At 48.2% G+C, this 63,336-nt stretch overlaps 1 protein-coding gene across 1 annotated transcript; it reads left to right on the forward strand.

Annotated features, from left to right (window-relative positions):
• Nucleotides 1-14,524: 14,524 nt before the first annotated feature.
• Atp1a1 (ATPase Na+/K+ transporting subunit alpha 1) lies at nucleotides 14,525-43,622 on the forward strand. Its single transcript, XM_075981780.1, has 23 exons — nucleotides 14,525-14,740; nucleotides 23,850-23,960; nucleotides 24,669-24,728; nucleotides 26,364-26,567; nucleotides 27,052-27,165; nucleotides 27,460-27,594; nucleotides 27,709-27,826; nucleotides 28,235-28,503; nucleotides 28,981-29,179; nucleotides 29,852-29,961; nucleotides 31,739-31,873; nucleotides 32,373-32,565; nucleotides 33,865-34,040; nucleotides 35,458-35,594; nucleotides 36,545-36,695; nucleotides 37,611-37,779; nucleotides 37,867-38,021; nucleotides 38,635-38,758; nucleotides 39,931-40,076; nucleotides 40,190-40,320; nucleotides 40,780-40,881; nucleotides 42,820-42,911; nucleotides 43,268-43,622. The coding sequence occupies exons 1-23, from the start codon at nucleotides 14,729-14,731 to the stop codon at nucleotides 43,294-43,296; spliced, it is 3,072 nt and encodes a 1,023-aa protein (XP_075837895.1). The 5' UTR covers nucleotides 14,525-14,728; the 3' UTR covers nucleotides 43,297-43,622.
• Nucleotides 43,623-63,336: the final 19,714 nt, after the last annotated feature.

Genomic DNA, 63,336 nt, shown 5'->3' on the forward strand with positions numbered 1-63,336 from the left:
TTGACCATGGGTAACTGAAATCTTAGAAAACGAAGAGGAGATTATTGCGGTTGAAATAAAAGGGAATCACTTTCCTTGCCAGCTTCCTCCTACTTTCCATAATGGAGGTGCCGGAATGAAGGACGATTATAGAGTGTGGATTTATTTATAAGTAGCAGGGTAGCATATGGCTTGCTGTGGGGGTCTCCCAGAAGCCTTCCTGGGGTCCCACAGCTGAAAGGGTGGAAGAAAGTCACTGGGATTAAGTCATGAGAGCCATGGTACCAAGAAGGGGTCCGAGGAGATTTGAAGCACAAACAGCATGAAAGACTCAAGGACGATGTTGAATCCTTCCTCCAAAATGCCGTCCCTGACCACCTGGGATACTCGGCATGCCATCCTGCTTTAGGGTCCTCTTTGGGTTAAGTGATGTCATCATGAGTTTTTCTGCTCATTCGTGTCTGTGCTGTTGCCTCTCACCTCCGTGGGGCTGGAAACTGACCGGGGACCGACTCTGTCTTATTTCTGTACCTAGACCATAGCAGAGGGGACATTCAGTTCCTGTCATGGGATAACAGCTTGTAATTAGCGGCCTTCCTCTCTGCTGTGCCAAAACACCCAGTGAAAGCGATTCGAGGAAAGAAGGGCTTATTTGGGCTGTCAAGGGTGCAGCTCACGACAGAGCGGAAGGCAGGTGATCACGTGGCTTCTCCAATCCGGAAGCAGAGAGAGCTTGCTCAGCTTGCTTCTCCCTTTGTTTCTGCACCAGCCCTCTGAACCCAGGCCTCACTTAAGCCTCTCTGTAAACTTCCTCACAGACGGGACCAGCTGCGTCTTATAGGTGATTCTAAAACTTAACCAGGCGAAGAATTAATATTAAGCACCACACAGAAGTTTTGTTTGTTTGGTTGGTTGGTTGGTTGGTTTTTGTTTGTTTGTTTTTTGCTTCCTCTCACTTTAGAGTGACCTTCGTGGTGCAATTAAGGTCACAAGTTGGAGCCTGCTGTCAAACCCTTTGGTGGAAGAAACAATCTCTAGGTTAAGGGCTATCTAATTCCATCTGCCTGGAACTTTAGCCATAAGAAGTCCCTGCCCTGATTTAACACCCTATGAATCCACACATTCCTGATTTATCTTTAGATAATTATCCCAGGCTAGGGTGAAGGCTGAGGAGAAAGGTAAACCCGCGGCCTTGGAGGAAGGAGTGAAAGCGGCAGGCCTCTTAGCTCTGAAGCCTGTTTATTGTACTGGTGGGAGGGGCCATGGGGACAGATTCATATGAAGAGATATGTGGTTGTTTTACTTTCATTACTGTCTCCTCTTTCAGTTATCATTTTTATTATAATTATTATATTGACAAGGTGTTGAAGGGACCACGTAGCCCAAACTGGCCTTGAACTCACGACCCTCCTGCTTCAGCCTCTGGGGTGCTAGGATTATAGATCTATGGCATTACAACAAGTTCTAGTTTTATCTCCTCAGGGAGAATAAAGAAAATGAGTGCAGAAAGACCACAGACAGCTAAGAAAAACTTTAGTAAAGAACTTTCAAGGAACCGATAACCCTAAACCCATCAGTCGAACCAGTAGGGGGCGTTAAAGATAAAATCGCCACTGAGAAGTCAATGGAAAATGCAGTTACAGCAATTATTCCATGCTTGTTGCTCCTTGTGAGGGAAGGAACAGACCTTTAAGATAAAATTGCCTTGGATTGCTTTCTTTCTTTCTTTCTTTCTTTCTTAATCTTATTCTCTGTGCTGAGTTTATTTCCAACTGTTGTCTGCATTCTTTTTTAACTGCCTTAGGTTTGGCAGTTCACTCCAATAATCCCAGGATTTGGGAGGCTGAGGCAGATAACCTACAAGTCTGAGGCTAGCCTGGTTTATAAAATGAGTTCCAGGCCTCTGTGGGCTACATGGCAAGATCTTTTCTTAAACACTACTCCCCCCGACCAGATAAAAGTAAGCAAAAAGTCTTCTATGATTTCCCCTCTTGCCTTTTTAAAAATCCACATTCTATTCCTTGGTTTATAAATATATAAACCATGATGGTGTCAAAAAGTTGAATACTCTGGGACCACAAGTCTGTGCATTTTAAACCATATTTTATGATAGTCGGAAACGTTCACTATAATGTCTTCTATTTTTAGAAGGGATTGGAAACTAAAGGCAGAGAGAGGTCTTTATTTGTATCCCATTGTATTTAAAATGATTATGATCGTTTGGGTCTATTACTGGTGGATTTTATTTGTTTTCGTTTGTAGCAGCAATTCCTCCACCATTTCTGAATTGTGCTCATTAAATCTCACCCTTAAAATTCAAAAAAAAAATGTTACTAAAACTGCTCAGATAGTTTTGTGGGGAGAAAAAATGTGTTTAACCCATCTTTTGACATAGGTGGGGAATTGAATCTACCCTTCTGTTTTAAAAAGGGGATACTGAGGCGTTATAAAAATGCCCTGCCTCTAATCACAGAAGAGAACAGCACAGGAATCTGAAAGAGAAACCGTGCTACTGCTCTGACAGTACAGATTTCTCAGGCCACTCCGCACACTTGCAGAGACACTCTGTCTGGGTGGCCACCTCTGGGATGACTTCCTCTTTGCCCTGACTGTATCTCCAACACAGAAGAGCTTGGGCCCCCTCCTGTGACAATCCCCTAAGCTTAGCCAGGGGAGAAGAAGAACCCTGAAATGGTTACCAGCTTTCAACGGTTTATCTGGCTGGGGCAATTTCAGATAGACATGCTATTGTTGCCGAAGCAGCTTTCCCACGCGTCTAGATTACTAGATGCCGAAGTCAGTGGCAGCGTGCTCTTTTCTCTTTGCAGACGTCTTGAGAACAGAGACTGTGCCTATTCTTTTTCCAAGACTCCCAGACATATGTACTGGGGACTGCTCATGAAAATCCAATAACTAATCATCCGCTTTGGAACTTTGTACCCTGAGTTCAGCCTTGGATTGTGGGTATAAAAATTGATGAATTGTCCAACAAATGGATGGGGGGAATCTGAATTTCTCCTTAGAAATCAAAATTATCAGCTCATTTACTTTCTTTTCTCATCCAAATTGTTCTTATTTGTCGAAATTTTTTAACATTAAAATATAATGCTGGGCAATGTGACTCACACCTTTAATGCCAGCACTAGGGGGCTAGAGGCAGGTGGATCTCTTTAAGTTCGAGGTCAGTCTGGTCTGCAGGAGTTAGTTCCAGGACAGGCTCCAAAGCTACACAGAGAAACTCTGTCTCAAAAAACAAAAACAAAAAATCATATACTTACTTAAACTCTTCCCCTCCCCCCCCGTCCCTTGTCTTGTTTGTTTGTTGGTTGGTTGGTTTGTTTTTGCATGTGGCTCTTTTAATATTCGAAATACCAACACCTCTATTTTCTTTGTTTGTCCCTGGCTCTTAATAAATAAAAATACATTTTAAAAAAAAGAAAAGAAAAGAAAGAAAAAGAAGTTACCTGGACCCACCCATGGAAATCTGGCCTCAAATGGTTCCAGATGGAGCCAAGGTATCAGCATGTCGTGTTCAATCTCCTCTGACAACTCTGATGCTCAATTGGGTTTGAGAACTACCGATTTAAAACCGTGAATCTTTGCCTCTGTGACATATTTAGTAGCTGTGATTTATCTGATGCCAAGTCTTTGGTCAAGAATGCAACATCCAATTATAACCCAGATCCCACGGGGAAGATCAGTTTTAGGATTTTCCATGTGGTTTCCAGAAATGTATTGTGGTGAGAAGTAAGTATTGTCGGGTATTTTACATTTTTCCAATGTTTTAATGACCCCCTAAAAGAAGTTCCTGGGAAACCTTGTTTTCTTGATGTTCATTGTGGGTGTGGGTAGCCCTTTTCCACAATCACGATATGGGTATCCTACAAAAACCAATCTTGTATTATTTGTGGGATATGGTGAGAAAACCATCCTTCAAACATCAAACAGGAATGGCCACACTGATGCTTGTGCTGAAACAGGGTGACTACATTGCTAAGAAACCAGCCCTTGTACTGGGAGTTCTGGAACTCGCGGTTCCTCCAGTCTCCTCACACCTTGTCCATCAATTGGACCTACACTCAGCACCTCCCCCCCCCAGCACTCCCATTTTCCAAAGTATATGATTTGATTTTTCTAGACACTGGGCATGGGTCCCAGTGTGGGAAGATTGAATCCTAGGCAATCCCAGACCAGAGAAGAAGCTGTTCTGCATCAAGGGAGAGGTTAGGCTAATGCAAGTAACAGCAGCCAGAAACAGAGACTTAATCTTGTCCCTTTGGCAAGAGATAGGAGAGTCAGGATACAGCTAAAATGTGAGGGACTGTAGTTCCGTGATTCTCAGCTTGCAGGGCAGGACCCCTTTGGGGTTACATATCAGATGTTCTGCATATCAGATATTTATATTATGAGTCATAACAGTAGCAACAATGCACCTCTGAAGTGGCACTGAAATCATTTCATGGATGGGGTCAGCACAACATGAGGAGCTGTATTAAAGGAGCATCAGGAAGGCAGAGAACCACTATTCTAGATGAATACTCAAGAGTCCAGTTGGAGAAAATTCATTTTAAGAAAGAAATTCATAGACTTGAAGGGTTGAGGACAGGGGACTGGAGAGATGGCTCAGAGGTTAAGAGCACTGTCTTTCCTTCCAGAGGCCCTGAGTTCAATTCCCAGCAACCACATCGTGGCTCACAACCATCTGTAATGAGATCTGGTGCCCCCTTCTGGAGTGTAGGCATACATGCAGACAGAACATTGTATACATAATAAATTAAATCTTTAAAAAAAAAAAGCTTGAGGAAAGAATACTACGGATGAAGTAATATGGAGACACCTTTTAAAATTTAAGCAAGTGACCCTTGGTTGGATTAAGAAGGAGGTCCGAGGCTTCAGGAACATCAGTAAGCCATCTGGGAGTTGGTACCGACCAGGCTAGGGTTAACTAACACCCACTCCTCACTCTCAAGCCCCAGTACACAGTGCCAAGCGCATCTTAGATCCACGTCACCTCTCCCCCCAGCTGCTGCCCTGAATATCCTCTTCAAGTGGCTCCCCTTGGCTCCTTCTGCGAGGGCAAAGTTCTGAAGTGCAGCTGAGCAAGGGCATTCAGCAGTGAGGGGAACCTCCCTGGAGCTGGGCCATGGGCCCAGGAGTCTTCCCAGGAAAGAAGCAGGGAGGACTCTTCCTGAACACGTAGACCAGGCTGACTTCAAGCTCACAGAGTTCTCCCTGCCTCTGCCTCCCGAGTGTTAGTATTAAAATCATGCCCCACCCTGGGCTTAATGATTTTATTCCCCAAATGTAGAAACCCTGCAAAGTATTTTTAACTTAATTTTACCTTGACATCAAGTTGAAAAGAAAAAGCTGCTTTATTGAATACACTCCAGTTGAAAACTATAGTGTGTATGTATGCATGCCTTAAGATAATAGCTCTATATGAATGAGAGAGAGAGAGAGAGAGAGAGAGAAGAGAAAGAGACAGTTCTATTTTTTTTTCTTTTTGAGACAGTCTCTCTATGCAGCCCTGGTCCCCCTGAAGCTCACTATGTAGACCAGGCTGGCCTCAAACTCAGAGATCTGCCTGTCTCCAGTGCTGGGATTAAAAGTGTGTGCCACCACACCTGACTACCCTTTTTGCTGTATTTCTACTTTGTTTCGTATGTCTGAGATAGGATCTGGCTACTTAGCCCATGCTGGCCTTGAACTCACCCCCCCCCCTCCTCCAGCCCCAGTAGCTACAGCTCTCTGGAGAAATTCGGTTTTTGAGGTGGACTATATGAATACTCAGGCCATCATGGAAAATTCCATTTTAAAGGAATTGGATTTAAAAAAAAAATAATACATGTTTGCCGGGCGATGGTGGCGCACGCCTTTAATCCCAGCACTTGGGAGGCAGAGGTAGGCGGATCTCTGTGAGTTCGAGACCAGCCTGGTCTACAAGAGCTAGTTCCAGGACAGGCTCCAAAGCCACAGAGAAACCCTGTCTCGAAAAACAAAAACAAACAAACAAAAAAAATTGCATGTTTTAGATAACTGTCTTTTTTTTCTTTTCATTTTGTTTAGAAGCAAAACATTTCTGTTCTTGAAGCTGATTCTTTTCTACAGGGAAGGAAGCCACATGGCAGCTGGAAATGGAAAGGGTGGGAGTGTCGCTTTGTTCAGTGACAGCAACAGGGAAACTATGTCAGCCTCATCCCATCCCCAGTAAGGAGGCCAGGCCAGGTTACTGCTGGTGGAAGAGTCTTATTCCACAAGCTCCATTACAAACATTCAAACTAGCTGTAAGAAGAGCTGCATCCAAAGCAGAGGCCCTCGCCCAACCCAAGGACCAGATGCTGCTTGCGCAAGCCACCTGGGGGTGCCCAGCTCTTCTCTAGACACTGCAGATGGAGAGGAAACAGACTGAAGTTCAAGGGCTTGCTCATGGTCACCTGAGTTCCCAGCAGTCTTGCTGCTTGCTTGTCTTGTCCTCACTAGCTCTTCCTCTTGACATCAGCAATGCCACTCCATGTAAATACAAGATATTCTTGAACCAGACGGCCCTGGCTGGGAAGCTGTACGGTTAGTTCTCTGATTCCTGTGTTCTTTAAGTGTGTGGTTCTGAGGTGGGGGGGGGGGGGGGCTGCATGTCTCAGAAGCATATGTCCCTTTGGGGAACAGGAGTGGCCAGAGCCATAGGAAGCAGCAGAGGAGGGGAGGCTTGACTCCTCCCACCCTCACCCCTCCATGCCCCCCACCCTCGGGCTGCCCACTCCTCCTCCACTATCCAAGAACTACAAACACTGCCCTGGCTCTTCCTTCAGGGAGAGCAGGGTGATTTAAGCCACTCGTGTTTCTTTGACGTGGCTGTCCAAACAGGAAGCCAAAGGGAACTGGCTTTTCAGTTTTTGTTTTATAAGGCAGCACGGGGCTAGGAACAGGCAAGGCCAGTCGTGCGTGCTGTAATTCTCTTGTCTGCGGCCAGGAAAATCTCCCGTGCACTGAGGTAACTTGATATAAGGCCCTGTCACTACTCAGAATTTAAGGTCTCTCTGCTGCTTACGGAATGCCAGCGAGCCTGTGTTTAGAACTCAGTCAAGGCAGGGTTTGTGCGGATCTTTCCATACCTGCCAAGAGCAGCTGATGGGAACCAGGTGGCCTGCTTCAAGCAGAATTCAATTACCCAGATGGCAACTGCTTCTTAATTCAAAACTTTCACAGTGCCTTTTTTTTTCCATTATGAAAAATGAGAGGGGAAGAGAACATATTGAGTTTGAGCACTTCTGTTTATGAGATTAGAGCCATAGGAGGGGAGTGTGTGTCCCTGGCCTGAAGCAGCTCCCTGCAGCTCCAGCCCCAAGCACGATGCTGGCCTGGCATGGCGTGGCTGCGGGCTCCCGAAACAGAAGCCCCGGGCCTATAACTCAGCTCCCTCATGGGTCTGCTCTTAGGAAGCTAGAGTAGCTCTCGTCAGCTAATTAGCGATTTTATTAGCAGATGGCTTCTTCTTCTTCTTCTTCTTGGAAAAAGGAAAAATGAGGAAAGGTTTTCAGTCACATTTGGAGACAACGTGACGATGTATTTTTTCCCCTAAGGCTGTTTGGCATCTGTCCCTTCAGTGAGGACCCCGGGTTTTCAGGCCCTCTCACTCTGAAGGCGAAAATCTCTTGTCTGGACTGCAGCTGTGACATTTTGGTGGCCGAATTCTCCTGGTCCTTAATAGGTTTGGCAGTCACCAGCTCTTCAGATAGGCAGGGTTTTGGGTGACCTCTACCACCTGACTCAGCGGAGGCCAGCTGGCTGTGTGTCAGCAGCTAGGTTGTTGGATGAGAGAAGGAGACAGGGAGGGAGGGATGGAAAGCAGAAGTAGATTCTGTTCTCACTCCCTCCTCTTTCACTTCCATGTCTGTGGATCTTCATCTTTCTCGGGCCTTATGTCTTCCAGGCTGAGCGGGTGTTTGGAATCAAGATAATTCTTTGCACTTTTAGAATCATCACTAATGGTGGCAATGGGCTAGTGCTTCACATATATTGTGTCAGTGTTAAATTTGAGCCCCTATAGTCATACAGTGATATAGTTAATAAGTCATGTGACTTTGCGAATGCTGAAAACACTGTTATTGTGTGGGAAAGGTATGTGGTTGGGATACTATTTTGATCAACAATTTGGGGTCTATTATCTCCACCACTACCACCGTCAGCATCTCCACCACCGTCAGCATCTCCACCACCGTCAGCATCTCCACCACCGTCAGCATCTCCACCACCGTCAGCATCTCCACCACCGTCAGCATCTCCATCACCATTAGTCGCATCTCTGTTACCATCAGCAGCATCTCTGCCCCTTCATCAGTAGCATCTCCGTCACCATCATCAGCATCTCTGCCCCTTCATCAGCAGCATCTCCATCACCATCAGCAGCATCTCTGCCCCTTCATCAGCAGCATCTCCATCACCATCAGCAGCATCTCTGCCCCTTCATCAGTAGCATCTCCATCACCATCAGCAGCATCTCTGCCCCTTCATCAGCAGCATCTCCATCACCATCAGCAGCATCTCTGCCCCTTCATCAGCAGCATCTCCATCACCATCAGCAGCATCTCTGCCCCTTCATCAGCAGCATCTCCATCACCATCAGCAGCATCTCTGCCCCTTCATCAGTAGCATCTCCATCACCATCATCAGCATCTCTGCCCCTTCATCAGCAGCATCTCCATCACCATCAGCAGCATCTCTGCCCCTTCATCAGTAGCATCTCCATCACCATCAGCAGCATCTCTGCCCCTTCATCAGTAGCATCTCCATCACCATCATCAGCATCTCTGCCCCTTCATCAGCAGCATCTCCATCACCATCAGCAGCATCTCTGCCCCTTCATCAGCAGCATCTCCATCACCATCAGCAGCATCTCCATCACCATCATCAGCATCTCTGCCCCTTCATCAGCAGCATCTCCATCACCATCAGCAGCATCTCTGCCCCTTCATCAGCAGCATCTCTGTCACCATCAGCAGCATCTCTGCTCCTTCATCAGCATTCCCATCACCACCATCCACCTCCACCACCACCTTCATCACTATCATCGACATCTATAAGATCACCCTAATTATTGTCACCATCATCACTGTCCCCACCACCACCTATACGGTCATGTCTGCCATCAAATATCAAATGTCAAGTTGGCAGGGACCTTTCAAGAAAGTAATGTGCTCTAAAATTCATTGCCACAGGGAACAAATATAACTTGCGCTCTTTGGGCAAATGAAGCTAAATTATTCATTAATTTGGACTCTTCTTTCTTTCTCCAGCCCCTATAATTCCAGTCTTTATTGTGAGATTGGTTGCCAGTTGGCTTACATTGTCTTTAGTCACTGCGGTTGCATTAAACCCTGGTTTCTGCCAATGCCAGCAACAACAACAGAAAGTCTTTAGTCTATTTGGGAGTTTCACTTAACAACACGTATCAGGAAACCAGAAGAAAAAATGCCTTGTCTTCCCAGCAAATTGTGCTCTCTTTGGGGCCTAGGGAGTAGTGTTAACTGATTGCAAAAGGGATGCCCCAATTCCACCTTGTTTTCTCTTCCATCCTTAGCGATTCAGAAGGCTCTGTTGGGAGGAAATAGTAGATAATGGGGGTGATGATGGAAATTAAGAGCTACTGTATGTGCTTTATTTTAATAAATAAGTAAATAAATAAGCCATCACAAAGGTATAAGGAGAAACAGATGTCTTGAGTCTGAATTCAACAGGACTAGGGAAACATTGGTGGACAGGGTGGCTGTGGAAATCAAGCATGCTCTCTCTTCTGTCAAAAAAATCTCTTCAAAGCCACAGCACTTCTCAAAACCCTGCCACATTTCCCTGTAGCCTACAGAATAAAGTTCAAGGCCCTGGATAGCTTCTAATTCCTCAACAGTTTGTACACTACCACCTCCACAAAGCTACCCTCTGCTTCTCTCCCTCTTGATCAAGGCTCTAACCATGACTGCTAACCCATCCTTCAGCAGGCCAGGTTTATGTTCAGAAGAGTTGACCCACATGCTATGTTTGATATGCGTTTCCCTGCTCCTTCCAAATACACTCAGTGCTTCCTCGTCTGTGCCCTGGTGATGCTTTGCTGAGGTCCCGTTCCTCTCACCATGTTACTAATGTCTCCTTGCATGTCTTTCCTTCACGTTCAATGGCCAGTTCTTTAGTCTTTGCACATTAACATCAGGTACTGTGTCCGGGTCTGTAATACGCCTAGAGATCCAATACTAGTTATTCTGGGGACGTTTGGTGTTTTGTTTTTGATTTTGTGGAAAATGGTTTGTATCTCTGTTGACTAATACAAGAGTACCAGCGTTATGGGTTAGACAAGGCTCTTTGTGAGAGAGAAAGTAAAAGAAGAAACACATCCTAGAAACTTCCTCATAAGAGGTCACACGTGGGGGGGGGGTCATCCATCACTAAAATGGTAGCCTCCTGGCTAAACATAAGCTGTTAGGGATGCTTTCTTTGAGCTGGTTACTATTTTTATGCCTGACCTACTTTTCCATTACTTGTATGGCTGTAACAAGAGCTTCTAGACTTTTACAAACGAATCAAACTACTTCGAGATGGCTCTGTAGTCTTTCCTCTTAAGGTAGCTCTTTCTGAAGAAAATCTGTGCTCCAGTGTCTTGGCATGTCTAGAAGCATTTTGCTCTCAATAGGCCCAACCTCCACAGAACACTCTTGATTGTATAGAAGGTTTTCAGGCCAATAGCAAACCCATCTAGCCCAGAGATGGCTTTGCCCACCTGAAGGCATGCAGAAGTATGTGACAGTCATCCATGTTGCTCTTCTTGACTCAGGACTTGCCCACGTGGAATAAGCCTGCCTGAAGTTGCACCCAGATGCAGGCGGCTGAAAATGGAACTCTAGGAACGGAGTGTTTCCAAGTCCCAAGCTCCTTCTTTTTTGCCATTTGATTTTTCCTTACTGTTTCCTCATGGCTGTTGAATTTCTAGCTGCAAGGGCCCTACACTGTTTCATAGTGTTTGGGGTTGAGATGAGGGGAACAGAAGCCTTAGAGGGTAGGATCCTGATTTGTAAACTCAGGAACCAAAGTAGAACACACAAGAAACAGCGAAAAGACCTTTATCCTGTTTTATTTTTCAAATGCTGCTCTTAATAAGAACAAATTACTTAAGTGACAGTTTCATTAGACGGATGCTCTTTGGTCGGCAATCATCTATGACAATCGCCCATTATCTGCTGAAATTTCGACATTCCCAAAGGTAAAACTTGAAGTCTTTCCTAGCCATTAGTATGTGAAGATACACCAAAGAACTTTCAAAAGATACATGGGATTTGGGAGGGAAGCTTAAAGGAACCAGAAGTCAGTTCTGCTTTTAAAGTAGGCGGTAATGAGTGGTAAAAAGGCTCAGTGGGTGCTTGCTGCCAAACCTGACAACTTCCTTTCGATCCTTGGTACCCACAAGGTGGAAAGAGAAAGACAGCTTCTGCAGGTTGTCCTCATGGATGCGGTGGCATGCACCCTAAATAAAAATGTAGGTGTGACTTTTAAAACTAAAAGGCAAGCGGGCAACACTCCATCTGCTGTCAAAGAGGAGAGAGGAAGTGGATTTTCCATGGAGGGGTAGAAATAAGCTACGAGGAACCTTCTCGTTGATAAACACAGTTGACTTTAAGGCAAGCGAGGGGTTCTCTGGGGAGCCTGGGAACCGGTACAGCACAAAGAGGGACACTCATAATTGTTTACATGCTAACTCTAGGGCGAATGAGGCCAAGGAAAACCTCATCATCCCAAATTCCTAGCTCATTGATGTCCCAAATATTTGCTTCCTATAGAAAATGCTAATGAGCTGTGGGCTCCGAGCCATCTTCTGAAGTCCTTAATTGCAACGTTGTGTTTATTCAATTCTGCAAGTGCTCACTCTGAGTGCTAATGTTCTTGGCTCAGAACACCGACTTGCATCATATTTTTCATGCATCTGCTGACTCTGTTCTCAGCGACTGGGTCAGCCCTCCTTAGCTGTGACCAGAGCCTGGAGGCATCCACACCATACTGGCAACCCTGCGCTCCCTAAAGGCTGAGTCTGATCCCATCCATTCAACTATGCTCAAGTTAGCAGCTCCAAAGAGTTGATACATTTAGAAGCAGGAGGGGAGGTACTAGGTGGCTGGCTCTTTCTCCCAGCATCCACAGCTGTTCTCTGTAGCAGACTGTGACTAGGAACTGGGAAGGGTACCCAAATGTCCTGCCAGTGTCTGGAGGTCCAGTGTTCATCACTCCCTGAATCTCAGTTTCTTCCTCATAAAATGAGGAGTGTTTATGTCTTTGATGTCTAAGATTTCATTCAGAAATCTCTCCTAAGAGTGGGAGAGGAGTGGGGGTCCCTTTCAACCCTTTCAAAAAAAGACCTTCAGTCCTCTTCCCTGGAAAATGTGTCTTCTTACACCTGAGGCCTCCACACTTGCATCGTATCCATACCGTGTCTTTCACTTGGTTCTGTACCCACAGCCGCAGCTCTGCTTCTCAGCCAGGCAAGGAGTCTTTCCATAGCCTTTTCCCTGCCTGGGAAGTTGGTTCTATGTTCAGACACCAGAGTATGAATGAAGTTCAAAGATGGTTTCAGTTTCCAATTTCAAAGCCAAGTCTCCCCAGTTTCCCACTGTTCCATGTGGAGCCGTGTAAGAACCCCAGGTCAGGTTAAAACAAAACAAAACAAAAGACCTATTGCATAGAGCCAAAGGCAAAATATAGGCTTTAATTAAAAGCTTGTACTTATTTCGCCCTTTCTCCGCCCTTGAACACAACTAGAGATGCCAGGCCTCCTGAAAGGACATCAGTGACCCATAACTGCCAGCTAACAGCTCCAGAGACAAGATGACGCCTCAACCAATCAGGGCTTATTTTGTTGAATAAATAGATGCTATGAGTAAGAAAACTACAACACAGGCTTGCACTTTCTCCATTTTTGTTGTTGTGTTTTTCCCATCAGGGTCTATGGGTAATTAATCTTAAATTAAGATCTACATCAAGCAAAGCCTCCCACACAGTAGCAATGATCAGGCCACGACAGGAAGTAGAGAACACTCTATGTAACTAACAAGGCTGGGACTGCTGCTCCGAACTGGGGGATTCTTCCCCCCCAGAATCATGGTTTTGATTTCTACTTACAGTCCCTCTGCTCTCTGAGGCCTGAATTGATCAAGTCTATCATACCTGAGGAGATAAAAAGCTGCATTTTCCTAAAAGCAACAGTTGCTTCTAAGAAGTACTAAGCATTGTTCTGTGGAATACATGATAACACAGTGGCTGTTTGGGTGTTTCTCCTTCCCCTCCCCCCTTTTGCAAGCCCTGCATCTTACAAAGAACTGGCAGGTGAAATTGATTGGTCTCTGTCTCACTAATGAGTTAATGTTTCCCTTGCTTCTCATAGGAGTTTCCAGAGAAGGAAAGCGAGTTTCTCCTCTGAATCCTGTGCTTTCCCAGAGCGCTTGCTTTCCTGACATTGTTAGTAATAATAATAATACTTGGCTTTTCAAATGTTGAACTTCAGTCATTGCAGGGCCTGCTAAGCAGCCTGAAACTATAGAAAGAAGCCCCACCCTGCAACTGCCAGAAGCTTGCGTGGACTGGAATTGGAGAGAGACTGATGGGCCCCTCTGGGTAGCCAAGGATGCCCTGAAGGAGGTAGGACTATGGGAGCCCCACTGGCAGGTCTTCAAAACATAACCCTTTGAGTCACCCCTTTTTACTAAAAATGGGCGTTCTTTTGGGTTTCAGGTTTCACTCCCTAAAAAGGAGAATCCCTCGGACAAGCAGATTACTATTCCGCTCCTCTTTTCACAAGGTTTCATTCACACACGGCGCTGTGAATGAATTTCCTTATTGGCTGTATTTTCGGATAGTCGTTTTGGGGTCTTGAAGGGAAGGAAGTGTATGCGGCACGCGCGCGCGCGCGCGTGTGTGATCAGAAGCATCTCCACTAGAGTGGAGGACTGAGGGGTAGTAAGGGGACCCCAAGATAAAAGATGAAAGAAGCAAAGGGAGACATCAAGAGCCTGGGGTGAACGTCTGCAGATGGACGCCGGCTTGCATCACGCAGAAAGGAGTCCCTCGGAGTCACGCAGCTGCAGTCCAACCCGGGCCCCTTGAGATCCCTGCCGCTCTAGAAAAGCTAAGCTGACTGAGTGGGCTAGCTCAGTTCCCCTGCACCGCACCCACTGAGGACTTTCCACGCTTTACTCGGCGGGCGGCTCACTCCAGTCTCCGCTGTCCCGCAGGCGGGCACGCAGCAGCCCTCGCGAGACCCGGACACGCGTGCCCTGTGCTCCGGCGCCCTCCTGCCGGGAGCCTGGGGCTGGCAGCCTCTAGCGCGGTCCCGGCCCGACGGGGTGGGGTTAGAGACGGGGGTGGAGCCAGCTGGAGCCGGTGTCAGGTTGCTCCGGTAACGGTGACGTGCACGCGTGGGCGGAGCCATCACGCAGGTTGCATATTTTAGGAAGTGAGGAGGAGGCGCGGGCTCGAGCTGCGGCTGGGTCTGGGGCGCGGAGCCTCGGCGGGAGGAGGCGGACACGTGGCAGCGGCGGCAGTAGCGGCGGCAGCAGCGGCGGCCTCGGTCCGGGGCGCCAGCCGTCCTCCCTCTTTCCTCCCGCAGCAGCCCTAGTTCCCGCCTCTCGGCTCCCCCGGCCCCGCTCTCCCGGCCGGGAGCTGCTCTCTCTTCTTTCTAGTCTCCAGCCACAGGACCCGGCGCGGGGCCCGCAGCGCAGCCACCATGGGGAAGGGGGTGAGTGTCGGGCGAGCCCGGGCCGCGGGAGGGGACCAGGGAGGAAGCAACTTGGAGACCGGACTCTTGGCATTGGAGGAGCAGGCGAGGGGCGGGCGCTGAGCGCCCGCGGCGGGCCCGGAGGGAAAGCGCCCGGGGCGGCATCCCCGAGCCGGGCGCCTGCGCCCTCCGGTCGCCCTCACCGCGCGCCTTGTGCTTCCTTTCTCCCTCCTCTCTCCGTGCCCAGGGGAAGGAGTGCTCCTCCCCTTCCCCCCGGGGAGCTCCGCCAGGGCCCCCTCGCGGTGGCGGTTCTCGCCGCGGCCCGGCGCCGGCGAGGGCAGCCTCCGGGTCGATACTCCCTGCTCCTGGAGGCGCTGGGGCTCGGCCAGCTCCCCGCAGAGGCGACCGCCCTCCCCCAAAGGAAAAAAAAAAAACTGGCTTCCCCTTACTGTAGAGCCAGCCCAAAGAAGCTGGTGCCAGGGTGTGACTTCACAACCCTAAGATAGCCTTTAAGGTATACTTTTGAGAGCTTTAAAATGGGCCACTTTCCACAACAGGCTGAGCCTTTGGTAGCTGGTGTTGCCTTCTTAACGTTGGGGAGGGGTGTGTGAATTTATGTCAGGAGGATGATTCTTGAAGGAGGCCAGGCTGACCCTCCAGGGTCGCTGGGTATAGTCAGTCCGACAAAGGACTGGAGACAGGGCAGTTGGTGGTTAGAAAAGTCATGCCTGCCTCTTGCACTGCTGTCTCTCCCGAGAACTGTTCCCGATGGGAATGAGGGGTCCGGGACACGACTATGTTCCCACCTCAGAAAAATTAGCTCCTGACCTCGAAACAGCTCAAATCCAGCGGATAAAAATTATAACCCCGAAAATTCAGTTCCTAGGGTGAAAAAGCACCAGTCCTGAGAATGCAGGTGGGAGAATCCACTCCATCCTCTTCTGGGTTGACCAAGTGGACAGGCTGTAGACACTCTGCAGGTCCTAAGGCACCTGTATACTGAGATGGGGCAGAGGGAAGCCCGTTCTCTAGAGACTAAATGGATTTTCAAGGTGATAATTACAAGACTTGAGCCAGGTAGCTGTGAATAGGGACGGTGGGAGAGCCCAGTGTGGGCCTAGGCTTCTGTAGCCTCAGAGCCAAGAGCTGCCTGCCTGCCTGGCCCCACTTCCCGGGAAGGAAAGGGCACCCGTGTATCGCACCATCCTACATACACCATCGAGGCTATTCCTATAAACCATGTATTCACTGTAACCCCCTTTCGTCTCCTCTCCCCATAAAAAGTATCTTTGTCAAGTGGAGACCTTGAGCGGCTTTTACGGAGTACAAAGACAGACAGAAGCCTGGGAAGGTGAAGTGGCTTGTTCAAGGTCAAATGGTTGTTTGGTGACCACAGGTGCTGAACAACCTGTTGCTCCACAACGTACACATCTCTTCATCGTGACTTTATGTGCAGAACTCTTCAGTTATCCTTCAGGAGGAATTGGCGTGTTTGTAATAAATAAGCCAGGCAGATGTTTAAGTCAGCCATGCCGTAGGCCTTAGGTGAATCTCGTATGCCCTGGAGTGGTACAGTAACAGTCCGACTGAGTATTTAGTGGAAGTTTAACCTAAGTTGTTTTTTTTTAATGGATGTAAATAAATGTCTAGAGAAACAAAAGGTGTTTGGAGACCTCATAAATCAGATGTTAGGCTGCATGCATGCATTCAGGTATGCGTGCATGTCTTTCGCAATGCCTTATGATGGCTGAACTGGTCAGAGGAATAGCTCATACTGAAACGTTGGGATTTTTCCACATGGGGATTAAAAGGTGGGTGGCGCTATGACTGAAGCCCTTTTGATAATTGGTTAACCAGGAAGCTTAATGGCACTAATTTTTAAGGTCACTGTGATCCCACTCCCCTTTTCTCAAGTGCCATCGGGCTTAGGTGCGGGCAGTCGTCTCGGGTGTTTCTTCCTAGCTTTCAACGCCCGGGACCTGAACATTTGGGAAGAAAGCGAAGAACCAGCTTGCTGAATCATTCTTGAATAAAATGGGATTTTTTCCTTTTTTCTTTGAGTGTTTTGCCGGTGACTCGGCTTAAATCCTCAATGAGGCCTACCACCCACAACTGTTTAGCTCACCAAAGGTGGACATAATAATTGCTTAGAAATGCAGATTTTTCTGGGCTTTTGTTGTTGGTTGGTTGGTTTTTGTTTGTTTTGTTTTAAGTTTATAAAAGATGGGAAAGGAGAAGGTCTCCCTAACCCTTCACTGCAGTTCTGGGCTGGGTTTAATATTAACTTAGTTACCTAGAAAAGAAATTCTAGTTTATGGGTAGTGATTTAAAGACCAGGCAGGGAAGAGGTTCAGGTTCAGGTCACACAAAGGGTACGTACACATGTCAGCAGAAATGCCGGTTGTATGGTGACTTTATCAGCTGCCCTTTTGGAGCTAAACTGGAAAGTGTGACTAACTACCCCACTAGCTGCTATAAAGCTGGTACTTTCGACTCAAAATACTGGAAGGCAGAGTCCTCCCAATGAAAAGTGCCCCGGCCCTGCCAGGAGCACTGGGGCTGGTCCTGGGAAGCCCAGGGAACAGAGCAGAGAGTGTGAGGTTGCTTCCACCTTTCACCTGCCAGTCATACAGTGTAAGAGTATAACAGTTCCCTGCCTGGAAGGTTCTCTCCGTCCTGCTGTAAGGCTGTATTGTCTTGGCTGCTTGCTGTTTGTTAATTTGTAGCGTTCTCTGCTGGCAAGTTTGTAACAATGATGACTCACCTTGGGGTGGAAGAATAGGACTTGGGGAGGCTGCTCTATAAACCTAAGAAGATAGAGAACACCCCCACCCCACCCGGAAAAGCTTCATAAAAATCTGGTAGGGTGTTTACCCAGAAGAGGACTAAAGCTTAAAATCACATTTCAGAATAAGAAGCAGGTCCAACGTTAAAGCAGAGACTTGGCACTCACGCTCCATCCCTGAACAATCCACGGCTTGAGGATTACTTAGCAACAAGTGCACAGATAAGTGACTCTCTGCACATCAGACTGTTCTTTTAAGAATAGCTCAATAATGAGAGGGAGGCATTATTAAACAGCCCTGAAGAACTGAGTCAGATTTTTGCTTCATTTGAAGACAAGCAGGGTTTTTGTTGTTGTTTGTTTTAAAGCAATCGCCCTGAAACAGTTTCCAGTCAGGCTGGAGGTAGAGTCCTCGCCCTGAGGATCAAGTGGAAGGCATCTATGCCCCATTTATAGAATGAACACCATGCCAGTGTATGGTGCAGCTACTGCTGCTGGCTTTACTAAGTCGTTAGGACTGTGAGGAAAACAGACCTCCAGAAACTGCTCTCCTTGAGTCCCTGGCCCCTTCAAAGCCGTGGAACAATTTTCCTTTCCCCTGAGAAACATAAAAGATGGAAAAGAATGAGAAACACTGTTAACTGTCCTCCAAGGGAAGCATCCACTGCTATGACTGGGAACCCTGACGTTTGCCTAACAAGCAGATCCAATCTTGGATTTTCCGTCATAAGCTTTTGCTTCCCAAGTGAGCACTTTAACCACGATCAGTGGTCGTTTTTCAGTTCTTGAAAGTTTCATTGGGTGAGATGGCCATTTCTCAGCCGGAACATCAGTGCCCAGGGCCCCCTGCCAGCCAGCAGGCCTGAAGAAGAAATCCGAGTGTCGGATCAGATGGGCTCACAGTAATCAGAGTGACTGGGTTTGGATAACAAAGCACTGGACAGACTGTTTCTCCAGCCCTGCCAGCCCAGTCTAATTCTCGATTGCTCTGAGAACATGTCCAGTGGCTGCCGATGTGAATTAGCAAAGGGAACGTCACAATGCGGCGCCTTCAAAAACACCTTCGTTTTTATAGATTGTAGGGAGGGCGCTAACCGAGTCAGGTCTGAACTGAACTTTCTCGCATTGCCTTGAATTGAGAGCGTGAGAGGAAGTGTGTTCTTTGGAGTCGGAGAGGCTGTTCTCTCCATGTGAGTCATCTCGTTAACTGTGCTGAGATCTGGTGTCAGGAATCCGTAAGACACCCTTAGCGGTTATTTGTTGGCTGTTTGGGATAACAGGTTCTGTCAGTGAGAAAAGAGGAACGCCCCCCCCCCTCATACACACACGTTTTCACCCTCATTTGGTTTCATTTGGGTCCTGAGCCAAAGGGATTCTTTTTTTTAATCCAACAGACCTCATTCTCCAGTGGCTTTGTGACTTGACAATGAAATATAGCTGGGTATTGTCTCTTATCAGGTTTTATTCAAACCCCATTTAGTAACAACAATCTCATATTCTCTGTTGGTGATCTGAAAAGTTGATTGATGGTTAGCTCAGACTTTCTCTTTAGCGCCTTTATTATTTGGGGACTAGTAATCGTTGTAACGTTTTTGTCATCTGTGGGCCGTGGTGTTTGTCTTTCCAGTCTGTTATGCAGATGTTATTTAAGGCCTTGGGGCATTTGGGGTGCCCAGGCTCCGTTTGCATCCTCCCTGTCATGCTTTCATGGCACCGACTGTTTCTCTAGGCCTTCAGCACCTTGCCCTCTCCAACCCAGCAGTCAGTTTACTTCCTAGGTTTCAAACCACCTATGAAGAGTCCCCAGGACTTACCGGAAACTGATAGCCCCCTCTGCAGTTCTTTTTGATTCATTCAGGCCTCTTGGAGAAGTTGAATGTCCCACGGGTTTGGTGCTTTTAGTAAGTGGGAGAACGAAATACATTTTAAGAGGAAGAAAATCTGAAATATAGTGATTCTTCACATACCTTCCGATGTTTATTTTGTCAAATGATCCTGGATACACTCCGGCTGGAGGGGTGGACAGGCAGGTTGTTAAGAATTCACTAGGGAGAAAGGTTAGGTAATGTTCCCATGGGTGGGGGAACCCAGTGTCCTGGAGCTGTGGTGGCTCCCGGCCTTGTGGCCAATGGGCTACAGCCCAAGTTTCGATACTGAGCTGAGTTCAGAAAGGGCCTAGTGCTCTGGCCTTGCTGGAGTACAATCCCCAGCACGTGCATCTTCAGGAGTGAGGAGAGGCATGGAATGGGGGGTACCCCCTTGGTTACCTCCTCTGCAGAGAATTGCTAAGTCCAGAAGTGTCACTGTGGACTGGAGGACCATGCCTGTCTGTCCGCTGTCCTCCATTTGTCAGCCACCACCCAGGCCAGGCTGTGGTTCTGCTCTCCCGTCTCCAGCTAGAGAAGATGAACCTAAACTAAACCATTTGTAGGCCCACTAGCAGTTGGAAACGTAGCACACAAGGTCAGATTGATGCTTCCTTTAAAATGCATCCGAAAGCTGTTTCTATAGGAAGCAGGGAATGGCAGTAATGTGTGTAGTTATCACAGTGACCTTTGTACAGCGCTGTGCAGAGGACCTTTATAGACAGAGCTGAGTTTGAAGGTTTGACATGACAACCAGGAAAATTAAGGGATGCTACCCCCACTTCCCCAATACTAACAGTTGGCCAAAATTGGGCAGAGCCTGCTGTAAGAACGAGTCAGATCAGCCTGTCTCTGAGTTCCCTGCCAAGGTGGAGTTTGCCAAATTGAGTTTGAAGGTGCTGTCTTCGCAACCCTCTTGGCCAGCCATGAATTGGGTAGCATTCAGGGCAGTTACTTTGCCGTGCCTCTAACCCCTCTTGCTAGTCAAAAGCTTTTGTTTCCAGTTCTGGAAACAATTCAGAGGTTGTTTGTTTGTTTGGTGGTGTTTTCCAATGTGACTAATCAAACTCTCAGAATGCCTCCAGTAAGTTAACAGAAGTGACCGATCAGAAGACTAAGGCTGACTGTTCAAGGACAGGTTGCTGCTGGGTGGACCTGTGGCTGCAGGGCTAGGGGCTGGAGTCCTGACATGGGCCACAGTTAAAAGCCCATTCACTGACCTGGCTCCGTGAGGTGGGATCTTGCCCTTCCAAGGAAGAACCCTTTGGGCAGTTTAGTGGGAATTTCAGAAATCTTGAAAAGGTCTCCTGAGCTCTCTGGCTGTAAGGACCGGAGGTGCTGGTAGTGAGGAGAAGCCTTAGGAGGCCACCCTTGGTGCTCCGTAGGTGCTGGGAAGGTCAAAGGTCATCTGCTGCCTGTGTAGGCCTCAAGTGGAAGGCTGCTGGGGAGAAAGGTTCTAATGAAAATTTCACTGCACTGTGTGAGTGGGTGGTGTGGATGTGTGTAGCGAGAAATCATCATATTTATTGTAATAGTTGGTAACTTTGAAGCTGTCATCTCCCTTCCCCAGACACAGTTCCTTCTTGTTAATGACGAATTAGCTGAAGAAGAGGAAGGAACATTTTTCACTCTAAAAGGTCATGGGGATTTCTTGTTCCTGTGTTGTAAGGACTGGTCAGCATGTGTTTTCTCAATGAAATCTTGTTACATATCACGATTTGCTGTTCCTGTCCAGGATTTTTTTTTTCCGTCTCCAACATCCCTTTTATCCAGAGCGAACTGTAGTGAATTTCCTTGAGAGTCTTTGGGAAGGTGGAGTCCGTAGGACACGCAGGTTGACATATGAAATGACACGGCCAGCCTTGAACTGTCACATGGAATACTTCTTGCTCTAACTTCCCAGTTCTTAAATTAGAATGGAAAAAATTAATAACGTTGCCTACTCTCTTTTAACCAGCTGCCCTTTAGAAGACAGCACAGCCTGTTGAATGCCCCATCCATGGTTTTCCTCAGAGATACTCAAAGAGAGCCACTTGGGGGAGTGTCCGTGGCGGGCGCTAGTCACTCTGCTCTTCCGTGGTCCTGAGTGGGAAAGCGGTCAGCCTTTTCTGATTGAGAAAGGAGAAATGACATGCCCGTCACCCAAACGAGTGGGAAGGTCAATGAAGTCCACAGAGGAAACACCTTACCACTCCCCTGCCGTGACCTTTGTTTTTAGTAGAAATAAGGACAGTGTTGTCTTACCCCACACCACAAACGCACACTTTTCCTCCTTTGGAATTGCAGTTCTTGGTGTCCATAGGAACCTAAGTATCTCTTGATTTGCACCAGGAAGAACTAGCATTAAATTCTTGTTTTACTTGTGGGCAAGAACCGAATTGGATAAGCTGCCTAGTTCTTTAGGATAAACATTGCCTACTGGAAAAATTAATACTTTGAAGAAGTAATTTTGCATGTTAATACAAAACGAGTAATTTTGCATGTCCCTTTTACAGATATCCCCATTTAAAACTGCCTTAAATAGCGTGACTTTATAAAGGGGGTTGTCTATTGGGAAATGTAGACTCCCCAACTTTGCTCTTAACCGTGAAGGAGGAGGCGAAAGCCCTGCTTTTGTGATAGGTGATAGAACTTTGGAAAGCGTCCAGGGCTGACTTTCGCCCGTATCTCTCTCCTCCCTTTTGGAGTGGAAAATGTGAGTCTGAGAATAGCTGTAGCCTGCAGACAGGGAGGCGGGGGTTCTGACACTGTGTCTCCTGTAAGTGTATTTCCTTGAAACTCACTGAACTTGCTTAAAACTGTAGGCTGGATTTTAAAAACCAGTACAGACTGGCCACATCCACGAAGGAAGGGGACCCTTAGTCAGCATCTCTGAAACAGCTTCAGAGGCTGTGCTTTCCCATTAGACATGTGAAAGGATGGGCTCATCTGTGAAAGCCCTCTCCTTTCCTTTTTATTTAACACGCGCGGTGATTTTTCATCTCAGCTCTGGCAACAGAGCCACACTCAGGGAGGCCCTTAGAGCTGTGGTTGCTCTATAGCCGAGAGAATGTCAGGAATGTCTCAACCCTGCTCTACTCTGAGGAGATAAGATGAAGACTCAAGTGCGCTGCTCTCAGGGAAGAAGTCATCTGTCAAGTAACAGGGTGTTGGATACATCTCCAGCACCCACTAATCTGAGCACGCTTTCTGTGGAGCCTTCCAAATTCAAGTGAATGCTGGATTTTGTGTGCCTCTTACTGTATGGTGACTGAAGCACGTGCTTTCTGGCTTTATTTTCATTTGGGACAAGATTATCATGCAGACAGGATAGTTCTCGGGTATTTGCTTGAACAGCTGTTAAATGTGCCACTCAAAACTAGAAGAGGGACCCATGAAACAATAGCCACAGGGCCCCCAAGCACTGGTGTCACCTCTGGAAGGCGGCCTGCAGGGGAGAGGCCTCGTGCTCTGCGGACTGATTTTTTTGGAGTACCAAGTTCGGGTTTCATGCAGATAGCTCAAGCACTTTAAACAGGGTGGGGGAGTGGAATGATCTAAATTTAAACTATAGAATCAACATTTTCTCTAAAAATTCTTCCAGTTTTGAGAGGCGTAGGTGGATCCTGTGAATTACGCGATAACGCGCCCGCTTTTCCTGCATCCTGCTTGTGTCAAAACATTTCCAGGGCCTTTCATTTGGGGGAAAATTATTTTAAGGTTACAGAATGTGGTGGAGGCTCCCCTTCCTTCTCTTTTCTTTTTTTCCTCTCTTTCGTGTGTGTGTGTGTGTGTGTGTGTGTCTGACTTAAGAAGACTTTAGGGACTTTTAGACATTGACTTCTGTCTGAGAAGATGAAATGCGGTCAGTGTCTATGTGAGCACTACAGATGTTTAAACATCGCTCAGTGTCTTTGCAGTGAGAATTTAGTCACTGGAGTGATTGGCATTAGTGTATCATTAAATCCTCAAAAATGCTGCCTTAAGTTGTTGGTCCTTACGTGGTAGGAAGGGAAATTGACCCTCAGGAGTTAGTGACTTCCCTCAAGCTTCCTTAACTGGTGGATAGTGGGACTCAGGGCTTCTGCTTCCGTCTGTGTGATTCACAGCACAAACACCAGGTAGTGGACTGGCCTCGAAATTACTAATGGAAACGTGGTTTCATTCCTTCAGTGGGCAGAGCGGAAGACTGCAGAATGGGGGTTTTAACATAGTGACCACTGTTCACCCCAAATGCAGGTTGACCTGGCAAGCTCTTTGAAGCCTGTTACAACTTCCCCATTGCTCCTCACACCCTAGGGTGGGCACAGATGCCTTGTTTATGCACCGCACAGTATAAGTTCAGAGGTTGTCCCAACCAACGTGTCCCTGCAGCCTCCACCCTCCCCACCCCGCAACACACACACACACACACACACACACACACACACACACACGAAATGCACAACAGTGAGTTTCCAGTTGCTGTACAGAGTTCACTCTTCCCTTCCCCCTTCCGTAGGTTGGACGAGACAAATATGAGCCCGCGGCTGTGTCCGAGCATGTCGACAAGAAGGGCAAAAAGGCTAAAAAGGAAAGGGACATGGATGAGCTGAAGAAGGAAGTCTCCATGGTAAGTGCTGGGAGGAAGATTGGGTTTATGATTTTTCTTAATAATTTGCACCAAACCGGGTAGTGGTGACTCACAGCTTTAATCCCTTTAAGCAGCTGGGAGGCAGAGTTTAGTGAGTTTGAGGCCAGCCTGGTCTACAAAGCAAGTTCCAGGGTAGCCAGGACTGTTAAACAGAGAAACCCTGTCTCAAAAAAAAATAACAATAATAGTGTAATAATAGCATCTCGCACCTGTGAATGTTTGCTCCCGCACCTGCCCATCCGTCGCAGGGCTGGTGTAAAAGTGATCACAGCGTTCGCTTTGCAGATTTCCTTCCATGGTTGTAGAGGTCGAAGCCTCTAATTCTAAAAGTGATTAAAGGGTTAAACAGTTTCTCCATCCACTCTCCAGAAGCAATGGAAGTGTGCTTGGTACCCCAGTCTTTGCTTTTCTATAAAGAGCCCTGGAGAGCTGCAGCCTCTGTAGGCCAAGGAGGCTTTTATGACTGAGGTATCTAGTGTCAGCCTCGCCTTGATGTGGCAGGTGATGGCGGACACCTGTCATCCAGCATTGACTATCTCTGAGGAAGCTGTCAGATCAATGCTTAGCCTGTGTAGCTGTGGAAAGAAAGTTTCTCTGATGACTTAATAGGGATGGATGGTATGGTGATATTTTTCCCTTTTGGTGTTGGGGTGTGTACTTATTTTTTTCTGTTTTTTTTTTCCTTAGGACGACCATAAACTCAGCCTTGATGAGCTCCATCGTAAATACGGAACAGACCTGAGCCGAGTATGTCCTCATCCAAAGCCTGACGTACTGAATTGTAGTTCCCCTGCTGTGTTTCGTTCCGTAGCATCTGACCCTGGAAGCACTGACAGCCACTATTGGCTGAGTGATCACGCAGAACTTGGACTTCTATGCTAGCACTTCACTTCCATGAACCCTCATGGGAGTGGACATTAGTGTCCCTGTTTTCTAGTGCTACAAACCAGTGCACTGTGAGCACCTGGTTTTGAAAGTGGTCCCAAAGCCAGGCTCCTTTCCCTTTTGTCTGTGTTTGCCTGGTTCATGGAGGTGTGTCAGAACTTTGGTCACCCTGTTGTATGTGTACAAGTTTCAAAAATACCTTCCCCCAAAATGGGTTTTGTATCTTTGCTATCTAAGGGCTTTTGACTGAGTTTTCTACCACCACTGTGAAACACAGTCTGAGAGGAGATGGTGTTCACTCTTAGAGTCACAGAAAGTGGAGTGACTTGCATGGGTGGGTGGCCTTCGGAACGCCTGCCCCTGGGCTCAGAGAGGGGCCTCAGCCCTACTCAGACCCTCTTGCCTCTTGCCAAGAGGGCCAGGCCACCTCTTCTCTAAGCATTTTACCCATTATTTCTTGTTTTCATTATATTCTTATGTCAGCAGGCTATCTGGGACTCAAAGTCAGTTACCTTGGGTGCTGTGTGCCCCTTATAAAGTCGGTTAGTAGCCTATGAGAGATTATCGCCAAATTAGGCAGGCTAGTTAAAGGTCCCAACCCATGCTAGGGGTGTAGATGGGGCTCAAATGTTGGGTCATTGTTTTATTAACCTAACAGTGAATAACCCAGCAGGGACTTGAGTCAGATGAGGATATTGAGTAATTCCTTGCTTTTCCTCTTACTGTTTTCTTTTTTCTTTCCTCACTCTTAATAGTTGACACCAATGTTAAAAATAACACAAACACCAAGCACATATAAATAGATACTTTAGACAGGATATCTTCTTTTTTTAACCTGATATTTTGATAATACAAAAGTAACGCTATTTTCTCCTCTTCGTGTGAGTCTCAATGCCTGCCACTGAGACAGGTTTTCGGGGCCGTTAGACCGTGCAGGCTGCTGTGCAGTGACCTTTCCTGTGAACACTGTTACTGACAGGTTGCCCGGGAGTTAGCTGAAGTATGTGTGTGGGTGAGCCCTTCGCTGCCAGGCCAGTGTTTCTGTTACCATTGTGAGCATGGAGTTCTGTAGTTACAGCTTGGCTGTTAACTCAGTAAGCGCTTGGATTCCTGCTCTCCTGTTTGTGGGCTTGCCCCTCCCCTAGATAGGATGAACGCACAGAAAACACTCAAGCCAAACCAGTTTGTTAAAATAGGTACTTTTTCAGTCTAAAACTTAGGGGGAAAAATCAACCTGATTCAGATTTTCCATGGTTCCTGTTAAAAAGATTTTAAATGAGGTCTTAGGGTATTACAGGTTCCTAAGGGAATGGGTTTTGTCTTGGAATCCCTTGCTTACTTTGGGGGAGGGGCGGGGGTTAGGCAGGCTTTACCTGGCTCCATAGCTGGGAGCCTGTTTCGCACCTAATCCTACTGTGGACTTCTTGTTATTAGGGGAGCGTATTGGCTTATAAATACTGGTCTGGTCTGTCTGATGTACGCCTCTCTACTCCTCAGGGCTTAACTCCTGCGAGGGCTGCTGAGATCCTGGCCCGGGATGGCCCCAACGCCCTCACACCCCCTCCCACCACTCCTGAATGGGTCAAGTTCTGTCGGCAGCTGTTTGGGGGCTTCTCCATGTTGCTGTGGATTGGAGCCATTCTTTGTTTCTTGGCTTATGGCATCCGAAGTGCTACAGAAGAGGAACCGCCAAATGACGATGTGAGTCGTGTGGCCACGGGGGCACTGTCGCCTCCTAGACCCTCTCTCTTCCTCTTCACACTTAGCCCTTCTTCCAGTCTGGGTCCTTCAGAGCTCTGGGTGGTAGCAGCTCTGCTGAGGTCTTGGCGTAGGTTGGGGCTACCACTCATAGGTGGCAGAGCGTAGCTCTTCGCTAAGGTGTATTATACTTGCCTAGGAAATTTTCTTTAGAAGCACTTGGAAAGATATCATTGTTTTAATAAATATAACAGGAGAAATGGATTCACTTAGAATATTTGTAAAAGCTTCATCAAGTTAGTGACCAGAAACTGAAATTGATTTTATTTTAGACACCACACACACACACACACACACACACACACACACACACACTGGTCCTCAGTCTCCAGAGAGATGAATGTGCAGATGTGAGTTTCCTATTTCTGCAGCCATGCCCGCTCCAGATAGAGTTGTGGGGCTAACAGCCTTGTCTGCTTCCTTCCAGCTGTACCTCGGTGTGGTGCTGTCTGCTGTGGTCATCATAACTGGCTGCTTCTCCTATTACCAAGAAGCTAAAAGTTCCAAGATTATGGAATCTTTCAAAAACATGGTCCCTCAGGTACCTGCTGCTTCGTCCTTCCTTTTTGAGAGATTTGAATGGCTCTCACTACATAGATTAATGTGAAGTTAAGGTATTCCGAGTATGAAGTGATGCTGTCTAAGCAGTTCCTAGTGGGAACGGCTCTAGGGTAACTCTTGGAGCTGCAGTGTTTTTTATATAATGAATGGTATCTTTGCTGTAGGCTCGGGTAACTTGTGATAAGTTCACTTATAACTTGGGTGTCTTGTGTTGAACTTAACCCTTTCCTTGTTGGGATCCATCTAATGGTGTCACCCGTCTTCCCTTCCAAAGCAAGCACTTGTGATTCGGAATGGTGAGAAGATGAGCATCAACGCAGAAGATGTCGTAGTCGGCGATCTGGTGGAGGTGAAAGGTGGAGACCGGATCCCTGCTGATCTCAGGATCATATCTGCAAACGGCTGCAAGGTAGGTTGTCGGGAGACTTCTGGCTAGCTCTGCTCAGTAGGCAGAGAGAACTGAGGGTCGCAGGAGCCCATGGTGAGCCCGAGTACCCACCCTGCACCTACTCTTTACACACAGGTGGATAACTCCTCACTCACGGGGGAGTCGGAACCCCAGACTCGGTCCCCAGATTTCACCAACGAGAACCCCTTGGAGACAAGGAACATCGCCTTCTTCTCAACCAACTGCGTGGAAGGTAGGCTATGTCAGGCGCTCTTAGGCATGACTTAGTATTTACTGTGGGTGTTGAGAGAGAGACAGAGAGAGAAGATAAGCACAATTCCTCCTTTTGCTGGTTCTGTTCTGACAACTTCCCTCGACACAGAGCAGAGAGGCTTTACCTGCTGCCAGGAAGGCCCAAAGAGTCTTCCCTTCCCTCACACAGTGCTCTGTACTGATGGCAGCCGGCAGCCGGCATGGCCCCGGCTCTCCTGGCCGTGTGTGGCAATCCTTTCACCAGAGATTCTGCTTGGAAACAGACAGCAAGTTATCCAGAGAGCTCGGCCTTATTAGGACAGAAGTCTATGCGTTTATATTCGGTCTCTTTTCAAAACCAAGCACATTCTCTGGCCTGGCTGACCGTTTCCCTTCCCCGACTCTTAAGGAACTGCCCGCGGTATTGTCGTGTACACTGGAGACCGAACTGTGATGGGCAGAATCGCCACACTTGCTTCCGGCTTGGAAGGGGGCCAGACACCCATTGCTGAAGAAATCGAACATTTCATCCACCTCATCACGGGTGTGGCTGTGTTCCTGGGGGTCTCTTTCTTCATCTTGTCCCTGATCCTTGAGTACACCTGGCTGGAGGCTGTCATCTTCCTCATCGGTATCATCGTAGCCAACGTGCCCGAAGGTTTGCTGGCCACTGTCACGGTAAGATGCCCGGGACAGCAGCAGTCGCCATCACTCAGATCAGCTTGTGTGGGTGCAGGACTCGGCCATGAGCCTCTTGTGCAGTTTCTAACTTCTATATTTATGCTCTGTATTTGTCTGTGTAGCCTTTTGTTCCAAACTGCATGGTAAACTTTGACAGAGAAAACATCAGCCTAGGTTTATCAGAACCCCAAAAACATAGTATTGTTCTTAAGTTATCATGTTAGAACAGGACACTGGAGGAAAATAAAAACTTAGAGGTCATTATGGGGGATCCACTTGATAAATTTTGTTGTTTTGTGGGGGGGAATGGGAGGATGTTCCCACCATACTCATGAGGTTTTACCATCCTGACTTCAGGAGAAGGTTGGGGAAATTGAATTTTAAATAAATTTCTTCCGTATTAGGATGTAGTAGGATCTGTGTGGCACTGCCGCCTGGCTGATTGACGTCCTCTCTTGCCTGCCCTGTCTGTAGGTATGCCTGACGCTCACTGCCAAGCGCATGGCGAGGAAGAACTGCCTGGTCAAGAACTTGGAAGCTGTGGAGACCCTGGGGTCCACATCTACCATCTGCTCAGACAAAACTGGAACTCTGACTCAGAACCGGATGACAGTGGCCCACATGTGGTTTGACAATCAAATCCATGAAGCTGACACCACGGAGAATCAGAGCGGTAAGACTGGGCCACCTCACCCTGCAGCACCTGCTCGCCTTGCGCGTGCGGGCACAGGTGTGCTGTCACGCCCATGTGGAGGTCGGAGGGCAGCTTTCAGGATGCAGGTTCCAGGGATCCAGGCCAGATTATCATGCGAGGCAGCAAGAGTCTTCGCTCTCTGAGCCATCTTGCCAGCCCCACTTGCATTTTATTTGATTGATTGTTGATTGATTGATTGTTGATTGATTAAGCTCATGGCAGTGTTTTTTAGTTTGATATTTATTGTTAAATTGTGTGCGTGTGTGTGTATATAAATTAATTTGCCCTAAGAAATTCTTTCATGCGACTAAGAATCACTACAAGCTAATGTGTTTAAGGAGGAAGTGAGATGTATTAGTTTGGATTTTTGTGGGACTTCAACAGCATTCAGAGTTAACCAGCCTTGGGGCTAGAGAGATGGTTCAGTTAAAGTATTTGCTGAACTTGTAGAGGACCTGGGTTTGGTTCCCAGAAGCTATAACAGAAGCCTGTAACTCCAGTTCCTGGAGAGTGATGCCTCTCACCTCTCTGAGCGCCTGCTTGCTCCTGGACACATCAGTTTATGCAGGCACACGCATAGAAACACACACATAATTAATTTTTAAAAAGTCAACACATCATTTTCCGGTCATGTCTTCTTGTTTCCATCAGGGGTCTCCTTTGACAAGACGTCAGCCACCTGGTTCGCTCTGTCCAGAATTGCTGGTCTCTGTAACAGGGCAGTGTTTCAGGCAAACCAAGAAAACCTGCCTATTCTTAAGGTATACCCCAGAACTGCTCTTGCTTGTTTGGGGTGGAGGTGGAGGTAAGGGTATTGTCACCATGCAAGAATAGCCACCGTTTTTTCTAAACAGCACCTTACCTTTGTGTGTAGAAAGCCAACCTCGCTGAAGCACGCTTGAGAGCTTTTATGGGAATCTTTGCTCCGAACAGCAAAGATTGTCTTGCCTGGAGCTCTGAAGTGCTTTCAGGAGCCACAATCTGTCAGTTGGGGAAAGGGGGGGGGGGGGGGGGATAAAGAGGAAAATCTGACCTGAGTGAGCTGGTGAGGAGGAAAGAGATTTTTGGTGAAAACCTGAGTGGACAAGTTTTACCCTTGTTCCGACGGTAGCACCTAACCAAGGGGGTAGGGAGGCCGGGTCAGTGACTCTAACTGGGTTTGCATGTTCAGATACACTAGATTGCAGCAAATCCCTTAGGCCACTTGTGTGCTTAAAATAGCTCAGGTATTTCCCTTATCTCACTTGTACTTAGTTTGCTTACTAATGATGCAAAAATAAGATCGAGCTCAGTCTCGGCCTTCTGGAATGCTCACGGAGTCTGTGACAGTGCCATTCCTGAAGGACCGTGGGTTACAGATGTCAAGGAGCTGTGTGGGACTCCCTGGGCTCCATCTGTCCTCCGCGAAGCTATTTGCCTGTGGGGTTCTCTGTATAAACGCAGTTGCCAAAGCAAGTGCAGCTCATACAGCTCGGATGAGTCTGAGGTGGCTTCTCCTGTGAGGCTAGGTTTTGCTTGTTCTTGGAAGGCAGTTTGCTTGGCGTTGGGTTGAAGCTGGTTTAAAAGTGATGCTCTTTGTCTTGGGAGTCACACTGAAGATGGCTGCTTTGTGCTTTGCCTTACCTCAAAGGAGGCATTTTTTTATCTTTCCTGACAAAAAAAAAAAACTAAGGCGATTTTCAAGAGGTGTTTGAACTATTTGGGTAACCAACTGAGCTGTGTCAATAGCATTACTAACCCCTCCGTAGCAAGGTTTCTGGGAGTAACATCGGTCTGTTCAATAGGCCTTTTCCTTTTTCTTAAAAGTGATCGTCACCACCACCACCCTTCTTTCCCAGGCTTGCTGTCCTTGTGTGTCCCTTTGCTCACCGGAGGGTCCAGGCTTTCGTGTCAGAGGTCTAAACTGTTCACCTGCATAGAAGTTGTTTACAGGTAGAACTGCTTAGGAGGACAAGATAGCTGCGTGACAGAGCAAGCAGATCGTGGAAAGCATAGGTGTGTGTCCCCAAAGTGAAGACAGCCAGCTGACCGTGCTACCGTGAGAGTCAGCCCCGGTGGTGGTTTGTTTTCTCTACAACTGAATTAGGTTAAGAGCACAGAACCCTTTGCTTTGCCCTTGACACAGTTTGCCTGGCTCTGAACCCTGAACCATTTGACTTTAAAGTCTGGACCAATGAATGGTAGTAGAGTGTTTGCATTAGGGTGTTGTTAATTTTTTTTTTCCAGACTTAGAGCCAGCAAGGTTCAGTTGTGAATAGTGTTGACTGTGAGGCTTTTTAGCAGGCCTGTCGAAGTGAAAATAGACTGAGCAGGTTTGGAGGGTGTGCTGGCAGCCAGGCCTTCAGGTGCCCGTTCACCTGAAGCTGAGGTGGGTGGGGCTGGAGCTTAGATTTGCCTGAGGCGCCTGGGTCACTCCTCCACCTGTTTTCTCTGCCACTGAGGAGATTGGAGTCCATCCAGAGTTCTTTCTGTTTCCCAACAATGTTTTGTGAATCAGCCTGGCCCGGGCATTAACAGGCGCTGTCTCTCTGTTCCCAGCGGGCAGTCGCCGGAGACGCCTCCGAGTCGGCGCTCTTAAAGTGCATTGAGGTCTGCTGTGGCTCCGTGATGGAGATGCGGGAGAAATATGCCAAGATAGTGGAGATTCCCTTCAACTCCACCAACAAGTACCAGGTGTGTAGATCTGGGGCGGCCACACAGGGCGGGGGGGGGGGGGGTGAGCTAGAGGAAGAGACGCTCTCCACTCAGGCTCTACAAGGTCTCCCTTTAAATTTGAAAGTCTCCTTTTACTTGAATATCATAGGAGAAATGAAAACTCTCTGGGTGCTGTTGGGGACCTTGGAGTTGGGGGCTGAAAGGGGAGGGAGAATCTGCGTACACAAGCAGTAGCCAGCATCTTGGTTCTCCAAGAGTTCGGGAGGGTTGCCTCTGTGAGCATGCTTACAGAAGATGCCTGTTCACATGTGAACTTAGACACAGTACAGTGCTCGCTTTTTTTTCTTGTCTGTTGCATGCATCATGCATGTATCATGAGATATTTACAGGTTCAGAAAGGAGACCTTAGCTTGTTATACTAGCCTGTAAGTATTATACTAGCTTGTCTTGGCTGGTTAGGAGAGCCTGGACTGCCACATGCAGCCACCTAATGTTTCTTCCTAAATAACCTTCACAGTTGTCCATTCACAAGAACCCAAACACGTCCGAGCCTAAACACCTGCTGGTGATGAAGGGTGCCCCAGAAAGGATCCTGGACCGCTGCAGCTCCATCCTCCTCCACGGCAAGGAGCAGCCGCTGGACGATGAGCTGAAAGACGCCTTCCAGAATGCCTACCTGGAACTGGGAGGACTTGGAGAGCGTGTGCTAGGTACACAAGTGACTGCCTGTGGCTACAGAGCATAGCTTTGTCATAGACAGCCACAGCAGTTACTACTCTGTGTTCTCTGGACATTCTTCTCATTCTTCCTGGGGCCATCTTGCTGCTGCTGCTGCTGCTTTTTTTTTTCTTCTGCCTTATATTGTTTAAAGCAATGAGTGGTGGAGGCATAATGGTTATATTGGAGAACGGAGTCTTGATGATTTGCTACTGACCTGTACTTAGACCCATGGCCTCGTGATGGTCAGTTCTGGATGTGGGGTGGGAGTAGGGGCTTTATTATCTGACCTGTTTGTTATGGCCGTGGTCTATAAGCTTAGTAAAAATCTGTTAATTTTTGGTGTGCCTAAGTAGTACCTGGGATGACTGTGCATGGCCCATGGGATGTGACCACTCCACTCATAAGACCAGCAGCAAACTAAAAGCCAGGATCCTTCCTGGCTATTGTAGCTGACAGGCTGTTGAGGCTTAGAAATCCATTTTGCCCACTGTCCAATGTATTTGGGCAAGTGGCACTTACAGTATTTTATGTGTTGATAGCTACAAATCCATTATTGATTCTTTCTCGTGGGATAATTGAGAACCAATCGCTTGGTCGATTTCTCTGGGTCACACACCCTTTCTGAAAAGCTAACCCATAGGCGGTGTTTCTCTCCCTTGTCTGCCCAAATGAAAGATTAATTACCAACCTCTCTGAAGTCATTTTGCTTTTTGGCTTTCGCCAACCCCAAGAAAGAAGGATGCAGTCTTCTTGAGAGCCTACACAGCACTCCTTACCCACTGAGCATCACACGGTCCTTAAGGCAAAGGCAGGAGTGCTACAACCAGACGGTGCAGTTACAGCAGGATGCTCTGCGTTCATCTTCAGAGCAGCTCCTCTGAATGCCCATGTTGGCACTCAGCAACACGTAACTAGATAGGAAGAGATGCCTTCAGTTTACCAGATAATCATAGGCACTGGGCGGCCTGATGGGCTGCTGCTAAAACTAGTCTTGTCAGTCCAGTGTTTCTCCACATGGAATATTCCCGTCCCTTGACAGTTCTTCCTTGTGGATTCTGGCCTTTAGCCGTTTTTGCTTTGTTTCACTGACCCTGTATTATTCGTAAACTAGATTCTCCCACATGAAACATCTTGCTCAAAGTAGTCAGGGTGGATAATGGGCTCAGTGGTCCCTCACTGCCTACAGCACTGGAACCCTCATGGGTGCCCTTTGCAGGGATGATGGCTGCAGTGGTCCCTCGCTGCCTACAGCACTGGAACCCTCATGGGTGCCCTGCCGTCTTTTGCAGGTTTCTGCCACCTCCTTCTGCCTGATGAACAGTTCCCGGAAGGCTTCCAGTTTGACACTGATGAAGTCAATTTCCCTGTGGATAACCTCTGCTTTGTGGGTCTTATCTCCATGATCGACCCTCCTCGAGCTGCTGTCCCCGATGCTGTGGGCAAATGCCGCAGCGCTGGAATTAAGGTAGGGCCTAGGTGTTTCATGGTTCCATCACAGAGCCGCTGTTCCCTACCTGTGACTGTTTCCCCAGATCTAGGCAGCTACTTTCTCTCTTGGCGTGCCTGTCAGTTTCTCATTTCCAGAGCTTTGGGTGCAGCCCTGAAGAATCAGATACTATTAAAGTTCTGGATAAAGAACAGATGTGAAGTTGGGGGTGGGGGTGGAAAGCACCTTACTTTTGGTAAAAGGAAACAAATGATGTAAAAGAAAAGTAAAAAAAAAAAAAAAAAAAAAAGAGGTTTAAATTTGGAAATGCAGTGGATGGTGCATCCCTGGTGTTCTCAGCCGACTTTTCGGAGACTTGTTCTCTGTCTTTTCTGGGCTCAATGTTGTATTGTGTTTACTGTGTTGTTTCCACTGTTTCACGCTTAAAAAAATACTTCATTGAGAAGCTTGATAGAAATGATTCTCCCTAGGGCTGGAGAGATGGCTCAGAGGTTAAGAGCATTGCCTGCTCTACCAAAGGTCCTGAGTTCAATTCCCAGCAACCACATGGTGGCTCACAACCATCTGTAATGGGGTCTGGTGCCATCTTCTGGCCTGCAGGCATACACACAGACAGAATATTGTATACATAATAAATAAATAAATAAATAAATAAATAAATAAATAAATATTTTTTAAAAAAAGAAAGAAAGAAATGATTCTCCCAGTACTTTGTTTCTTTTAAAGGCTATTTTTCTAAATGTTAAAACAAGTAGGAACATGGCCAGGGGACATGACTTAGTGGTAAAGAGGTCTTACTGCTCTTGCATGGGAGCTGAACTTGGTTCCCAGCACCCCACATCATGCAGCTCAGAGCCAGCTGTGCCTCAGGCTCCAGGGGAATCTGATGCCTCTGGCTTCCCAGGACTCCTGCACTGTGCTCTCTCTTACCTCCTGACACAGACTCATGTAAATACAATTAAATTCTCTGTTTTCCTTCAGAATTGTGTGAGTATGGAGTACTAACCAGCAGTATACACACCTTTATCTATACACACCTTTGCCTATACACACTTTTACCTAGTCACACCTTTACCTAGTCACACCTTTGCCTTAATAAATTGGATTTTTATGTTTCTGTAAAAAGATGTGATTTAGCTGGGCGATGGTGGCGCACGCCTTTAATCCCAGCACTTGGGAAGCAGAGGCAGGCAGATCTCTGTGAGTTCAAGACCAGCCTGGTCTACAGAGCTAGTTCCAGGACAGGCTCCAAAGCCACAGAGAAACCCTGTCTCGAAAAACCAAAAAAAAAAAAAAACAAACAAAAAGATGTGATTTATGCAATATGATGTGATCCAGTGTCATAGAATCTTGGTTTGGGGCTGCGGTTTCTTTTCGTAAATACATGTTTATAATTTTGGTAAGTTGACGCATATTGTCTGATTTCCTGTTTCAGGTCATCATGGTCACAGGCGACCATCCAATCACAGCCAAAGCCATTGCCAAGGGTGTGGGTATCATCTCAGAAGGCAATGAAACTGTGGAAGACATTGCTGCCCGCCTCAACATTCCAGTGAACCAGGTGAACCCCAGGTACAGCAGGATCTTAAATACTGTCTCTTCTTCGCTCTGGACTGCTTGGTTTCTTGGCTTGCACCAAAGGAGTCTCAGGAATGCACCTGTACTACCAGAATGTGACCTTGTTGTTCAGAGGGAGACCGCCCCACTAACCCACGTGGAACTTGCTGTTCGGGGTGCTTGTTACAGTGATGTCATGAAGAACTTGGAAGTGGAGGCTCAGAAGTGTTTGGAGTGCCTAGAACTGGAGAAGTCAGATAATAAATAGTCTGAACTAGCTTCTGGTCCAAAGCTGTTAGCCACTGGACTACTAGTGTCCAGTCGGTTTCTGGGTCCACATGGAGAAAAATAAATGAGAAAGGACAATTGATCAGATAACTTAAGACAGGAAGGACGAGAAATCGCATTAAAGTGAAACATGGGTACTAGAAGGCCAGTGAGGTGGCTCAGGGTGAAGGTATTTGCCATGCTAGCCTCATACTGAGTTTGATACCCGTAGCACGTATGCAGGTAGAAGGACAGAAACAACTGCAAGATGTTGCTCTCTGACCTCCACACGTGTGGCTTGGCATGCATTCCTGTGTAGACACATCATGCACATGTATGCATGTGTACACAATTAAAAAGCAGATAGCTGAGACACATTAGTTTTGTCTTCATTCTGTTATCGGTCTATGGCTTTCTCACCCTCATTTGGGTTAGGAGAGGTTTTTCTCAGCTCTGCTGTTTCTAAAAGTGTGCCGGTGTTATTTCAGTCTGTCTGATAGAGTTGGGAAGGGGGGAGTGGGAAGCAGGCCTGCCACAGGTGGCTGTGAGTCTTGAGTGGGCGAGCTGTGTGACAGTCTGCAAATCCTGAATGAAACCAGCTCTTGAGGGACAGGGAAGTCCTTTGGGGCTTGGTTCTGTTTCTGAGGTGCTGTGTGAATGGATGGTGATCTTGGTTGCTTTCCCGGTCTCAATTCTAGAGATGCCAAGGCCTGTGTGGTACACGGAAGTGACTTGAAGGACATGACCTCTGAGGAGCTGGATGACATTTTGCGGTACCACACAGAGATCGTGTTTGCCAGGACCTCTCCTCAGCAGAAGCTCATCATCGTGGAGGGCTGCCAGAGACAGGTCAGTGAGCTGCAAGAGTCGGGCCCGGGTCCCCAGGTCCAGAGGCAGGTCAATGAGCTGCAAGGGTCAGAGCCCAGGTCCATAGGCAGGTCAGTGAGCTGCAAGGGTCAGAGCCCAGGTCCCCAGGTCCATAGGCAGGTCAGTGAGCTGCAAGGGTCGGGGCCCAGGTCCCCAGGTCCAGAGGGAGGTCAGTGAGCTGCAAGGGTCAGAGCCCAGGTCCCCAGGTCCATAGGCAGGTCAGTGAGCTGCAAGGGTCAGGGCCCAGGTCCCCAGGTCCATAGGCAGGTCAGTGAGCTGCAAGGGTCGGGGCCCAGGTCCCCAGGTCCATAGGCAGGTCAGTGAGCTGCAAGGGTCGGGTCCTGGGTCCCCAGGTCCATAGGCAGGTCAGTGAGCTGCAAGGGTCGGGTCCTGGGTCCCCAGGTCCAGTGACAGCAGAGCAAAGTGGAGAGAGAGAACAGGCTCTTTGTGTCTGTGTGGCAGAGAGTTCCAGGCATAGGAAGAGTGACTCAGCCGTGATGTGGTAATAGAAGCCTGGGGCCTGTCCATACTGTAGCCCGGAGCTAAGCCTCAGTGGAGTCTCCAGGAGCAGCAGGATGGGGTTCTAGTGTCTTCAGTGGAAGTGGAGGTTGCCAGGAAACCCTTCCCTAATTTATAACCATTATTGTACCTGCAAGAATGGGACTTATCCAGGGCCACCTACCAGGGTCATTCCTCCAAGTAGTCCAGGTTAAATAGGGAGAATATGCTTGTCATTGTGGGTGGGACCTGTGTGAGCCCCGGGACAGGATAGTTCCCAAACTCCGTGCAGCCTCCGTGAGCTAGGAAGGGAGCTATAATCTACTGACTGCCTCTCCCTTCCTTTCATCCCTGCAAAGAAATGGGGCTTTATTCACCCTCTCCTCCTTCTCTGGGCAGGGTGCCATCGTGGCCGTCACTGGCGATGGTGTCAATGACTCTCCGGCTTTGAAAAAAGCAGATATTGGGGTTGCCATGGGGATCGTGGGCTCAGATGTGTCCAAGCAAGCTGCTGACATGATTCTCCTGGATGACAACTTTGCCTCCATTGTGACCGGAGTGGAGGAAGGTCAGAGCACTTCTGGGGGCTCCCCAACAGGCAGGCAGGGCGCCTCGACTCTTGCGTTCAGTACAATAAAAATGTCTTCCTTTCTAGGTCGTCTGATCTTTGATAACTTGAAGAAATCCATCGCTTACACCCTCACCAGTAACATTCCGGAAATCACCCCCTTCCTGATATTTATTATTGCGAACATTCCACTGCCCCTGGGGACTGTGACCATCCTCTGCATTGACTTGGGCACTGACATGGTACGTGAGTGGCATGGCCACACATGTCCACATATGCTGCTGCCGGCTTCCATTGTTCCCGGGACCTGTAGGGCTGTGGCATCATTGGCTCAGTGCCGGTTGTCATCAGGACAGTTGTCCACATTGACTACATGTCCACATGTGCTGCTGCCGGCTTCCATTGTTCCCGGGACCTGTAGGGCTGTGGCATCATTGGCTCAGTGCCGGTTGTCATCAGGACAGTTGTCCACATTGACTACATGTCCACATGTGCTGCTGCCGGCTTCCATTGTTCCCGGGACCTGTAGGGCTGTGGCATCATTGGCTCAGTGCCGGTTGTCATCAGGACAGTTGTCCACATTGACTTAGCAGAAAAGAAGTCTCACTTTTGTATCCATTTACTCAAGAAAACACTGGATTCCCTAATAATGTGTTCCGTGTACTTAAACAGCAGCAAAAAACCATTCTGGGCGGGGGGTGGGGGGGAGGCCAAGGGACTAACTAGATAGATGGCTCAGTGGTCAAGAGCGCCTGCCAGGCCTCCCACTCAACATGCACTCACAAATCTCATTTTTTAAGAGGGAGCAAGACAAGAATTTTAATACCTGCTTCTGCCCCTTCTCACCTCCCCCAGGTTCCCGCCATCTCCCTGGCCTATGAACAGGCCGAGAGCGACATCATGAAGAGACAGCCCAGAAATCCCAAAACCGACAAACTTGTGAATGAGCGTCTGATCAGCATGGCCTATGGGCAGATTGGTGAGCCTTGCCCCTCTGTGGAACAGTCACTGGGAAGGGCCTGAGTGGATATTTTCTGTCTGGGATGAGCTGTGACAGGGTTCAGACTGGAGAGCCACAGATGAGGAGGTAGTGCAGCCATGGAGTCAGGCCCTGAGTTCAGTTCTGAGTGTGCAGTGAAGGGAGATGGGGACCAGACTGGAGTCTCTCCGCCGTGGGAGAACTGGTGGTTTTGGGGAAAACTCTACTCTTTACACACTGGGAGCAGCAGCCTTCCTCGCGGAGCCCTGTGGTATCAGGTGCCTGGCTCTGCACTCCTCAACTCAGGCAAGCTTTCCATGGTGGTAGGGGAAGGGATCAAGTTCCTCTATCTCATTGGCATGGGGGATTTGACACCAAAAGTTTGCTCAGTGGGTCCTCTCCAAATGATGGTTCTCCCTACCCTCATCTCTCACTGGTTTCTGCTCCAGCAGCGTGGCCAGCCATCCGATCTGGGGGATAGAAAATACAAATGCCTTCACTTTTAATGCCTTTCTCCTTCAAGAGAGCATAGAGAAAGCCATCATAGGTGACTTGATCTTGTTAGCCGTTAGGCCTGTGAACACCTGGGAGGGGTAACATGGATTACCATCTTACAGAAATTATGACCAACTTCCGTGAGATAACTACTGGTCACAGCGCAGCGGAGAGTGTCTCACGTCTTTGAGGAAGGTGTAGTTTTGAGAGAAAGATGGCTCTGCTCTGGAGAACTTGGGGTGTCTTGTCTTGATTGGATGACAGGAGGAAAGGAGTGGTCATAAGATGTCTCAGGGGCTAGCAAAGTGGCAATGTGTGGAAGTCTTGAAGTAGGAGAGAAACCATGAATTTTTTTGATTAGAAAGCAAGAAAGCTGATTTCTTGTAAGGTTTGTGCCCTGACGAAAGCAACAGATGGCGAGAGAAGGAAGACCTCTGTTTGCCAACTCTCAGAGAGTAGAGGGGCCTTGAGCCCAGTGTGTCCGACATGCTCCCTCCCAGCCCTCAGCCCACAAGAGACAGTGGCTGGCATGTCTTCTTGTGCTGTGCCCTGATCAATCAGTGATCCAGAAAACCCACCCCCACTTCTGCCCTCAATGCCCTGGGGCTGCTGGGGTGATGGGCTGAAGAGGGGGGCCGTGGGTGAGGGCTAGCACTCAGGTGGTTTTTCTAACACAGGTATGATCCAGGCCCTGGGAGGCTTCTTCACTTACTTTGTGATTCTGGCCGAGAACGGTTTCCTCCCCTTTCACCTGCTGGGCATCCGAGAGACCTGGGATGACCGCTGGATCAACGATGTGGAAGACAGCTATGGGCAGCAGTGGGTAAGTAACTGTTTACTGGGATGGAAGCCAGTGCTCCTCCAACCCTGAGGACTGGCAGCGCTGCCACTGTGTCGGGGAAGAGCCAGGTCTAAGGCACCTGCTTCCCCTTTCAGACCTATGAGCAGAGGAAGATAGTGGAGTTCACCTGCCATACGGCCTTCTTCGTCAGCATTGTGGTGGTGCAGTGGGCTGACTTGGTCATCTGCAAGACCAGAAGGAACTCTGTCTTCCAGCAGGGGATGAAGTAAGTTGTAAAGGGCACAGAAAAGACCTGGTAATTTATTTATAAATGCATCTTCACAATAAGCCAAGCATCTGACACCCATGCCCGGGTTCCTGGACTCTCCACCAGGTGTGTCCAGCCTGCATCAAACTCAAGATACCTGTGACTAGAGCCCAACCAAAAGTTCAAGTTTACTTAAAGAGTTTTTAGGGTTTTTTTTTTCTCAATCCTCCCCCCACCTCCAGTTCTCAAGCCTTTGCAGTTCTCAGTCTCTTTGTAGATGACAAGATGTTGCAATGTCAGAATGCTGGACACACCCAGAGTAGAATGCTCAGCCCTCCCCATCCAACCCATCAGATCTTGCTGAGAGCTGACATTTTAGGTGCTGATCTTCCCCCCCCCACACACACACACACAGCATTAGAAGAGAAATCTGCATTTATTTGCAACATATAAACTTTGGTCTCCCTTGAATTTTAGGAACAAGATCTTAATATTTGGCCTTTTTGAAGAGACGGCCCTTGCTGCTTTCCTGTCCTACTGCCCTGGGATGGGCGCTGCCCTTAGGATGTATCCCCTCAAGTAAGTTGGGCCTCTTGCATTCCAAAAGGTGCAGACATAGTTTATGTGGCTTTTCCCCTCGTGCCGTGTATGAGCGCCTGTTCTCGTTGGGCTTCTGACTGGTGTGTGTAAGAGTTCCTCTGCACTGGAAGGTAGGAAAGCCAGATCCACCAGTAAACCAGACAGCAGATAGAGACCTGCCAGGGCTGAGGATTTGGCCCAAGGTGAGACTGCACAAGCTCTGGTTTCTTGACATTGCTCCACAGTTTGCTGTTGAGCCCTCAGGTCCTCTGCTGTCACAGTCCAGCTGTCCTTAGAGCTGTTCTGGACTTTGAAGGCTCAGGCTCGGGTCCTGTTTGCTTGCCCTAGTCACGTGTCACCTCTTCACCTTCCTGGAGGCTCCAAAGGAGTTTGGAGAGAATCCAGGGTTCCTTTGCCCTCCCAGTCAGTCATTCGTGGGTGGAACTGAGCAGTTTAGAAAGTCGATCCAAGTCATTCTGTGTTCAGAAGCAGACCGGCCTTCAACGTAGAGAATGACTTTGTGCTTTTCTTAGGCCTCAGTTCTTAACGAGCAGGGTTCACCAAGAAGTCTGACAGCCGGTGGAAACTTCCACATGTGTTTGCCGCTGTCCAGTGATGGTTGAGGTTGAGCAGCTACAACTTGATTAATCATGTTGAGCTGCAGAACATGGCGCTCTTCCAACACAAGAGCCTTTGAGAGCATCAGTCTCTTGCGTTCCACCCACTCCTGCCATTGCTCACACTCATCTGGACCATCTCTCACACTGGCCTCGTGCCAACACTTCCCTCCACTGATCTCATCTTTGAATCAATACCCTTTGGTCACATCAGATGTGTGCAGGCATAGTCTATGGTGCAAGGTGAGACAGGCGTCCAGGGTGTGTCTTACGGCCTGTCCAAGTCCCTGGTAGCCGGTTCACTATTAACCCTCTCTGCTTATGTCTTTGGTAAGGATGTTCCCACCCAACCCATCACACCCAATAGTCCTTTGGGGCTGAAGTCCTTGGAGTTATCTCCATGTGCTCTTGCCCTCCTGATCCTGGCCTCTCATGTCTCTTTGTTGGCTTGCTGTTTTTATATCAGGTTCCATAGTAGCCTGCAGAAAATCAGATGTAAGAAATGCCCAGGTTGGATTACATTGGCCTGAGCCTTGCTGAATGGGGGGAGAGAAGAAGAGGTCACAGGTTTCTGAACAGCTAGCTGGGAAGTGCCAGTGAGGAGGAGTAGAGCCTCAGGACTTTGCCACTTTCCAGGCACTTGGGACCTTTTGTGACCTGACTTGCTCCTGACAGCTTCTACTCGATTTGTTCGGTGCTCCTCCTCTGAGTGAGGCAGTGAGGTTACTTTTTCACTCCTGCTTAAGGCATATAGGAAGGCGGAGACGGCAAAGCTGGCAGGGCAGGGCTTCCTCTTTTGTTTACCCAGGAGCCTGTAGTCAAGGAAGCCTGGTGCCTGCAGGAGGCTGCTGGGAGCCCGTCTCTCTGCTGGGGACCTGGTGGCAACCTTTCCAGGCCTCTTGAAGACCTTTCTTGTCTGTCGGGGCTCTACTTCTCTTAGTCCCCAGGTCTGGGAACTCAAAACGCAGCTGGTCCTCCCAGATTCCAGGGCCAGAGAGCAAGGTTAGGGTCTGGATAAACTGGCTTTGACCCACACAGGCGGTTCTTTGTCTGCGAATGCCAGGGCAGGAGACAAATGCACTTGGGAGCTTAAGGACTTTGGGAAAGGAAGAAAGAAAATGTTTGGTCACTCCCAGATTGTCAGCAAAAAGTACAGTCGGCTCCACCCGGTTCTGGGGGAAGCTGTTGGGCTTCGTTCATGAAGTGCAGCCTGTGAATGACCCCATAGCTCAGGGTGGCGAGTCAGCTGATGGTTCCCTCATCATTTGTCTTCCTGTGAACTGGTTCGTGTGTCTAACTTGGTGTCTGATTCTATTTGCAGACCTACGTGGTGGTTCTGTGCCTTCCCCTACTCCCTCCTCATCTTCGTGTATGACGAAGTGCGGAAGCTCATCATCAGACGGCGCCCTGGCGGTAAGTGAGGCCACCTCTGCGGCTGGTCACAGCCGTGCCTTCCACATGGAGAACCAAATTAAGGCCCATGCAGATTACGGCTTTTAAGACTTGAAAAAGTATGAACCAAACATAATGTAAAGAAATCTTGGCATAAACCTAATAATAACACAGTATTCCTAGAGAGAGCTAATTTGCTACAACTGAGATCTCAGACGCTCATGTGTGTGCGCACACACACACACACACACACACACATGCGTGCATGCACTTTGCACACTCACACACACACACTCCCTAAGGATTTAAGGGGTCCCTGTCCTGGTTTTTCCTGAAAGCGGACTCACTGTACGTGTCTCTCTCTCCCTCTCTCTCAGGCTGGGTGGAGAAGGAGACCTACTACTAGCCCACTGCCCTGCACGCCATGGAGCACCGTGCCGCACACTGCACCCACCCCCACCCCCCCTTTGTGTACTTCAAGTCTTGGAGCTCGGAACTCTACCCTGGTAGGAAAGCACCAAAGCATGTGGGGAGCCAGACGTCCTGGAATGAAGCATGTAGCTGTAACGGGGGGCGGGGGGAGGGCTGCCTGAAAACACCCTGTACAGGAACGACAGTGGGGAAGGTTTATATGTGCCTTTTTGTTTTTGTAAAAAAGGAAAACCTGGAGAGACTGAAAGATTACGTTTTATATCTGGATTTTTACAAATAAAGATGGCTATTATAACGGAACTTGGCCTTGTGTCCTTGTCGCTCCTTGGGTACAGTGGTTGTGCGGATGAGCAGGGTGTGTTTCCACGTGTGGATCCCCAGGCCAGCAGCTCGTTCTCCCGGGGCTTGTTAGGAAAGGCAGCCCAGCCCTGACGAGGCTGACGGTATGGTTAATAAGCTCCCCAGGTGACTGACACCCACATCTGAGAGCCTGGGGTCGAGAGGAAACTGTCCCTTCTTCGGATGCGCGAGCTTCCCGGTCCAATTCTCCTAGACACTGTCTGGTTACTGTAGCTACAGCGCCACCTGTTCTTGGTTCTTGGCTGCTTAGTAGGGACACTTGACTTGAGTGATTTCCTGTCCTCTGCTGAGGCCTATGCAGATCTCAGTCCCTCAGGCCTTCCTGCTTGCCTTGTACATCCAGCAGAGCTCCGAGAACCTCAGGCCCAGTTTATCTAAGAGGGAAAGCCCACACGGCTGTCTGGCCTGTGTGCTCTGGTGCTCAGTCTGTGGAGTCCTCCCTAAATTAACGCCAGCAGCAGCAGTTCAGGAAGTGACTCCATGCCACGAGGCCTTGAGGGAAAGATGACCGGTTCTGGGTGTTTCAGGGTCATGTGGAACAGCATCCCTGCTTTCAAGGGCCTTGAGTCCTAAGCAGAGTTGTTAATGGCACTCTGGCTGTCATCGCCACTCCCCAGGAAATATGACAAGCTGGCTCACCTCTGGTTCCAAATGGTGGCCATCATCTGCCAGATGATGTGTGCTTTTCTGAGAGGCCTTAATCCGTCAGACATGTTTCTGGACTGCTCTGAATTGTGTTTGGGGAAGCAAATGCCTCATTTTCCCCACTGCTAGCTACCACCAGAGCTTCAAGACTGGTGGGGAAGGGGGCATCTTGGTCTGTCTCCTACCTCGGGCTCTTTGCTGAATGATGCAAGCAAGTCATCTTCAACAAGAGAAGTCTCAACCCAGCATGGAAACTGGGATGAAGCAAGCAGAAGACCCTGGGATTAGAGGGCTCTGGGCCAGGGCTGCTGGGAGTCTCTAGGGTGACTGCCAGAAACAAGTCCTCCCTGTATGCTTAGACTGCCACAGGCCTTTCTGTCCCAACCTTGACCCTTTGTGTGTCTGTTTTCTGTCACTCCTGGGGTGTTGGTCCGTGAGAGTACATTATGATGATGAAGGTCACGGCTATTTCCAGATTTGAGTCAGCCCGGAACCTTGGGCCTTTTCTGGAAGGACAGCTTGCTGCCGGTCAGCCTCTGTGCTGTTTTAGTTTGGGAAATACCTTCAAGGGAGACAGTCTCCTGAGCCTCCATCCTAGTCCCCCAGGACCTCTCTGCCCTCTTCTGTTTCACAAGCACTTGTCATTGGATGAGCCATAGCCAAATAGAAAAAGCAAAAGAAGCTAAGTCACCTGCGGTTCCCGGGCAAGCAGATGTCCAAGTGTCCTAGCAGGTGAGGCTAACCAGCCTTGTGAAATGAATTGCCAGGCTATCAGCCCTCCCTCCTCACACTGCGGGAGCCAATCAGGACTCTCCCTGGGACATTACGGAAACAGCGAAGGGTGATCTCAGTGACCAGACAACTGTTCCTTACAGACTTGCATTTGAACCTGCCTTTGCAGTGTTCACTAAGGTTTCAGGCCACATTTCCGCTTGCTTTAAATGAGATAGTTCACCTGAGTCTTAATCCTGAAAGGCAACCCTGTCGAATGTGCTCTGTCTGGACAGTGACGTCATCCATCATCACCTGTTGCCCAAGTAAAAGCCTGGAGCTATAGAGACCTCTCCCCCATGCTGAGACAATCACCAAGGTGTGGGCTCCAACAAGGTGGCTGAGGACACAGGCTTTGTGTCTTCCGATAGCCCAGATCCAGGTATGGCTTTTGATTGAATGACTCCTTATTTATATGTGTGTATGTGTGTGTGTGTGGAGTGTGCAAGTATATTTGTGTATATGTGTATTTATACGTATATAAAAGTGCATTGTAGCACTTTTCTCTCATGACTTGTCCAACTTATTTATTATGCAAGACTGTATAGTATTACATAGAACACATGCACACAATGCCTAAGCAGCCCTGATTTTAAATTGGATGCTCAATGGAGTCAGTATCTCAAAGGGAAGAGCTTCCCTACCTGATCTGTGGCCAGGTTGCCACCAGCCTGTGATGGAGGGTCCCGCCCCTCAACACTGAAGTTTGAAATCAGAGTTTGAGAATGAGCAGTGCCTAGAACTAGATAGGTCAAAGTCATTAAGAAGACAGGATCTACCAAGAGGCGTAGAGGCAACAGTGGGCCCTGGACTGGCCTGGGTTCCAAAGCGCTGTGGTCAATTTGGCTATCTCCTGTAAGAAGCCCAGCGGGTTTGGGATGGCCCACTGGACAGCTGACTTGTGCTCATCCCCAATTTGTAGTCACCACTGAGCTCTGCGCTCAGCTCCGAGCCTCACAAAGGAAGTGAGTGCCATGCAATGGCCAGTACTCTCTACTCAAAGAGAAGGGTGAAGACCTTTGTCCAGAGTGTCATGTAGCTCAGAAGTGAAGACAAAGGCCAAGTGGGGGCGGGGGGTGTCGTACTTTTCTCCCAACCACCCTGTGACTACCCTGAGGTGCAAACCTGAGACACAGCATGCTGTGATGTCCACTGGGACACACACACACACACACTCCTCTAGGAAGGGAAGGGTTTTACGTGTTGTATCCCTCTCCTGTACGTCTGGGGCAGGGGGTGGGGGGGGAGGATATCTGAGCAGGCACCGAGAAGTTGGCTTCTCAGCTTTCGATCGCAGCAAGTCATGGGCTCTTGAAGCCTCTACCTACAAGGAGCAACAGCCATTACACCTTCCTAGCAAGGCTTTTGTAAAGATGAAGGAAACTGCAGAAAGGGCTTGGCAAGTGCCTGGCTCTTCATAAGAGTTAGATAAAAGTTCCCTCAACCCCATTTCTCTAAAGATAAAGCTGGGGGGAAGTGTGGTGCTCCTGTATGGTGGAACTCGATGCTTCCTATAGATACACTTCTCACAGGCCAGGCCATGTTCTAAGTAATAACATTGGCTAGTGAAACAAACAAAAACAACCCCAGGTTCAGAGATCTGAGGTGGCTGACCAGCGCTGACAAGTCTGTCTCCCCTACCCTTACCCTGGACAGTCGGGGAGAGAGAAGGGCAGTGCTTTCATGAAAAACGAAGAGAGGGGAGGTTAGAGCTGGCATTACGGCCAGAGCACGGAAAGTTTCTTGGAAACTGAGCACAGGCTGTTGAACAGTCACTCAAATGAATTTGCCCCCAGGAGCTGAGTGCTCAGGCTGCGACTCGCTTAGCTGGGAAGGAGGAGGACAGGCAGCTGCAATCCGGGAACAGCTGAGTCAGCCTCTCCCGTGGGACTCAGGGGCAGTGTGCCTTGGCCCGGGCTTCCCAATGACCCTGGCAGGACTGGTACTTCCTACAGGTTACAGAGGATGACCGTTCCCTAGCAGAGAGAGAGGGTAAAGTTTTGTCCTGTTGTTGCCATAACTGGTAATGGTAGTATCTTAAAAAATAAAATTAAATAAAATAACAAAAGCAAAACATGGTCGTTCACAGACCAGCTTTTTTGAAAAGCGGAGGCCCCTTCCTCTCCCCTCTTGCCTGCCCTCTCTGCCCCCTCCTTCCCTTTCCTTTCTGCGTTTAGGACTGTGACTCAGTACAGTTAATCTGTGGGTAGGAAAGCAGAAATGTCTAAAGAGACTGCTCAATATGCGAAGAATCCTTTTATAGTATGAATAATAGCTCCATTTAAAACCGAAGGCAAGGTTGAAAACCTTTCCTGGAGTGGCAGGGCAGACAGGAAGGGTGTGACTCCACCGCTGCCCCGAAACAACTCTCTCCCTCTCCTATGGGAAGTGTCGCCTCTGCGTGTATCTCCCTCACCAGAACAGCGGAAGCCTCAATGTCAGCTCTTTGCCCCCTGTGTATGTGTCCCCCACTGTAGTGTCCGTACTACTACATGTACTACGGTCCTGCAGCACCTGTACTACGGGTACTATGGTACTATGCCTGTAGCATAGTCTGCATTACTGGATGGGTCACAAGTCAGGCAAGGACTTGAAGATTGAAATACACACACAGAGAGACACAGGTCATCCTTGAAACAAGAACGCCGAGAATGCCCCAAGAATGCTCCTTTATGTGTTCCAGGGCAGCTTATATAGGCTCTCCTTGACTAACGGCCAAGCCCTAACTCTCAGCTGCTAGCCCACCAGAAAAACCCTGCCATCAGGAACTCCTGAGTGTCTCGCGCTCAGAGCAGCTACAGGCACAGGAAAACAAGTTGTTTCCTCCGGCAGGCAGTAATTCACAGGAAATTCAGGGTCTGGGGGTCCACAGTCCCCAACACCCCACCCACTTCCATTCCACAGCACTGGCACTAACAGGGGAAGGGAACCAGCGTTCATTCAGCAGCTGCCCCTGCCTCCAGCATGGCCTGTGCTAATTTATCTTGTTGAATTCCACCAAACAGATCCAAGTAGACTCTCTGAAGTGAGGAGAAACTGAGGCCTAGAGCATCGAGTGGCTTGTATGGTTGAGGAAATATTGTGCAGTGTCAGTAGGACTTGGTTTTGACGTATGTTCCATCTGGGGGATGAATCAAGACACCCCATAAGCCCTTGGTGGTTTTACCCTAACATGCTCACCCTAAATCTGAACTCTGACACACTTACATCAACACAGATATTTGGAGGTTCAGCCATCTGGAGATGCGCGTAGGTGTGCTTGTTCCCCAAACAGCAGTGATGACAGCAACCAGATAGTGGCTTAGTAAGCTGTAGTAGCCAGCTGGATCACGTTTCCCAGGCAAATGGAGGTTCAGTAAGGGACTCTCCCAGGCAATGGGGTGTGAGCTAGCCTAACACACGTACATCACTCCCAGGATCTTCCACAAGCCCCTTGGGATGGTTTGAATGAAAAAGGACCCCATAGGCTGGCTCATAAGGGGTGGGACAATTAGGAGGTGTATCCTTGCTGGAGGAGGTGTGGCCTTGGTGGAGGAAGTGTGACACTGGGGGTGGGCTTTGAGGTTTCAAGGGCTCAAGCCAGGCCCAGTGTCACTTTCTTCCTGCTGCCTGCCAATTCAGATGTACAACTCCCAGCTCCCTCTCCAGCGCCATGTCTGAGTGCCGCCATGCCTCTCACCATGATGACAATGGGCTAAACCTCTGAACCTGTAAGCCAGCCCCAATTAAATGCCTTCCCTTATTAGAGTAGCCATGGTCTTGCTGCCTCTTCACTGCTAGTGCGGTGCTTCGAGTAGGAATGGCCTCCATAGACTCGGGTGTTTGAATGCTTGTCCTATAGGGAGTGGCATTATTAGAAGGTGTGGCGTTGTTGGAGTCGGTGTGGCCTTGGTGGAGGAAGTGTGTCACTGGGCATTTGACGGTTCAGATGCCCAAGCCTGCACTCAGTGGCGCACACTTCTTTCCCTGCTGTCTGTGGATCAGATGTAGAACTCTCAACTCCTTCTCCAGTGCCATGTCAGCCTGCATGCCACTGTGCTTCCTGCCATGATGATAATGAACTCCACCTCTGAACTCTAAGTCAACCCCAATTAAATGTTTTCCGTTATAAGAGTTGCCCTGGTCATGGTGTCTCTTCACAACAATAGAGCCCTAACTAAGACACCCGTTCACACAAAGCTATCCTCCCTCTCTGTCTTTCCACCTGACTATGATAGAACACCTGACATGAGGGAGGGAAGGTTTATTTTGACTCCTGGTTTCAGAGGTTTCAACTTGCAGCTGACTCCATTGTTATGAGCCAGGGGCAAAGGTGTGGTCACGTCACTTGGAGTGAAGCACTTGCTAGACCAAACCCACTTACCTCAGCTGACAGGATATGGACTGAGGAAGGGGCCAAAGGCAACATACAGCCCTCAACAACACACCCTCTGTGACCTCTTTCTGGAAGTTTCCACCACCTCTCCATAACACCATACTCTGAATCCATTCCTAGATTAGTTCATTGATGAAGGCGGAGTCCTTGTGATTGAGAGTGGGGGCTCTCAATGACTGGATCCATATCTGGACCTCATCTTCAACACATGTCTTTTAAAGGGCCACTTGTATCCAAACCATCACCAAACCCACCAGTTAGGCGGTGGAGGCAACAGAAGTGCTCCTGAGCCTGGGTTTCTCTTCGGCTGCACACTGAAATCACACAGAGAAATTTACCACTGGGGATGGAAGCCGGGTATCAGAACCCATTCAAACTTGGCAGGCGATGCCAGCCAGTGTGCAGTCAAGGTTAAGAGCCCTTGCCTTAAGGTAATGGCTCTCAAAACCATATCTAATCTACCATCATCAGCAACACCTGGGAACCTGCTGGAAAACATGCATTTTTAGCCATGTGTGATGGTGAACACGTGCAATCCCCAAACTCAGGCAGCTGGGGCAGAAGGATGGCAATGTCAAGGCTATTGTGGGCTATGTAGGGAGTTCAAGATGCAGCCTGTGCTACATCCTGAGATCTTGTCTTGGAAGGGAGGGACAGAGGAGGGGAGGGAGGGAAACTCGCTTTTATGCTCTCTGCATGATTCCAGTGCTGGTGGAAGTCTGAGAACCAGTGCTCTGGAGGAGAGGAAACCCCAAAACAGAAGGGGGCTGAATCCGGAGCAGCTACTGGACAGGAGCATTGGGAGCGGGTGTCAGTCACCTGAGTCCGCTATTGTGTGGGTGAAGAGCCAACTTTGATTTCACCAAGCCATTGGCTCAGTAGCTAAGCCTTTGTGTGGCTAAAGAGAGACTGTAGAAGGTTCGGCACCAAGAACTGAGCAGTGGCGTGGGGGTGGGGGGGAGCTAGTTTGCACCAGCAGCAGCTCGTTTCCGAACTTCACCTTGGTAACATGAAATTGGCAAAGGTTGGAATGGTTAGGCCATGGAAATTATCAAATACCACAGACTGGGCAAAATGGGCTTTCCATGAGAGCTGCTGTGAAATGCTGGCCGGCACACCGGTGGACTAAGCAGCTAAGCAGCGGAGAGTGGAAACACGGGAAGTGCGGCGCACCGCCGCTCGGCTGCAACGAGCTCTCAAATAAATGCCATGCCATGAGACTCCCCAGCCCAGCACCACTTGACGATATCCTGTGTGTGCCAAGTCCTGGTATTCCGAGCCTGTGGGGAGCTAGGGCCCTCGAGGAAGCAGGGTGGGTGAAATTTCAGAAGCATCTTTCCGGTGAAGACAGGCTTAAGGGAAGCTATAGAGATGACGCAGCCATGACGAGCACTAGTTGCTCATGCAGAGGACCCAGGTTCAGTTCCCAGCATCCATATGAGAGTTCACAATGATCTGTAACTTCAGTTCCGGGAGATCTGATGTTCTCTTCTGACCTGCAAGGCCTAGTAGCATACATAACATGTGTACACGCGCATGTGCACACACACACACACACAAATAAATAATGTCTTATTAAATATTAGACTTTTTTGGCAAGGTAGCACATGCCTTTAATTCCAATACTTGGAAAACAGACAAAGGCAAATCTTTATGCATTTGCTTCCAGCCTGGCCTACATAATGCGTTTCAGGACAGCCATATTGCACCCCCTGCCCTACTCCCTGTCAAATTTATGACCTCCCCTTCTATAAATACCATTTTACATATATATGCATATGAACCTGGGTGTTTGTGTTCATAGACAACGTGCTGAATCCACTTATTGTTGCCTGTATTCACGTCTTTAGGGCTGACCTCTTACGATGGAGCTCATCACTAGAGAAGACTGCTTCTCTCTCTCATTGTGGAGGGGTGGGATCTTGTGAAATTTTCCCGTTCCTATTCCCATGTCAGCTGGGCTTGGCATTTCGCCACCTTGCATATGTTTCCATGTGACTACCTTGTAAGTGGAGAGGGTGAGAAATTACAGGAGAGGAAACAGCAAGCCAGCCGTAAATAAGCCAAATGCTTACCAAAATGGGTATGACTGTGTGGTGACGTACTACCCAGAATTCCAACACATAGCCATCTAAACCTCCTTAGGGTGTAATTAATTACCTGAGTTCTAGTTAAATATTTCTCCCCAAAGAGGGCAAAGATCCACTTGTCCTGTTTAAATCGGGGCTTTTGTTAATTATGCATCGAGTGTTTTGGAAGGCAGTGTCTTTTTATACCATGAAAGCGATTTCGTTAAGATATTGTCTTAAGAAACTAAATGTGTATGAAACAGAAATGTCAATCATTTGTTTTATTTCATTATTGTGTATGTTAACCGTGCATACTATATTTCACATAATTGCCACTTCTTAAACCCAATTGTACCTAATGTGATATCTTTCAATTAAGAATTAGTTACATTAATCATAACATACTTGTTAAATAAAGCTTAATAAGCAATAAATGCTCGCCACGCCTTTGTCATGATATATTTAAAGTTCTGTTTTCAATAGATATATCTTCTGAATTTAAAACAACACCACCAACAAAACCCTATAAAACTAACCAACCAAGCAAACAAGCAAACAAACAAGAAAGAATGGTTTAAAGAGGGTTTCTCAGTCTTGGCCTTGCTAACATTTTTGGGTGGGGAAAGTCTTTGTTGATGATTTTCCTGTTGTATCCTACACCATGTGTAGCAGCGCCCTGGTCTCTACCTGCTGGATATTATTAGTCATGGTGACTTAAGTTATCTCTTAGTTTCAGAGGTTCCAGTCCAGGCTCCAGGCTTCTGGATTGTGACAAGACGGTACTTTGTGTTGGAAGGGCATAGAGAACAAAACTGTGTCCCTCACGGCCAGCAAGTCCCAGAGAGAGCAACATGCCAGTGCTACAGGGCCTCTTCCTCCTTCCCCTTTAACTCCACCTGGGTCCTCAGACTAGGGGGTGGTGCTGCCCCCATTCAGAGCAGTTCCCCCAACCCACTGGTAACATCCCCACAGACACCCAGAGGTGTGTTTTACCAATCTCCTATCCCCATCTCAAGACAGTCAAGTTAAGAATGATCAGCACATAACCTTCTTATCCACGTTGTGACCATGAGAGTCATCTTTGACATTACCGGATGTGTGCTTAGAGAACAAAACCACCCTTTACTGAGAACCAGTGGTTGAGACCAGTTCAGAAGATGAAGGGGAGAGGGTGAACATCTGTGATAGAAGCATTTGAGAGACAGAGGTAGGAGGATCAGGTGTGCACGCCATCCTTGAAGGCTTGAGGCCAACCTGGACCACATGAGATCCCGTCTCAAAATGGAAAAGGAATGGGTGGGGAGATTGAAGAGACAAGACCCTTGTCATTCTCCTGAGAGAGAATTAAGCCTTGGTCATCCATGAAAAATTCAGGGGGAATGTTTGGCTTTGACCACCGTCACTTCAAGGCCATGTGTGGTTATTAGTGTCACATGCATCTCTTCTGTTCTCAGTATCTCTGATCACCCCCTCCCTTCTCATCACACAACACTCAGAACCTCCATCATCAAGCTCAGCCCTTGGCTTGGGGGTGTCCAGTGTTTCTCCTCCATCCTTCCCTCGAGACGCCATGGTGCAGTGACTGAGAATACTGGCTGGATGGACAGACTTGATCCTAGCTCTACTTCCATTTAGAAGTGTGACTTTAAGATATTTAGCCTCCCTGGGCCTCCATTCCTTTGCTGACCAAGTGGAGAAAGCCCACCCTCCCCCTTAGAGCACTATGGGGACAATATAGGTGACAATCCACCAGCACAGACTGCTTCTCAGTAAATAGATCTTCTTACAGAGTACCCTAGTGTCAAAGGCCGGGGACACACGGGTACAGCCCCTGCTTCTCAGTGTGGTAGGGAAGACAGGGCCACAATCATGTCTCAAGGTGATGTGCAGTGAATCCATGAAAGGCTGCTTCCAGAGGAAGAGCTGAGCCATGGCCTGGGACCGGAAGGAATCTTCTTGAGAAAAAAGGTGGGAGCTGGGAAGCCCTTGCTGGTTGCCTGCAAGGACCTTGTCACTTAGTCCTGCCCTGCCCTGCCCTGCATTCCCCTGCTGGATGTCCAAAGTGATGGCAGGGGAGGTGCTTGGAGGAATGTAGAAAAGCCAAATCTTTCTCGAGTTCTTTTTCCTATTTCTTTTCTACCATGCTGTGGTGACTTGAAAGAAAAATGGCCCCCAAAGGGAGTGGCACTATTAGGAGCTGTGGCCTTGTTGGAGGAAGTGTGTCACTACGAAGGCAGGCTTTGAGGTCTCATATTTGCTCAAGCCATGTCCAGTGAGTCAGTCTACTTCCTGTTGCCTTCTGATCAAGATTTAGCTAGCACCATGTCTGCCTGCCTGTGTGCCGCCATGTCGCACCGTGATGATGATGGACTTAACCTCTGGAACTGTAAGCCATCCCCAATTAAATGTTTTCCTTTATAAGAGTTGCCGTGGTCATGATGCCTCTTCACAGGATTAGGAACCCTAAGACACGTCAAACTCCCATTCTGATAACTTATAGTTAATCCTCTCCATCCCCCACTGGGAGAGGGGAGAGGGGCTGAGGACAGCTAGGGCTCAAATCCAGGACCTCACACACGCTAGGCAAGTGCTCTACTACTGTGCTACACTTCCTATCCTGACAAGTAACTATTCTAATTTGATATTTATCTTTCTAAAACAATGGACGTGTGTGTGTGTGTGTGTGTGTGTGTGTGTGTGTGTGTGTGTGTGTGCCTAGATGAGGTTATGTGAACCACACGTGTGCAGTGCTCTCTGAGGCCAGAAGAGGACATTGGATCCTCTTGAACTGGAGTCACAGATGGTTGGGACCTGCCATGTGAGTTCTGGGAGCCCAGCTGGAGCCTCTATAAGAGCAGCACACTGCTAAGCCACCTCTCTAGCTCTGTTAATGCTAATCTTTAATTTCAATGCACTTTTTGCAACACAAATATTGTTCTGTTTGTGTGTGCTTTTAAATTTTTACGTTAGAAAAGTCTTGACAGGACACCAAACACAGACCATAATAGATATGTCGGAGTCACCGTCGGCACGGAGTGACTGCTGGCATCATGTCGATCTTGTCTCATCTGTTTACGTCTTCCTGTCACCACTTCTTCCAACTTCATGTCACTTCAGCTACAAACACGTCCACACGCCTCACTCCGGCACATAGTAGAGTGTACGCCCAGCATACCCAAGGCCCTGGGTTCAATCCCCAGTACTGAAAGAACAAACAAAAAATTACTTTTTAGATCATAATGCAACATTCCCATGACCATGCTTACCTTTTTGTCTTGCGTACACCCAGCTACATCCCTTTTCTCTCTGTGTTTTTTAAATGATGGATCTCACCCACTGAACCAATTACAGACGGTCCTAGGGATTCGTGATGCATTGTTTGAAAATGAAACTTTAAGTCTCAGGGTCTTAGTCAAGTAGGCTAGAGAACAAGAATAGAGGGTAGGTTTTCTAGGCAAGAATTCTGCAGAGGCCCACAGTGGGTCCCAGCCAATCAGATACTCCCCTCTCTGGAGGACGCGCACAGAGGGAGCCCTTGATAAGCTTCTGCGGCCTGGCTGTGTTACCTCCCACAGCTGTTCTCCCAGAATGCCTTTCTGTGGAACTATTCCGAGAGTGAGGAGACCAGACCTCTTGCTTATCTCACCTCTGCCTGGGCTGTGTGACCCTGGGGGCCCCCAGAGCCTGCTAATTAGAGATGGTTGGGAGGATTATTGGACCCTGCCTGGCGGTAGTGCCCAGGTTTAAATTTAATATCCAGTCGTCTCAGGGGCAGGGTTCACCTTGATAAGTCCCCAAGACAAAGCAAGGAGGCCGATTGCTTTCAACGGAGCACTCAACCTCTGAATGCCTTTTTTGTTTAAGCCCCAAGGCTGGGAACATTCCACAGGCTGGCAAGCTAGCTCTCCTCAAGGTCAGCCCTTCTCGGCGTTCCTCATAGGAAACGTGTCCCACGGCTGGCTCTGATCCTGCCCTCTTGGCTTTGGGGGTACTTGCGTAATTCTTAGGAAGACCTAGAAATGCAAGCATATGGTGCCCTCAATTTCCAGCACAGATGGGCTGCTGCGCATTTTTAGCTGGCGCTGATAGGCGGCTTTTTGCACATATAAATACATGGCTACACGTGGATATGCGCATGCGCGCACAATCTCCTGACTTGTGACCACCTTTACGCTGCAGTGTTTCACCTTTTAAAATTAAACACAACATCTGAAGCCACAGAAGGGGAACCACAGACAACAATCAATGCATTCTTTAGGCTGAGTGAGTAGGCTGTGAGGTAAGGCATACATAGGAGTGGGCACCACAATAGCCCTGCCGAGCCAGGCCCCTCTTGGGCTCCTAGCTCTGGTTTTGAGGGTTTGAGTAGTGTGTGACTTATCCTTGAATTCACGTACCAACGCCAGTCAAACACAGTTCTGCACACACAACAGCATCTATTATGAACATATAATGATTCAAAGGATAGGGAGGCTAGCAAGATGGCTTGGCGGGTAAAAGCGCTTGCGGGAAAAGCCTGATGACCTGAGTTCAAACTCACGGACAAAAACCAGCTGTGTGGTGCACAGCTGTGATCCTAGCGATTCTATAGTCAGATGGAATGCCGAGGCGGTAGAATTACCTGGGAGTCACAGACCGGCTAGCCTGGAATACGTAGCGTGGCGGAATCAGCGAGAGAGACTCTGCCCCAAAGTAGAAGGGAACAACTGACCGTGGAAAGTTGGCCTCTGAATCCCATGTGCATTCAATGGCACAAGTGTGAGTACAGAAGCCCTCCCCCACTAATTAATTAATAAACTTTAAAAAGAACAGTGTTCCCTCTGTTCTGAAAAAAAAATCGAAAAAATAAAAAGGTTAGGAAAAAGCTTGACTAGAGAAAGGTGGGTGGATCTAGAAAATATGTTCTCCCCAAATTTCATAGAGACCCTGGAACCTAAGACTCTGAAAGTCCTTTACTGAAGGAAGAAACAACACCTTTTGCAGAGGAGCACAGCTGCTGGGAGCACGGCCGGATGGAAGCAGACTCTGGGAGCACGGTCTGGTCCGGATGGAAGCAGACCCACAGTCGTGCGCCCTGCCGCTTTCTCCCTAGGACCTACCGCAACCTTCTCTTCACTTCGGAGTCTTTCTTTCCCAATAGGTAAAGTGGACAGAGCATTGTGAGAGAGGCTGTGAGGATTAAGTGAGATTACAGGGCATTTGGCACCATGGCTACAAATAGCAAGGGCCTTCTAAATGTGGCTGGCGGGTACTACAGTGAGCTTTAAATCTAAGGAAACACTCTTCCTCTGGACTGCAGAATCAATCTCTCTCTCTCTCTCTCTCTCTCTCTCTCTCTCTCGCTCTCTCATTTTCCTTTCCTTCTGTTGTACTGAGCCCAAGGGGATGCCCTGAGGACTGTTTTGCACAGACAGTGCCTTCTCTTTACACGTTCTGGAAACCCAGCCCATAATATCAACCCCACACCAAACGCTCACTTGCTGCTCTCTGACCCCCTTGTCTAGTAAACAATATGAGAAGGTCACAACTCAAAAGAAGCTAGTTTTGACTGCTGCTTCTTTTTTGACTCCTTGCACCCCTGACTTTCTCAAGCCCTGTTGTGTTGTGACTTCTCTTCTAGGGTTGGTAGACAGTGTGATGACATCCGATGATGTCTGTGCTTGACTGACAGAACCAGTGGCTATGAGGAGTGCATACCTATGGGGATTAAGGTATTAAAGTTGATCACATGATCCCCAAATTGGAAGGCTCTACTGGCTATCGTCGTCTTGAGGTCGTTATGAGGATCCACAGAGGGGAAGGGAGCGGCAGAAGAGAGTCAGAGGGAGGCATGGCCACAGGGGGTTCGGGAGACACAACACTCTGCCTTGAAAGTGGAGAGAGAAACCATGTGCAGAAAGTACAGATGGCCTTCCAACGCCGAAGAAGACGGGGGATCCAGTCCTTCTCCATAAAGAAAAGTGAGCCTGCTGGCACTCCACGTTAGCCCAGTGGGACACACAGCAGACCTCCAGCCTACATTGATGTGTTTGTGCTGTTTTAAGTTGTTAAATTTGTGATCATTTGTTAGGGGGGTAACAGGAAGCTCACACACAGACAACTAAGAGCCAAAGCCCCATGTGACTTCATGCCTTTCTCCACACCAAGAGAGCCAGCATCCCATCATAGAAGAGACCAAGCCATTGCCTGGAGAAGGCTTCCTTCAAAATTCAAATACAATTCACGATTCTAAGACGCGCATGTGCCATGCTGAAAATGCCTTTAAAATCAAGCCCTGACAAACACACTGCGTTCTTGAGATCCTAAGACTTTTTACTCACTTGTCTCTAAGGCAGGTAGACTCTTGCAATCGTGGACATCTCAGGCTGGAAGAAACATGGGATGTGACTTAAGAGAATCAGAAGTGAATGAACGCATCAGCACCCTTGGAGACTGGAGCAGAGATTAGATACCACACAGACTAGAAAACCTCAAAGGAGAAGTTGATTGAAAGAGGAGGTGATTGGGCTGGAGAGATAGCTTAGAGGTTAAGAGCATTTGCTACTCTTGCAGAGGACCCTGATTTGGTGCCCAGCACCCACCTGGTGACTGGCACCCTCTTCTGACCGCTGGGGGCACTGCATGTAGCACATGGTGTACAGACACATAGGCAGAGAAAACACCCATACGCATAAACTAAAAATAAATAAGCCACTGGCTAATAGTTTTAAAGAAACAGGAGATAGCAAGAGAGTCTTTCAGATAGGAGAAAGAAAAAGAGAGAGAGAGAGAGAGAGAGAGAGAGAGAGAGAGAGAGAGAGAGAGAGAGAGAGAGAGATCTGGGCAGCCAGCAAATATAAGAGAGGATCAGAACAGGAGAGGAATGCCCTAGGCCTTCCTTATAAGGTTTACATTCTGGCATAAAAATTAAATTAAGATCTTCACTTGTTTTCTGAAGCAAATGAGGATCCAAAAAGTTTGACAGAATATATCTTACAATGATATTCCCCATCGCAAAGTCAGTAATTAATTAGGTAAACATAAAACACATAATTTCAAGCATAAACAAAACTTTACTTCACAGTTTGGATGCGTTTATCAGCTCTGTGTACTAGATAAAGTAGTCTTTATGGAGGCTAAGGAAAGACATAGATAGAGAAACAGCTAACCAAGATGGTTTCTCCTATCTGAAAGACTCTCTTGCTATCTCCTGTTTCTTTAAAAATATTAGCCGGTGGCTTATTTATTTTTAGTTTATGTGTCTATTTGTTTTTCCAGCCCATTTTGTCAAATGAATTATAATTATTAATAATTCTTTTAACCAGAGTCTTTAAACTTTTTTTTAAAAAAAGTGTGTGTGTGTGTGTGTTTACAGGAGTTGATTCTTTCCTTCTGCCATGTAGGGCCTGGGAATTGAACTCATGTCAACAGACTTTGCAGCTAACATCTTCACCCACTGAACAATTTTATCAGCCCCAACAGAGTCTTAACTAAAGGTAAACAATCCAAAGGTACTTGGCAATCCTGGGATGACACTGGAGATCTAAAAGATGAAACGATTTCTTCACAACAGAGGCGTGATTTTGCTAACTGGTAAATAAGGCAGGAATTCTCCATTCAGTTGAGAACAAGAGGGCAAACCAACACTGCAGTCCAGGGGCTTGCGATTTAATCTTCCTTGCTACAAAAATTAACTATCACCTGGTGTCCAGTCAAGGTCCCTTCGGGTTCCTCTCATCACAAATGCGGAGATGTGTTCCTCTGGAAGCCGACCCACCACTGCCGCATACAGAATTCTGTGCGGAAGGACAGCAGACCTTTCAAAGTCACAAACATGGAAAACAGTTTTCTGCTCAAAGATCCATCGTTACTCTCTGAAGTTGACCAATATAGCTAGTAAGGGCTGGAGTGTTCGTATGTCAAGCAGAAAAGCACAAAGGTTTAACCAAGAAAACTCTCTGGGGCTCAGCGGTACGGAGAGTAGGAACAGAGGGCTCTCTAGGCATCTGTTAGTCCAGCCCCAGCCCTTAGGCACTCCCAGGGACAGAGCTAACCTGCTCTCAGGGTGCTGGGCAGCCGCTGCTGGCGTTTAGCAGTGTTGGAGCCCATCTGAGGAAAGGTCCAGGGAGACTCAGAGATGCCAGTGTGAACAGTAAGCACAGTAGTCCTAAGTAAATTGATGGGATGAAGAAGCTTAAAAAAACAGGATGAGGGACTGTAAAGAGGTGCGCTGTTTTTACAATCAGATCTGGGGTTTCAAACTTGTCATGTTGAACACAGCCCACCAAGTGAGGAAAATGTCTCGGCCGTCATTGACAGACTTCCAAGGTTCACTATGTATGTGCAGGTGTTCCGTGGAACCCTAGAGAGGAAGCCGATTATTATACTGTAACCACCTACGCAAAAAGGAAATTATGAAGAGACACTTGTGTGTCCCCCCCACTTCAATTATCAGACTACTGAAATAACAGACCCAAAGAATGGGGTCTCCAGGAGCCTAATGCTGGGGTGGCGGGGAGGAAGGCTGGAGCTCGGGTGCCAGGCAGAGGAGGAGCTTCCCTCCAGGGGAAGAGCTTCCCTCCAGGGATGGATCGTACACGGTCTAGCATCTTATCAGGGCACCCTGCAGACCAGGCCAGAGCTGACACAGTGATGGGGCAGCGACGGGCAGGATATCACTGTCAAAAAATTCTTCTAGAAGTCTCTTCTCTTGGTTTTTCATCATTACCTGTCTCTTCAAGAAGTTTATTGGGGATGGGTGGCAGAGCCTAGCTTGTTGGGGCTGGCAAGGCTTAATGTGTTTACCCTAAAAACTCTGGTGATTACATTGGATTCCAAAAGCGCTGACATGCCTTGGAGAGACAGAATCACCCACAATCAGCTGAGGGGATAGCACTGTCACCCAGCTACAAAGGCCGATGGTGCCGTGGGAGTCACTGAGGACAGGAGACACGCTCTGATGCTAATGCTCCTTCAGAGGCGCAGAGAGAGTAGAGGAACACGTAGGAAGGGGAGGAAGGTGCAGTGGGCTTAGGTCTGGAAGTAGGAGTGGGATTTGATCAGTAAATGAGGAGAGCAGGCCTTAGGAGCAGAGAGCATAGTGAGAAAAAAGGATGAAGGCAGGAAATTGCCTGGATGTTTGCAGAAGCGTGAGTCACCTGAATGGCAGTGTTGGGAAGGGACACAGATCTACTGGGCAGTTGGATGCTGTTCTGTAGGAGGAAGGAGGCAGGACACCCTACCAAGTGCCCCTTAGATCCTCAGCCTGTCCTATCTGTCTTTAACTCAAGGTGACCAGGAATGTACTTCTCCATAGAGATCTTAGAGTTTGCCTCTCAGGTGGGACCACACAGCGAGGCATTTCCCACCCAACTTTTGGCACTTAGTATGTTTTTAAGGGTCCTCCAAAGAGGCTGTAGGTGTTGAGATTGTGTTCCCTTGTTATGACTAATGTCCCACTATGGAGATGACATATTTATTAACTGTTTAGTCAAGGGCTGAGCCTGGAACCTTACCAAAGCTAGGCATGCACTCTACCATTGAGCCAAATCCCCAACTCTTCTTAGTTCTGTCCCCCAAGGGGTGTGAGGTTACAGACAACTTGCCAGTGGCTACACCCCTACAGAAAAAGCGCTTGCCCTCCCCAACAGCCACTGATTGTAAGTAGCTCCTAGGGGTGGGGCCCATATGTTCTGCCTCCGTTCATGCCGGAACCTTGATGGGTCCCTGAAGGGACACCAGCCAGCCTGAGCATAGCAAACATGACTCTGCAGGTCTAGCCCTTCTCCCCCATTACCCTCTGCCTTGCTGAAAAAACAATAAATTACATTCCCAAAGCTAACCACCAAGATCTACTCCCTTCTTTGGCCACTTCCTCCTCCTGAGGCTGACTACCAAGGTCCAGCTGTCCAAGTATTAGAAGTCCAGCAATCGAAAGCCCCCTCTGGCTCACCTAATTAACATGCCCAATTAAAATTAAAGCCTCCCCCTTTACATTTATAAACTGCTTTTTGTCTGTGTGCCACATTGGTCTCCTCTCTATCCAGAGGCAGACCTTTGTCTCCCCTTGGGGACAAATATCCTTCCCTCCCCCCATCTCTTCTTCCCTTCCCCTTCTCCAAACCCTCTATCTCCCATCTTTGTCTCTTATTCCCTGTCCTTTGGCCCTCCAGGACAAATAAGTCTCCTTTGTGCTGAGAACTTGCTCTTGGGTGTCCTGAACTATACCATCCCTTTCATTCCCATCTTGTGACCATTGCTCCTGTGAGTTTGTGAAATGACCAGTGTGTCCAGTGTCCAGTAGCTCTCCTTCCCCTTCATCCCCTAGCTTTTATATCCTGTGGCCGTGATGTTTCCTGAGCATTGGTGGATAAGTGATAGAAATATCTCCTTTGGGGCTGTGACTCAACATCACTTATTCTTGCTACTTTGACCAGCTTTGAGTCTCTGCACTAACGGATGCCCACTGCAGAATGAAGCTGCCCTGACCAATGTCGAGAGCAGCACTAATCTAAACAGTGTCCGCCCATATTGATCCCTAGCTAGCCAGGCCTCTAGAGCGGAGATAGGAAGTGTGGGCCATGAGAAGGTGCGCTATACCCATAAAGAACAGAATCAGTTTGCTAATTCATTCAAACGGAAATCTGGGCATTATGGGTGGGAATGGATTTTGAGGGAGTGGGATAATGCTGGAAAATACGTAAACCTAGACCAGGAAGAGTTTGTCAGTATGGCTTCATTGAGCAGAGAGTCTAGGTTTAATGTTGTAGATCATTGAATTAAGAAAAAGTGCCAAGGGGCCTGGAAAGATGGTTCAGTGGTTAAGAACACTGGCTGCTTTTCCAGAGGATCCAAGTTTATTTCCCAGAACCACATGACAGCTCACAACCATCTGTAACTGCGGTCCCAGAGGATCCAACACCTTCTTCTCATCCTACGGGCACCAGATATGCGTGTGACGCAAACCTATACCCAGACAAAACGTATGTACTATGTGTGTGTGTGTGTGTGCGTGTATGTGTGCCAATGTGTGCATGTGTGTATGTGTGTGTGTGCGTGCATGCGTGTGTGCGTGCGTGCGTGTGTGTGTGTGTGTGTGTGTGTATACGTGTTTTAAAAAGAAGGTGCCAAGAGTTTATTTGATTGACCGGCTGTTGATTTTGACATACAGGACAAAAGATGGCCTGCTGCTCCTTTGGAGATGTCTAACTCTCCTGGCTTAGTGTGGATGAAGGGATTCAAGGGCTCAGGGGAATTGGAATGCTTGCGTAGATTGCTGTTCCAAACCAAATCCTTACTAAAGATTCTGCTACGGTTTTCAGTGGGGTCAGTGAGTTCAGTCAGCTTGGCAAAGGACACCTCCACAGCTCCGGGCTATGTGGGGGGCAGGCTTCACAATGTCTCACTCTAAGTTGCCAGAGCCCCCAAACCTGAGGGAATCAGGCCATGCCCTACTGCAGTTTTCTCTCTGAGTCATAAAGAACAGATATGCTGTGATATCACAACCCCTATTTATAGTTCTGTTCTATACGCCCCTGTATAGGCTGTCCTGTCACTCTGCCTGGAAGGATATGGTCAGGCGTTTCCATGCTCTCTTCAGGCTGTCCTCTGGGCGTGCCCCCATCACCCCATCTATGGCAGTCACCTCTCTGGGCACGCCCCCATCATTCCATCTATGGCAGTCACCCTTCTGGGCATATCCCCCATCACCCCATCTATGGCAGTCACCCCTCTGGGCATATCCCCCATCACCCCATCTATGGCAGTCACCCCTCTGGGCATATCCCCCATCACCCCATCTATGGCAGTCACCCCT

Source organism: Microtus pennsylvanicus, chromosome 7 (genome assembly GCF_037038515.1).
Source record: "Microtus pennsylvanicus isolate mMicPen1 chromosome 7, mMicPen1.hap1, whole genome shotgun sequence".
Classification (NCBI taxonomy): domain Eukaryota; kingdom Metazoa; phylum Chordata; class Mammalia; order Rodentia; family Cricetidae; genus Microtus; species Microtus pennsylvanicus.

What these genes read in the sequence shown, in the direction of transcription:
- Atp1a1 (XM_075981780.1), top strand. An exon ending in ACTCCACCAACAAGTACCAG is followed by an intron (nt 31,874 to 32,372) that starts GTGTGTAGATCT and finishes TAACCTTCACAG; the next exon opens with TTGTCCATTCACAAGAACCC. An exon ending in CATCAGACGGCGCCCTGGCG is followed by an intron (nt 42,912 to 43,267) that starts GTAAGTGAGGCC and finishes CCTCTCTCTCAG; the next exon opens with GCTGGGTGGAGAAGGAGACC.